At 42.9% G+C, this 56,545-nt stretch overlaps 1 protein-coding gene across 1 annotated transcript; it reads right to left on the bottom strand.

Annotated features, from left to right (window-relative positions):
• Positions 1-18,472: 18,472 nt before the first annotated feature.
• Positions 18,473-55,106, bottom strand: C7 (complement C7). The gene is made up of 18 exons (XM_073343845.2): positions 54,974-55,106; positions 54,601-54,656; positions 53,833-53,908; positions 52,699-52,840; positions 49,904-50,045; positions 47,637-47,775; positions 45,936-46,070; positions 39,207-39,450; positions 38,338-38,451; positions 35,042-35,208; positions 33,968-34,196; positions 32,269-32,440; positions 31,751-31,838; positions 30,536-30,668; positions 28,361-28,552; positions 27,212-27,308; positions 21,681-21,865; positions 18,473-19,984 (listed from the first exon to the last, which is right to left on the bottom strand). Exons 1-18 carry the CDS (start codon positions 54,977-54,979, stop codon positions 19,797-19,799), a joined length of 2,505 nt encoding a protein of 834 aa, XP_073199946.1. The 5' UTR covers positions 54,980-55,106; the 3' UTR covers positions 18,473-19,796.
• Positions 55,107-56,545: the final 1,439 nt, after the last annotated feature.

Here is a 56,545-nt window from a genome sequence, read left to right as displayed (position 1 = left end):
TTGAAATAGACTAAAGATCCCCCAAATCGTCTACATCCATGAACTAAAAACACTGTATAGATATGTAGAGGGATGGTTACCCTGCTCCTGAAATAAGAGGAGTGTGAACAGCTGAGGGAACAGCTGGGAGAACACAGGTGTGGCCAGCACAGTCAGGGCCCAGCTGGCCCTGATAAGAGGGCTGAAAGGCAAGAGGAGATGGGGAGCTCCAGTCTGGCAAACTCCCAGGCTGCAGGTCTTGTTAAAGGCTAAAGCAGGTACTGGGGTTGCAGAGGTACAGCCTGGGGTTAGGCTGAGGCAGCTGGTTCAACCCCTTTGCTGATGTTGAGTGGCCATTACAGACTGCAGTCTGCCCCAGTGAAAGGGGGCTAGATGATGACTGGCAGTAGCCACTGAGGCAAGGTGGACTTAGAAGCTTGGGGGTTCCCCTGGGAGGGGAGACCTAGAGCATGGAGACTGCTGTAGGGCAGAACCTCTAGGGTAAAGGGGCACTGGGGTCCAGGAGGGACATGGGGTCTGGGGCAAGCGAGACTTTGGCCAGCAGAGGGCACTCCAGAGCTGGAGCTGAGCTAATTCACAGGATGACCAGCAGGAGGCACCGTGCCGGTGAGTGTCGGCTTTGCGACAAGGTACAATCTGCCTCTCCAGAACTGTGAATGTCTTCTACTTATGTGTATGTACAGCTACTAGCAAAATGGGGCTTTGGTCACAGCTGGGACCTGTATGTGTTACAGCAATAAAAATGAGTACATTCCTGGTATTTGAGCTTTGTGAGTTGGAAATTCTTATCAGTAGTTCTTTCACAGTGCTGTAAAATTTTTTTACTCTTCTGTATCTAATTCCAGTAAATTACTTTCCCTCTAGATTTAAACTTCTGGTGGGAGAAAGTTGTGGTGAAATCCTTTATAATGTGTTCAATGGAGGAAAATGCACAACAATAAAAAACAATGACACAAGGAAAACATGTCATGTTCCTGCAAATCTTGAGACCGTCAGCTTTCAGGTATTGTATGAGGATTTTAAAATATCCAACAACACTTACCTGAAGGACTCTTATAATAATCTTATGGCTCACAATGTACATGACTATATTAATCAGTGATTTACGTTACCTTTTAGATACACTTTTGATTATGACTCATATAGAAAACTCTTCTTAAATACTTGTGCACTCTGGTCATGTTGCACATCAATTTAGTGCAATATGTTTTGGTTTTTAAGCATTCAGGTATGATTTTACCTACTGTAGACCACATCTAAAGGTCCTGTTTGAATAGATTCACTGGATGTGCACTGTACATATCATATACTGTAGGTCCAGCGATTGCACCAATGGCTAATGCAGGAATATATATATATATAATTTCTTAATGGAGGAAATAAATTTAAGTTTGCTCAGTTGCCCTGATAATAGAAACATTTTTCCATGATGACTTGGTCACCCATAAAAAGTATCAGTAATGGGTGCACTTCAGAAAGTTTGGCAGAGTTTAAGCAAATAAACATCAACACTTTTTGGAATTTTTAATCAAGCCTCTTTGATCTAGAAACCTTGCTGGAAATTTCACAAGAACAGGCTTTCTTTAGAGAGTTTGGGTTCCAGATGGATTGACAATGCTGTGAGAATTGCCTTTCACTAAGAGAGAGTCTGCTGAAAATGAAGTATATAAAATATTCAGAGAAGTCATGATAGCCTCTGCATATCATAGAAATGTCGGGCTGGAAGGGACCTCAAGAGGTCATCCAGCCCAGCTCCCCCTATGCTGATGCAGGACCAAGTATACCTAGACCATTTATGCCAGGTATTAAAAACCTCTGATGATGGGGATTCCAGAACCTCTCTTGAAAGCCTACTGCAGTGATTAACTATCCTTATACAGTAGAACCAGAGTTACAAACACCTCAGAAATGGAGGTTGTTTGTAACTCTGAAATGTTCGTAACTCTGAATAAAAGTTATGGGTGTTCTTTCAAAAGTTTACAACTGAACATGGACTTAATATAGGTTTGAATCTTTACCATGAGGAAGAAAAATGCTGCTTTCCCTGTATTTTTTTAGTAGTCTACGTTTAACACAGTACTGTACTGTATTTTTTTTGTTGTTCATAGAATCATAGAACATCAGGGTTGGAAGGGACCTCAGGAGGTCATCTAGTCCAACCCCCTGCTCAAAGCAGGACCGATCCCCAATTAAATCATCCCAGCCAGTGCTTTGTCAAGCCTGACCTTGAAAACTTCTAAGGAAGGAGATTCCACCACCTCCCTAGGTAACGCATTCAAGTGTTTCACCACCCTCCTAGTGAAAAAGTTTTTCCTAATATCCAACCTAAATCTCCCGCACTGCAACTTGAGACCATTACTCCTTGTTCTGTTGTTGTTTTTGTCTCTGCTGCTGCCTGATTGTGTACTTCAGGTTCCAAATGAGGTGTATAGTTGACTGGTCCGTTCGTGATTCTGGTGTTTGTAACTCTGAGGTTCTCCTGTAGATAAAATGTTTTTCCTAATATCTAACCTAAATCTCCCTTGCTGCAAATTAGGCATATTGCTTCTTCCCCTACCTTCAGTGGACATGGGAAAACAATGACAACAACCTTTAAAATATTTGAAGATTGTTATCAGGTCCTCTATCAGTCTTCTTTTCTCAAAATTAAACATGTCCAATTTTTTAAACCTTTCCTCATAGGTCAGGTTTTCTAAACTTTTTATCATTTCTATTGCTCTCCTCTGACTCTCTCCAATTTATGCACATCTTTCTTAAAGTGTGGCACCCAGAACTGGACACAGTACTCCAGCTGAGGCCTAACCTGTGCCAAGTAAAGTAGAAGATTTACTTCTGGTATCCTGTATCTGACATGTACATGATGGTCCTATGCAATGGTTTTCTTTCTTCTAAGAGGAAATAAGGATATCATGAAGATTACTGATATAGAGTAGTTTTATTAATGGCTGTGGTTTTGCTCCTTTCCAGTGAACATGAAACTGTATTGACTGTATAATTTGAAAAATAGATATAGATTAAAAGAATAGCTTTTCTTGTGGTATATCTTCACTTTTGTTTCCAGTCCTCCTGACTGAAACCAGGAAGCACAGAAGTGTGCAAACTTCAAGGTAAGACTGTTTTCTCAAATGCTAAGGTTTCAGTTCAAGTTTTGGATGATGGAGGAGGCTATTTTTATATCCGTGTACCTTAATCTGTGTATTCATTGTTACTCTGTATGGAAGCGGCACGACTGCGGACGGTGGGAAACACAAACAACTTGGCCCTGATCCTGCAAACTGATCTACATGAGCGGACTCCCACACATCCCCATTGAGATTATTGGGGCGTGACATCTAAGGTATTTATAATGCCCCTTATTACCAGGGTAACCGATTGCCTCACAGCCTTTGTATTTATTATCTGTATTTTACAGGGAAGGAAATGAGGCACAGAGAGGCTAAGTGATTTGCCCAGGGAACCACAGCAAATCTCTTGCGGAGTACAGCATGAAGCCAGCTTTCCCAAGTCCCAGACTAGTGATCTAATCATTGGACAGACACACATGCCCCTTCCTCTCATACACGAGAACAAAGGTTTGCTTGCCTAGATCAACTTTTAGAGTTGTGGCCTTAAGAGACTAGTTTTGTGGTTCTGTTTCTTTGGGTGGAAAATCAAGAGGGTGATTTTCAAACATTTTTATAGAAATACAATTTCAAATTCAAAATCATAATAATTCCTGGGAAAGTCCGCCCTCTCTAGTGATGGTTCTTCTGGGATCTCATATCTGTGGTCTACAGGTACAAGCATAAGAGTCTAATCATCCTCCACCATAAGGGAAGCCACTGATTCCTCTCCTATAAAGGTAAAATAATACAGCCCTCACTTTGTTACTTTTCTAATATCAATCTGCTTTCATCACAGTATGACAGATTGACTGAAGGAAATTTTTCTTCCTGAATATGGCCATCAAGTTGTCTCTCTGCTAAATGAAAATGGGCAGGTTGAGTTGGGTTGACTTTTATTTTTCTCTGGGGGTGCTCCACCCCCACTCCACGCCAAGACCTTGCCCTCGCTCCACCTCTTCCTGCTCTGCCTCCTCCCCCAAAGCCCCGCCCCCACTCCACCTCTTCCCATGCCCACTCTGCCTCCTTCTCCGAGGTCCCCACCCACCGCTCCCTGCTCTGCGCCCTCTCCAAGTGTCTCCCCCAGCTGCCGAACAGCGAACAGCTGTGGCTGGTGGGTGCTGAGAACTCACTATTTTTTTCCATGGGTGCTTGAGCCCCAGAGCACCCACGGAGTGGGTGCCTATGTGTTAAATCCATGTTTGTTTGCTAGGTACAGTGCACACAGAATTAGGTTGTTTTGTCTTCAAAATTCCTAAAAGAGTTAGTATGTCAACATTCATCGTGCAACTCTGCTATTTACCGTGTAACAGGATGATAACAGCAGTGAATTTTCCTGTAAACTTGCAAAATTTTCTTGGCTGACACCGTGCAAAAAGTAGTTCTGCCAGGAAAAAGGGTAGCTGGCAAACACTTCCTTCACATGTGGCGGGCGGGGAAGGGGGGGAATGTTTGCACTCACAGATGAGAGAGACACTTCATCAAAAGGTGCCCCTCAGAATGTGCAAAAATTCAGAGACATTGCTTAACTGACATTGCATCCTCATAACATATGCCCCATATTTCCAGAAAATAAGGGGATATGTGAAAATCAAGAATCCTGTATGTAATCCAACAATGCAAGTGTGCAGAGCAAGTTCCTACATCTCCTTGCAAGATTCAGTTCCAAATCCCCCTCCCTCTCTTTTCTACTTTGTTTCATCAGTGCTGACACCTGCTTCCTTTCTTCTAAGTACATCTCTAAGCATACCCAAATCATTATACCTTTTTGAGTAACATAGAATCATAGAATATCAGGGTTGGAAGGGACCCCAGAAGGTCATCTAGTCCAACCCCCTGCTCGAAGCAGGACCAATTCCCAGTTAAATCATCCCAGCCAGGGCTTTGTCAAGCCTGACCTTAAAAACCTCTAAGGAAGGAGATTCTACCACCTCCCTAGGTAACGCATTCCAGTGTTTCACCACCCTCTTAGTGAAAAAGTTTTTCCTAATATCCAATCTAAACCTCCCCCACTGCAACTTGAGACCATTACTCCTCGTTCTGTCATCTGCTACCATTGAGAACAGTCTAGAGCCATCCTCTTTGGAACCCCCTTTCAGGTAGTTGAAAGCAGCTATCTAATCCCCCCTCATTCTTCTCTTCTGCAGGCTAAACAATCCCAGCTCCCTCATAAGTCATGTGTTCTAGACCCCTAATCATTTTTGTTGCCCTTCGCTGGACTCTCTCCAATTTATCCACATCCTTCTTGTAGTGTGGGGCCCAAAACTGGACACAGTACTCCAGATGAGGCCTCACCATGTCGAATAGAGGGGAACGATCACGTCCCTCGATCTGCTCGCTATGCCCCTACTTATACATCCCAAAATGCCATTGGCCTTCTTGGCAACAAGGGCACACTGCTGACTCATATCCAGCTTCTTGTCCACTGTCACCCCTAGGTCCTTTTCTGCAGAACTGCTGCCTAGCCATTCGGTCCCTAGTCTGTAGCGGTGCATTGGATTCTTCCATCCTAAGTGCAGGACCCTGCACTTATCCTTATTGAACCTCATCAGATTTCTTTTGGCCCAATCCTCCAATTTGTCTAGGTCCTTCTGTATCCTATCCCTCCCCTCCAGCGTATCTACCACTCCTCCCAGTTTAGTATCATCCGCAAATTTGCTGAGAGTGCAATCCACACCATCCTCCAGATCATTTATGAAGATATTGAACAAAACCGGCCCCAAGACCGACCCTTGGGGCACTCCACTTGATACCGGCTGCCAACTAGACATGGAGCCATTGATCACTACCCGTTGAGCCCGACAATCTAGCCAGCTTTCTACCCACCTTGTAGTGCATTCATCCAGCCCATACTTCCTTCACTTGCTGACAAGAATACTGTGGGAGACCGTGTCAAAAGCTTTGCTAAAGTCAAGAAACAATACATCCACTGCTTTGCCTTCATCCACAGAACCAGTAATCTCATCATAAAAGGCGATTAGATTAGTCAGGCATGACCTTCCCTTGGTGAATCCATGCTGGCTGTTCCTGATCACTTTCCTCTCATGCAAGTGCTTCAGGATTGATTCTTTGAGGACCTGCTCCATGATTTTTCCAGGGACTGAGGTGAGGCTGACTGGCCTGTAGTTCCCAGGATCCTCCTTCTTCCCTTTTTTAAAGATTGGCACTACATTAGCCTTTTTCCAGTCATCCGGGACTTCCCCGGTTCGCCACGAGTTTTCAAAGATAATGGCCAATGGCTCTGCAATCACAGCCGCCAATTCCTTCAGCACTCTCGGATACAACTCGTCCAGCCCCATGGACTTGTGCACGTCCAGCTTTTCTAAATAGTCCCTAACCACCTCTATCTCCACAGAGGGCTGGCCATCTCTTCCCCATTTTGTGATGCCCAGCGCAGCAGTCTGGGAGCTGACCTTGTTAGTGAAAACAGAGGCAAAAAAAGCATTGAGTACATTAGCTTTTTCCACATCCTCTGTCACTAGGTTGCCTCCCTCATTCAGTAAGGGGCCCACACTTTCCTTGGCTTTCTTCTTGTTGCCAACATACCTGAAGAAACCCTTCTTGTTACTCTTGACATCTCTTGCTAGCTGCAGCTCCAGGTGCGATTTGGCCCTCCTGATATCATTCCTACATGCCCGAGCAATATTTTTATACTCTTCCCTGGTCATATGTCCAACCTTCCACTTCTTGTAAGCTTCTTTTTTATGTTTAAGATCCGCTAGGATTTCACCATTAAGCCAAGCTGGTCGCCTGCCATATTTACTATTCTTTCGACTCATTGGGATGGTTTGTCTCTGTAACCTCAACAGGGATTCCTTGAAATACAGCCAGCTCTCCTGGACTCCTTTCCCCTTCAAGTTAGTCCCCCAGGGGATCCTGGCCATCCATTCCAGGTGCATCTGAGTAGGTGCATCTGAAAAACATTGAAAGGGTTGCTGTGCACATCATGGGCATTTACAGGGTTGAACTTAAATACCTAGGCCCTTTTACAACCACTTCTCCATATGTTAGTGCTCACGCATGTATTTTCTCAATTTACACAGAGAATGCCACTAACACTAGTGACAGCTTTTGTATCTTATCTTTTTGCTCTTGCCTTAATGCCAGCCCCAGGGATTAATTGCTGTATAACCCAGCAAAGAAAGCTGAGACAAACCCTTTTGCAAAACTGGTTTGCATATAACCCCCAAACTCTTCCATTCACAGAGTCAAAGTGCCTCTGCCTCATGCATTACCGGCGTCCAACGGATGAGAACCAGCCTATCAGAATGGGATTTGCGTGCAGAAAGAAGAAATCCAACCTGTGTGCAGTGGGAGCAAGGAAACGTGCTAAAATGAAATCTGAAACATTGCATCCTGGGAAATGTTTGACTTAACACGTCATGCAAGATAATAAAGAATAAGTCATCCTCATTGAAGAAATTCTGGCCTTCACTTATAAGGATGTTACTTTACTTAGAAATATTGTCTTCAGAAATATCAATGAATGCTTGTAGAGGGCCTAATCCTGGAACCTTCACTGAAGTGACTAAGTAGGTGTTACCCATGTGCCAGTGGGACTTCTTGCATGAGTAAAGACTACTCTATCTGTTTCTCCATTTAGGTACTTATATGGCCCTCATCAACTTAATACTTGAGCATATAAGTAAGGTTGCAATATAAAGCCCTAAAAATGTAGGAATATTGCATGTTAGCCTGCATGGAGTTTATGTATACACAAATAAAGGCCAATGGTAGAAGCATATTGAGACATAGGAGTATTTATAACTTGTGTGTAGTTATTCAAGATCATAATATTAGAAAGAGCTCTAGTATAACCTCTACCTACAGCATACTGCAGAAATGTTATTTTGTCACAGAAGCTGGCCACGTAGTCATGGAAATTATCTCCATGCTCCCAGGCTGCTTGCCTCTTGCTAAAATTAATTCTGTACATTTAATTGTAACTAATTTTTTTCAAACCAGTGAATAGAACAAAAATAATTTTAAGCAAACATTACCAGTGCTAAAATGAGTGAGTCAACAGTTCTGTCTGCTCCTGTCAGGGCAGAATTCGGCCCCATGACTTTACAAAACCTAAACAATAAATGGGGAAAAAAATCCCTAAGGAATACACAGAGAACGAGTTCCTGAAATAGAAATCTGAACCCTAAATGAGCTAATACTTCTCAAGAATTCTGTCAGAAAAGAACCCCATATGCCTCATCCCTCCATAGGGCCAGAATCCATCCTTTCTGGTGTTAAGCCAAATCAATCCCATCTCTAATAGTACAGAGAGAAAAAAAATCAATAACATTTTATTTTACTTGGCCAATAGCCATGGGCAGTAATTACTCCATAATTAATTGCGAGAGTGGAGCATCAAATTGCATGGAGAAGTAAATGCACAGTCTGAGAGAAGTGGAGCTGATATATAATGTTATGAATAGTGAGATGTAACAATTTTAGGAGCACGGTATGTGCCCGGGTCAGTGAGGGGGAGTAGTGTATTCGATTATAAGGACTTCCTTCCTAACTGCATTAATTTAATTTAGATTGGGGGCTGTGAGGAGAATGAACAGGGAGGCAACACAATGGCTACCCAGTTAAGAATACCCAGTCTCACACTTGAAAGACAATGTGTAAAAGTATCCTCTTCAAGGACCTTGCACCTGTCTTGAAGGAAAATGCAAGTTTCTTTTGCCAGGCTGGGAACTTGGAGCTCAAAAGAATGCTAACTAGTTAAAAGCCCTCTGAGAAGAGATGGGCAGTCACTTGTCAGAAGCTGACTAGAGAGACAAGCTAACAGAGTGTGAGAGAGAGAGAGAGAGAGACTCTGCGGAGGGCATCTAAGCAGAAGGGCCTTTCCAGATCCAGAGAGTGATACACCTTAGGGATAAACTAGGTATGTGTACGGTCCATTATATTGGTTTTGATATGTTGTCTCTGAAATGTGTTTGTTCTAAATGTAACCCCTCAGGAATTATTTGTCCCTGACATATTATGCTAAGATTCAAGGGTTTGTCCCTGACATATTATGCTAAGATTCCATTGCCCCTGGACAATGGAGGCTCAGAACTCCAGTTCCCGGATTGCCTGAAGTCCTGGATGCAGATAGAACAAGCTTGTTGGGGACACTGGGCACTACACTAGGTAACTCAGGAGGGTGGAAGACCACGAGTGTTGAGGAAGCCCTCTTGCTCTAGGCCCAGATAAACCAAGGCCCCTTTGTTCCTTGAATCCTCTGTGATCCTGCATAACTCTGGGGAAGCTAGCACACAAACAGAGAGGTTTGCACACGACTCGCCAGCCAAGGCCAGCTTCGGCTTGGGAAACCGATAGATAAGGCAGAAATGTTTAGCAAAAACCAGTAACAAATAGGACCAAATAAGGCAAGGCTCGGGCAAGGCTACTGAGGAAAAACACAACTGGCTGCTTTAGCTGATTGGCTACGGTATTGTACGGGGCAACAGGTAATTGGTTGCATAAGCTTGTGTAGTGAAGTAGGAAAAGGTATAAAATGTATACTGGACTCTGCTGCACTGCTGCAGGATTTGAGACAGCTCAGTCCCCCTGCGCCCTATTTGGAGCTCCAAATAAATCTCTCTGCTTCTCCACCCCGTTGTGGTAATTGGCGCGATGCATACCGGGCAACGAACCCAGCTGTTGCTTGCCTCGGGCACTCTGTGCCAGCAACAAGCTGGAAGCTACTACCAGATCCAATCACAATCCAGAATTCAGGGACAAAGGGGTTGGTTTTACTTTTATTTTTGGCTGTTGCTGGAGAGTGGGGAGAGAAACATCACAACCTGGGGGCTGGGAAGGTGTCCCCATTAAACTGCCCAAAGAATAACTTTGAACGCTGTCAGTGGTTGGTGGGTCATTGAAGGGTTATTATACTCAGATGCACCCCAAAACTGTAATCCCAAACTACCAAAAAAATGAAGCAAGACACACAGGTAGGTCGTCAGTCCAAACATGTAATAACCATGAACCAGGTACATCATCAACAGTCTGAACAAAACAAAACAGTCCAAAAGGCTGGTGTGTAGCAGCAGACCCTGAGTAGCTGCACACGTTTTTTGTTGAGCTGTCTGTGATGATGACTCCTGGGTCTCTGTCCTCAGAGTATCCTGTGAACTCAGAGCCCATCAACATATTCAAGAAGTTTATTTTGTCTTTGTCAGCATTAAATTTGATCTACCACAGTATTGCCGAATTCCCCAATGAGATTAAGTTTTGCTGCAATATCTCATAGTCGTCTTGTTTTTTTTACAGTTTGAACAGCTTAATGTCCTCTGCAAACTTCCCCACCATTCTGTGAACCTCCCCTTCACAATGACTGCTTAATATATGAAAATGTACATCCCCAAACCAATCCCTGAAGATCCTCGCCAGCAAAACGAAAACTTTTTCTTCTGTGGATGTCACAAGTCATTATCTAGATTATTCAGCCATCTAGCTGCTGCATCTTCAGGGGTAGCAAACAGTTGCAGATGACCCTCCAATTATGTTTCACCATCTGTATTGCTGCCCTGCAGTCACATTGTGAAGATTGAACTAAGCCAAAATTCTGCATTTTGGAAGCTATTCTGACCATTCCAGTCAGCAGTCTGTTGAGCCAATTCAGGATCAGCATCCCAGATTGAAAACAGGTGGCTGTAAATTGGGGCTTCTATCCCACAGTTGCTGCTACTCTGTGAGGACATAGCTATTGGCCCTGGTATGCCATTGTTCACCCCACATTAGCACTGGACTGGCAGCACTGGATGGGCAGTTCTGGGCATGAATGCATGACAAGCTGATGAAAAAGGATGTTGCAAAGTCAGTCATGACAAGTCAGCAGGAACTGCAGTGGTAGATGTTTTCTTCTGGAGATGGGCAGATCTTCTTGTGAGATATGTGTGTTGCTTATTGGAACCATTGTCAGCCTTGTGTGCAGCAGCTTTTTTTCATAGTCCTCCGTGCAGTTTTAAGGGTGATGGCCTCTTGTTGATGCTCTGGAGGAGCTATCTGAGCCAGCACATATAAATTAGGTCTGACTGTGTGACTAAGGCAACCACTAATGAGATGGGTGGCTGTATTCAGTTCTGAATCAACGAGATGAGTACACCAGCATCTGCCCCAAACTGCTGTACAATATTCCCCTGGAGCAAATAACAGCACCAAGACTGAGAACAGGCTTGACTCCCCAGAAGGTTCCTGATAGCTTCTGCCCTGATGTGTGGCCAGCAGAGACACATTGTGAAGGGATGAATGAACTGACCCGATCAGTCCAATCCCCAGTAAAAAAATCTCAAATGAACCCAACATTTTTGTTGTTGCTGTTAACAGGTTGAACTGATTTTGGATAAACTTCCCACCTCCTTGCTCACTTCTTAACTTTGCTGATTCTTTATTGTGGTCTCAGCTGGTCTAACAATTTTTAAATGGAAGTTGATTCCTTCAAATCTCATGGGTTCCATGGGTTCCCCAGAGTTTCGATCAGGAGGAACAGCATTCAGTACATTCTGAGCACTTCTGAGCTGGAGACACGCAGAGTATGTGAGATTTGTAAAGAACATGTGACCAGAGTCCCGTGGAAAAATTTCTGAACTGACATTGCACTAAACGGAATATCATCAAAGACAGGGAACTCCTGGAGTCAGGTAGAGGGAACAGAAATATGAAACCAGAGGAAGCATCTGGTTGGGGTGAGAGGAAAGGAGGGGAGACAGAGAGGATGGGGTATGGGGTGGAGAGACGGGAAGAGAAAGGAAGGACAAGAGCACTCTCAGAAGGTTCAGATGAGGCAGATAAGTATCCAGACTTAAAGGGATTAGCCAGAGTGAACTGTTTGAAGTTCACCCAGCCACAATATTTTGTCTGTCTTATCTCAGTCAGGCAGTAGTTTATTTTGTAAATGTGGAGATCTCTGTGTGCTGGAATATAATTATAAAGCACCATAATTTGGTTTCTTTGAACTGTTTCTTAAGCAAGTATTTCCAAGCTTTCTTAAGGTACCATGCTATTTTCTATGGACATTTTCCTATTTTTAAGGCATAGATCACTGGGTTTCTATCATCTGTGTGCTATTTATCAGAAATTTTCCACTAAATATGGTTTTCTTTTTGCCTCCAGCAGTGTAAGGAGGCTGCTTCTACCCAGAGCAATAAAATCTTTGTCAATTCACATTTCATGCTCATAGGAAAAGGGTAGTGACTGCAGCTCTGTAACCTAGGAATAACACTCTGTGCACTGAGGGGCTAATATTCTGCAGCCCTCCAAAAACGTTAGAGCAGATCAAATATTTCAGCAAATAATCTATTGGATTCACTGTACCTGGGTGTGGGGCTGTTTCTCCTCTCTGGGAGAAGATTATTCAGGTTATGCTGATTGGTTTTCAAAGAACATATGTGTTGCATGTTCCTTACTCGAAGTATTTGAATCAAGTTTCCAGTGCAAATACTCATGTTTATAAGTTCAAAATTAATCTCTCTTAATATTTTATTGCTTAAAATTCACTATGTCCATGAACAATCCTGTCAATTAGGGGAAGGTGATGGGAGGTGGGGGTGGGTCTCTTGTGTTTTAAGGCATTGATGGGGAGTCAGGAATGTAATGGAATGCTAAGCTGTGTGTAAAATACTTTATTAAAGCTAACCTCAGCGCATTACCTGGTGGAGCATTAAAAGATCTTGAACACATTTGGTGTGCATAAGCAAGCTCTATAGCCAGTCCAAATCTGGTACAGAAACATGAGATGGAAGCCTGGGTTTAATTCCCAATTTTGCTCCAGACTGCTGTGGGACACTGGGCATTAATCATGCAATGATTTGGAAGTATAAAAGGCAGGCCCTGTAGCCCAGCTGGGGGGAAGCCACTGAGGGAGGCAGATGCTTGGACCCTGCTGCTGGAGCCCGAGGCTGCTGAGGACTTCTTCTGCCTAGGGTTGCCAACTTTCTACTGGCACAAAACTGAACACCCTTGCCCTGCCTCCTGCCCCACCCCTCCTCTGGGGCCCTGTCCCTTCTCTGAGGCCCCACCCCTGCTCACTCCAGCCCCCTCTCCCTCTGTCGCTCACTCTCCCCAACCTCACTCGCACATTTTCACTGGGCTGACTCAGAGGGTTGGGATGTGGGAGGGGGTGAGGGCTCTGGCTGGGGGTGTGGGCACTGGGGTGGGGCCAGAGATGAGGGATTTGGGGTGCAGGAGGTGGTGAAGGCTGAGGGGTTTGGAGGGTAGGAGGGGGATCAGGGCTGGGGCAGGGGGTTGGGGCACAGATGCAGGTGAGGGCTCCAGCTGGGGGTGTGGGCTCTGGGGTAGGGCTGGGGATGAGGGGTTTAGGGTGCAGGAGGGTGCTCTGAGCTGGGACCAAGGGGTTCAGAAGGCAGGAGGGGGATCAGGGAAGGGGTAGGAGGTTGGGGCACAGGAGGAGGGCAGGGGGGCAGGCTCCAGGAGGCACTTAGCTTAAGCAGCTCCCGGCAGCAGTGGCATGTTCCCCCTTCAGTTCCTATGTGGAGGCACGGCCAGACATCTCTGCGCCCTGCCCTCTCCACAGATGCCACCCCTACAGGTCCCATTGGCCATGATTCCCAGCCAATGGGAGCTGCAGAACCAGCGCCTGAGGTAGGGGCAATGTGCAGAGCCTCTTGGCTGCCCCTATGTGTGGCAGCCATTCCACCTTCAGCCAGGAGGCTTGTGGGAGTCTACTGTCTTCTTGGGCCCCCAGACTGCATTGGGTGCATGCCCCTTGCCTGCCCCCAGACTGTGTTGGGTGCTTGCCTCTGCCTGGGGGCTGGAGCCCTAGGCTGCTGGTACCCCACCCTGCTTGAGGTTCGGGGTCCAGATTATTCAATGCTCTGTCCTGCCTGAGGGCTGGAGCCCTAGACAGCTGGTATCCCACCCTGCGTGCTGGTTGAAGTCCCTGGATTATTCACTGGTCTGCCCTGCCAGAGAGTTGCGGCCCTAGACAGCTGGTACCGTGCCCTGCATGCAGGCCGGGGGTCCTTGGATTATTCACTGGTCTGCCCTGCCAGAGGGTTGGGGCCCTAGACTGTGCTTGGTTCCCCACCCTGCCTGAGGGTTGGGCTTAAGACTGTTGGTGCCCTGTCCTGTCTGAGGGCTTGTGCCCCTGAACCACTTGCTGCTTGACCCCACCGAAATGATTGAGCCCCAAGACTGATAACTTCCCCCTTGTCTAAAACTGGTATTCCAGGGGAGTGACAACCAAGAGGCGTGGCCTCCCTCGGAGATAGACAGCGAGGGAGGGCCACACACACCTACACGTTTACAATCTGCATACACAACAGTTTGTGTTGTGACTCCCTAGATATAATAATCTAAACTGCAATAGACCACATCATGGAGGATTGGTCCATCAATGGCTTTAGCCTAGATGGTCAGGGCTGTAAACTCATACTCTGAATGTTGCTAGCCTCTGTTTGCCAGAATCTGGGAGAAGACTACAGGGGATGGATTGCTCAATGATTGTCTGTTCTGTTCATTCCCTCTAAAGCATCTGGCATTGACCACTGTAGGAAGACAGGACATGGGGCTTGCTGGACCATTGGTCTGACTCACGATGGATGTTCTTACGTACATCAGTACTTGGATTGGAGACCACAAGGAAATTATTACTCTTTAATAAGTGGATTGCATCGAGATGTCCCACCCAGATTGCAGTCCCCTTGAGCTAAGTGCAAACACATGGTAACAGACAAGGAAGGATGGGTTAACAGTATGACAAGCTGTGGTTTGGTAATTCAGTAAATGAACTCTTCTTTCTGATTTGGTACTGAATCATTGCCACGGTATGATGTTAGGGGCACAATGCCGGTGGAGGGGGCCTGATTCTAAAGCAGGTAACAACATTCTGCAAACCCAAAATCCCCCCTGCAATTTCTGTTGAATATGAAATTCACTCCCTGCCCTACAATGCTGTGCAATGTAGCTGTGAGCTGTTAAACAGCTTTCTTGTTCCATCACAGTTTCTGCTCCATTTCAGTGGTGCCAGCAGGTAAAGTGATCCTTTCACATAGGGACATTGTGAATGGAGAGTGGCTCAAGATGTAAATTTTGAACATTACTAAGTTTGTGGTTTTTCTAATCTGGAGGTTTAGGTTGGCTCCTGGTAGAAATAGGGGCCAGCTGCAAAACTTGGATCCAGTTCTAAATTTTATTTCCAAATACACACATCCAGTTTGGGAGTGTTCAGATCCAGGGTTTGCATTCAGGCAGTGAGGTTTAATTGACCGGTGTTTGTACATTGTTTTAAGATCTTGGATAAAAAGGCAATACAGAGGTGCAACATATTGCTATTATTATTATCTGCTGGCCTCATTGGCAATCAAAAATAAAATTATTTGGAAATGGAAATGGAAAATTTTTTGTACATAAATGATCATTACAGGGCAGTGGAATCTTTCTAGTATCCATATTTCCCTTAATACCAGAACTCCTGTACCAGCCTTGAGCAGTTTGCTTGCCCTTGTATGACAGACTGAAATCTAGTTATGCAGTAAAGCTTGGAGCTGTTATACCCCAAAGAATGTTCTGTCTGGAGAAATCCAGTGACACTTTCCATCGCATTAGTTCTGCTCTGATGGCGCTTTCTTCCCTCATCAAGGGAAAGGCAAAATTTAGGGATTTATCATTTTTACCAGTCCTCCTGTGGAAAGCTCCCCGATAGCAAAACTTGGTAAACAGGATTTCTAACTAGGAAAATTGGCAAAGCAATCAATGAGACTGATTAAAGTCTTTTATTATGGATAACAGGAAAGCCAAAACCCAACAACTGAGATTCATATCCTACCTTATCCTGACAGAGCATCCCAAAGCCTTTTACTAAACAGAACAGCTGAGACATTCTGCAACCAAATTAAACTTCCAGACAAAATAATAAAATCTGCTTTGAAGCTTGGACCTAATATATTCGGGAGGAGCAGTACTCGAGCTGATTTGGTTTTAGTTAGAGAGAAGCCTTAGTTGCAAAGTCCAGAGAGCTGCTCCTGCACCACTCCAGTCCATGAGAGATTATTCATTGATTTCAATGGCATCAGGAAGAAGCCATAGATCTGGATGCAAATTTTCCAAAGTCCGCAGCTGCGGATTGATTTGGACCTAACCCAGGTTTGGTTTGCAAAACCTAAACAAGGACTGGTTCAAATGTGGGTCCCATTTTACCTAAGCAGGTGCAGCTAGTCAGTAGTTGCTTATGGGGTTTCAGAGCTGAAGACGTTGTTCAGGGTACGTCCTACCAGCGTATCTGACCTCACCTCAGTTCAGGAGTGCAGATCAGCAAAATGGTACTGGTGTCAGGCCAGAAATTCAAACAGAAAAACTAACTCAGGACTAAAAATGAGCAAATAATTTAACAAATCATTTAGTTTTGCCTCTTTTTCTCTTGGTGATAAGACTGTGAGCAAATCATGATTTTCTCATGGTTTGTCATTGTTCAGTACATTTCAGTGAATTTAATGGAATAAGTTTGTTTAGCATCTGACTTGCTGCGTTGAATTTCCAAATCTGAAACTGAAGTTGTGCTGCTTCCTTGTGCTTGGATACTGACTGACTGAGCATAACTCTTCCAATCAGATTTCTGGTGCAACTGATTGCAGCAAATGAATACAGAGTTTGTTTCCTGACCCCATCTGAGCGTCTGAGCTCAGAAGTCTCATTCAGAGAGCATTTGTTTTGGTAAAACTCTTTTATTTTATAGTTTGAAGAGAGTAAACACAAAAGTCACTCACACATGGTCTGGAAAATTTGTTTAAAAATTGAGACAATGATTTGCTGAATTGGTTTATATTAGTTTCCCTGTTCTACTCAGCACCCACACAAGAGAAACCAAATGTTCTGGTTTATTCTGAATATCTGTGAGCTGGAAAGACATGGTGAGTGTAGCTATGCAAATGAGCATGCACAGAATCCTGCTTTGTCTCTAGAATTCAGGAGAGCCACAATCCATAGATCTTTAGGTCTCCTCTAGCCTGGTCTTTAAACTCATGTTTAAAAATTGAGTTTAAGCATGGTTCCATCTAAATCAGTTCCTAATACAGTTTGGCTAAGCAATGCTGGTGGGGAAAATCTGTGTAATAACCATGCTTTAAAAACATGTTCTAGCTTCTTTCCTATGGTCTGACCACACGGTTTTGGTGATATACAGCCAATCCATGTGATAATCTATTCAAACAACAAACAAACAGGCATCATAGTTCAGTAACATGGCTATAGCATGGATAGTTCCTGTCTAAAACTGGTCAGGGGACCTTAATACACCTTAATAGACCTTGACAAGGACTTAAATTCTCATAGACTATTTCCCAGAGCCCACCAGGCTCCCCCGACCCCGGGGGAATGCGGGGGCTCAGGGCTTCAGCTCTGCGGAGAGGGGGGGCTCTCAGGGCTTCAGCACCTGGGGGGGGCATTGACGCTGTGAAACCGACTCACAGCCCCCTAGTGGGCTGCAGACTCCCCGGTTCAGAACCATAACAGCATCAGGCTGGAGACAATGTTTGAAAATATTTACCAGAGCTCTGCTCCAGAGAGCTCTAGCTGAATTTAAGCCCTGCCCTTGGCTTAGTAAAATGTTCTGTGTAGACATGCCTTTTAATTGTTCCAGGGATTCTCTTTGGGCCTGTTTACGCTACAAAAGGTACCATGCTATGATACCTTATTATGACACAGTTGTGCTTTAGAGCCTGTGTGGAAGGAAAAAAACTTGTCATAACACTGTGCTCTGACACAGGACATTTGCAAGTTGGTCAGGTCCTTATTGTTGCACACTGGCCAGCACAGGTTGGAGCATCAGATTCATAGATTTTACGGCCAGAAGGGACTATGAGACTGATCTCCTGCAATACACAGGCCATAGAATTTGATCCAGTTAAAGGCTAGAACATGGTTGTTAAATGTGGTTCAAACTCAAACAGATCAAATAACTAATTTAAAGAGAGGGCTCATGTGAGTAAGCAATACTCAGCTTGAGTGAGGACTGCCGAATCTGGCTCTTTATGCTTGGGATGCGGAAACGTGACAACACTTTGCTAGCCAACAAAATAAGTTATTGTGTAAGAGCAGCTTTAGTGGTGAGCCAGGATGTCCAAGGGTCAAATGATAAATGTAGGAGAATCGTTCCAGGGGAAAGAAACCTCACTGCACAAATAAGCATGTCCAGAGCTTTAAGTTTGCTTCTGAAGCTAGGGCACTTCTGTGAAAATATGTGAGCTGGCCAAGTATTGAGAGGCCTAATATGCAAATAAGTGCCAGAGGAAGATTTCAGAATTCTCATTTCCAGTACTACCACAGAATGGACCTTTTCAGGCTGAGTTAGGGTTTATGCAGGTCAATCATACAAATAAGTCAATAGTCATTATATGGAGAAATGACGGGACCTGTTATCTTTGATAGGCATTTAATGATACATATAAATCCATTGCTTTAAAAATGTACAAGTTTCACAGTTTTATCCCACTCATTTTATCATCCATTCTGCTACTCGGCCCCCTGCCCATGTCCTTGTTTTGATCTAAGAGTAACCACGAGGGAAGAAAAGAGGGGGATTTTCAAACACAGGTACCTAAATTGCACTTGCAGCATATGTGTGTATACCTGCAAACATGCCATTGCATGCATAAAACAGGTAGGTGCGTGTTGCCTGTTTGCAGAGTTTAGGTTCACAAGCTGTGGTGTGCAAGACACCACCTTTATTGGACAGCCTCCTTCCTTAAGAAGTTGCCCCAAAGTACCTCCAAGGAGACTGAGTGCAGTTTTTCTCCATTTCTATTAGAAGACACCTCCCCAAAGCAAACTACCTTGAGAAAATTTTCCTTTGAAAACAGATTTTGCTAGATACTTTTCCATACGTAAATTCATATTTTGCAAATATACAAATGCATTTTGGCAAGTTCCATTTAGCTGCCTATGTTTGAAAGTTTAGCTCTCAATGAAAGTTAGGATAATGTGCAATATATGGTTATATTTCTATTAAGCAGAATTGAGTACAAGAAGCTACAGTATATTAATTCTTTTCATTATTTTAAGCTGTCTTCATTATTAGTGCACATTGCTTTGACTTATAAATGCTTCAGGCTCAGTGATAGGTACAGTACTGTGCATGCAGTGTGCTTAATTGAATAAGGCAAAATGGTAATAAAGTTACTTCATTAAAAGGGAATAATCATATCTCTTATTGCATTAATAGGACATTCTTTCCCCTGGTTTCTACACAGGGAAGCTATCCAGTCCAATCAGTGTATGTGTGCACTTGTGGGTTGTTGGGTTTTTTTTCAAATTAATTTACATGCTTTAGATACTTAAATCAATCACTCTTTATAAATAGCATCTTGGTATTTGCAGATTTAGACTGAGTCTACAATTGTTCCATGCGCCTGCAGGATGTAGGATCAAGGCCGATTCTGGAACATTTTTAACCCAGAGGGAAATGTAAAGCAGACTTGCCAATTCCATGTAGACCTATAGCCCTTATTTTAGCTTCAATGGAACTGTTCAAGCTGAGTAAGGACTGTGGGCCCTGATTCAAAGCCCAATGAGGCTAATGAAAAGACCCTCATGGATTTCAGTGGGCTTCATGTCAGGCCCTACATTGGGTAGAATAAGGTTTTATGTACATAGAAAAGAAAAAACAAACTCAAAGGCTCTTTTAAGCATGACCTGCCCAACTATTGACATTTTGACATATCCCATGGCAATAAGCAAAATGAACCATAAAATATCTTATTTACTCTGTACATCACAGGGTCTTATGCTGACAGGAGTGACAATCTCCCCCCGGCACTTCAGGAGACCAGCCTCACATTCAGTCATTGTCCTACTGGTGACTTTCCCGTTCACTTCAATGCAAATGCTTATTCCTCCCTCGTCGCATTGCCCAGCTTCTCGGCACACACATCTGTTGGTTTGAGCTTAAAAAAACACACATACCCCAATATTAGTATCTCATCCACTGAAAGAAAAACAGACTCATACCTGCCTCGCTGTCAGAAATTGTCCCATTAACTGAGCAATTTGTAGGAGCTCCTGCTCCTGGTCAGATGTTAATCAATATTCAGGGTCGGTGGAGAAACTACAAACACATTCAAACAGCAATTCTATTGCAACAGAAATCATAAGTGTGTATTGGGGCTGCTGCTAGTCTGAGCAGTACTTGCTGAGGATGACTGAGAGTACAGCACTCTCCTACTCATTTGAAATTACTGCTTGAAAAAAATCTTAGCATGATTTATTATTTATCTGATGGACAAGAGGCTTAAAAAACATATAAGATGACAGGTCCCTGCACCAGAGAGTAACAAGCTAAGGCACTGATCCTGCAAACTCTATATATGTGTATAATTTTACTAATAAGTAATCTCACTGATGTCAATGGATCGGCTCACATAAGTAAATGTATGCATATTTATATGCAAATGTATGCATAAGCGTTCACAGAATCAGGGCCTAAATAGCAACATACAAACAATAAGGGATATGAGATTTCTTTTCCATTTGTGTGTTGTTTTTTTAGGTTTAACCTTAGTCCACAGTTGTCCTTATTTAAGGCTTAGTTATTTTGACTATTTGTTTAATCTTTGCCTGATTTCTTCCCTTTCTATTTTAATGCTTTTTACCTATTTTCTGTTCTTCAAAACAGTGTTTGCTAAGGATCACTGCTTGAACCCACTAGACAAGAGATAAAAATATGTTTTTGATAGTTTTATTATAAGAAATATAATAACAACTAGTATGTATGTCGGGATCTCAAAGCACTTAACAAACACTAATTCTGGTCACCCTAGGTCAAAAGAGACGTAACAGAAACAGGGGACATTCAGAGACCAGTGATAAGAATAATAGGGGCCTGGAAGAACTTCTAACTGATGACAGATTGAAAAGATTGGGACTGTTTACTTTAGAAAAGAGAGTATAATGTATGAGAGCATAGACCAGGCACTTCTCTTCACCTTTTCTCAGAATGAAGGAACAAGGGGATGTTCAATGAAACTGAAAGGCAACAATTTTTGAACCAAGGAAAGGAAGTATTTTTTCCACATAATATGTAATTAGCCACTGAATTTATTGCCACAAGATAACATTGAGGGCAAGCGCTCAGCGGGATGCAGAAAAGGATTGGACATTGCCATGGATAGTGACAACATCCAGAGTTAAGATGAGCAAGGATTTAATAACAAACACCAGGGTGAAATCGTGGCCCCATTGAAGTCAATGGGAGTTTTGCCCTTTACTTCAGTGCAGTCAAGATTTCACCCCAAAGGTTCTAGAAGGGATATCAAATTTCATGCTCCAACCTCTAATTAATGGGAGTTAGCAAGAAACTTTCCCTATTATTCCACAATTACTCCCTACAGGCTTTTTTCCAGCATAGAAGCATATGGTCGCTGTCAGAGCACGGCACAGGACTAGATGGGCCTCAGCTCTGATTCAGGAGGGCAATTCCTATGTTCCTAACACCTTTGGAAGGTAGGTAGGAATTATTATATCTATTTTACAAATGGGTAAATGGAGGCACATCAAGCCAGGAGCAAAGTCATGGCTAGTGTGCCTTTTATTCACAGGCAGCTTCTCCTAATTTACCCACATTAACTGTGGGGACTCTCTTACCATCACATGTTTCCCACAAATGACATAAGCCACAAGGTTTTGCAGCTGCAGCAGGCATTTTGCAGTTTTCTTCACTGGTCAAAGAGTATTTTCTGCCCATACACTCAAGAACGTACATCTTACACACAGTTAAGGCCATGTTTCTCTTGCTTCTCTCATCTGTGGCACAGACATCCAGAGACGGTCTGAAAAGAAAAGCAGAAATCACATCATTTACTTCTGCTTTATTTTGGTACCTCTTAAAAAGGGGGGAGAAAGTGTCATATTCTGATCTCACATACATTGGTGCATCCCCAATGACTTCAGTGAAGGTTTCAGAGTAACAGCCGTGTTAGTCTGTATTCGCAAAAAGAAAAGGAGTACTTGTGGCACCTTAGAGACTAACCAATTTATTTGAGCATAAGCTTTCGTGAGCTACAGCTCACTTCATCGGATGCATACCGTGGAAACTGCAGCAGACTTTATATATACACAGAGAATATGAAACAATACCTCCTCCCACCCCACTGTCCTGCTGGTAATAGCTTATCTAAAGTGATCATCAGGTGGGCCATTTCCAGCACAAATCCAGGTTTTCTCACCCTCCACCCCCCCACACAAATTCACTCTCCTGCTGGTGATAGCTTACTCATGGCTTACACCCAGGTAAGTGAGATCAGAATTAGGCTCTCTCTCTCTCTTCATCACAGGTATGCTGTGCCTAACTTAAGACCTTTATCTGCCCTTTGAAGTCTCTGTGAATTTTTCCACTGATTTCAATTGGAGCATGCTTTAGTCTTTAGGCCCAGATCCACCAATGTATTTAGGCATCTAAACCCCAGATTTAAATGCCTAAATATCAGTTGTAGGCATCACTGCTATCCACACCCTCTTGACAGCTAAACTCAGTTGCTTCTACCATTTGCTATTTTAAAAACACATAGTAGACTTAGTGTATTGCCTTATTTGTCTGAAAATAACAAATTTCAACACCTGATTTTTACAATATTTACAAAAATGTGTATACAAGGCTGTTTAATTTAGCTGAAAAGAAAAGACTAAGGGGAAGATCCTAACTCACTGATCTGCCTGCTTTGTAATGCTTCAGCAATCCAAAGCAAGTGAAAAGCTGATTGAACCAGCTGGTAAGGGATTTCCCCAGGGCAAGGATATACCAGGGGAAGGGATGTGGCTGAAACATGCTGCACACCGGCAATCCCCTTGTTGCAAAATAGCCCTTTGGGAATGGCTGCAGCCAGGCATAATTTAGGGCCTCCTTGGAGACAGAATATTAGGATGCATATGGAATGGGATGAATGATAATATGGAGAATAATATATTGCCATTATATAAATCAATGGTACACCTTCAACTAGAACACAATGCACAGTGCTGGTCACCCCTTTTCAAAAAGGAGTTTGCAGAGTTTGGAGGGGGTTCAGAAAAGGGTGACAAGTATGAGTAGGGATAAGGAAAAAACTGTCATAGGAAGAGTGATTGAAAAGACTGGGATTGTTCACTGTAGAAAGGAGATGAATAAGAGGTGACATGATAAATGTCTATAAAATAAAGAATGGTCTAGGGAAGGTAGATTGGGAACTTCTGTGCTTCCTGTTCTCTAACAGAAGAACAAGGGGACATTAAATGAAACTGAAAGGTGAGAAAATCAAAACTTATAAAAGGAAATAGAATCATAGAAATATACCACTGGAAAGGACCTCGATAGGTCATCTAATCCAGTCCCCTGCACTGAGGCAGGAATAAGTATCATCTCAACTATCCCTGACAGTTGTTTGTTTAACTTGTTCTTAAAAACCTCCAATGATGGCGATTCCACAACCTACCTAGGTAATTTGATCCAGGGCTTAACTACCCTGACAGTTAGGAAGTTTTTCCTAATGTCTAACCTGAATATCCCACCCATGTAGCATCCAGACCCACCCAAATCTGAGCAGGGGTGTCGTGCTGCCACAGCAGCCCGGAGCATGACTCGGGCACTTGAAATCCAGGATGGAGCGCAGGCGGGGCCAGACCCCCGAATTCACAAGCTGGGAGTGGGTGAGACGTCCCAGACAGGGAGTGGGCCTCCTGGAGGCAGATCTGTGTGGGGCTAACACTGGGGCCGGAGCGGAGTGAAGCCAGGCCAGACGCCAAGATGCATGACTGGGCTGGGCGCTGGAGACCGGAGCAGCAGCATGCAGTGCAGGAAGCACGGGCACACAGATGCACCGGCAGGACAGAGGGACATGGCCGGCTGGGCGGCCAGACAGACACCAAGCTGGGGTCAGCGGGGTGGGTGGAGCTTGAGCCCTGGTGAGACCCGCCCCTCCACCCCATGGGCGTGCCCCGCACCCTGTGTGCCCCGGGCAGCCTTGTCTTCTGATGCCTGCTGAGCGGTAAGGGCTGGCTGGAGGGGGTAGGGGAAGGTGGGCCCCCAGATTCCTCCTGCCCCCACCCCGCAACTCCGATCCCTCCTGCACCCCAGTCTCATCATCCCTGTGCCCCCAGCTCCAGGCTCTGCTATGCCCCCAAGTTCTGCCACCTCACCCCTGTCCTGTACCCCCCGGGTCCTGCCCTGTCCCTTTCCCCCAACTACGGCCCTTGGCCTCTGCCCTCCCCTGTCCAGCCCCTCCCTTGCCCCACTTTTCCCTCCCCGCTCTGGATAAACTTTCTCTCTTCCCAAGATGGTCAGGCTCAGGGAATCTGTTTCCCTGCCTGGGTACCCTGCGGGGCTGGGCTGGGGGTAGCCTTCGGACTCTGCTCAACTGAAGTGGGGGGGTCAGTTCCTATTATCCTCCCTCTGCCCTAAGGAATGTGAAGAATTTCAGCCTGAAGGGGGGAACCTCTTTTACCCCAGCAGCTACCCACACTGGAGCATGGGGGTGGGGTTGTGGGCCCATGCACATGCCCAGCTCGGCAGGTGAAGCCCTGTGTTTGGGGGCACCAGGGCTAGGAAGAGGATATGGCATCGGGGGAGAAGCTGAGCTAGCACAGTCTGTCATTGCCCGCCCACTGGAAGGTCAGGGCTCACCCAAATTTCCACTCCTAGCTACACCACTGTGGTCTACTCTAGAGTAATTAATTAGATTCACAGTGACTAGAGTGGTGGCTGAGCGGCCGTTGCCCAGTATTCTGCTGTATTTCTCTTTTCTAGTCTTCTGGGATCTCTCCCACCCTCCACAATTTCTCCATTAATGGCTCAGAGATCTTTTCTTATATTTTTAATTAGACTGTGGAATTCAGTGTCACGTGATGTCAAAGAGGGATTAGACATTTGTATGGATAACAAGATTATAGTTTTGGAAGGATATTAAACCTTCTGCTTCAGGGTTGAAACCAATGTCTAGCTATTGGGGATTAGGATAAAACTCTCATGTGGAGCAGATTATCTCACATCTGCCTCCTGTGGGGTTTTTCACTTTCCTACCTCTGATGCTGACCACTGTCAGAGACAGGGCAGTGGACTAGATAGACCATGGGGTCTGACCCACTGGAGCAATTCCTATGTAATCTGTCATTGCTCCCACATTTCCTCAGCTGGGCTGAGTGGAGGCTGAGTTGTCTCCGGAGCAAACTAAGGTACTACCAGGCTCAGAGTAAGAGAACAAACTCAAGTTATATCCTTTAATCCCTACATGGCAGTACACTAAATCTCAACTGACTAGATGCCTATTCCATCTAATCTTCTTTAATAATTGATTTATTCTCTCTGCTAAAATGTTGGGGTGGGCTGGGTTTTCTTTCTTTCTTTCTTTCTTTCTTTCTTTCTTTCTTTCTTTCTTTCTTTCTTTCTTTCTTTCTTTCTTTCTTTCTTTCTTTCTTTCTTTTTAGAAATAGTGAACTGTTTACTTACTTTTCTGCCACTTTGAACAAAATGTGTTAAAGGCTAAAAAGAACTATAAACCATGAGCCAAATCCAGACCTTTGCATAAGTGGCTGCAACACTACTGACTTCCAAGACTACATTGCTTACACGGGGCACAGTTTAACAGAGCGTTACACGTTGTTTATCTTAGGCACTGAGAAGGCCCCCATCACCATAGTATCTGAGCACCTCCTAATCTGTAATGTATTTATCCTCAATATTCCCCTGTGAGGTAGAGCAGCACTATTATCCCCCTTTTACAGATGGGGAATTGGGCACAGAGACTAAGGGTCAGACTAAAGGTATTTAAGCATCTCAAGATAGAGTTAGGTGCCTAATGGGATTCTCAAAAGCAAGGTGCCTATCTATATCTTTAGGTGCCTAAACGTCTTTAAAAATCAATCCCTAAGTGACTTACTGAGGGTCACACTGGAAGTTTGGATTTAAAGCCATGTCCTAGGCTGCTGCCCTAACCACATGGCCATCCTGCCTCATAGCACAGTGATGAATCAGACCTACTAAAACTGAATGAGGCCCATTAACTTTAATTAATTTTCAGACATTCAAAATGTGCTAGTTAGAGCTTGTGTTGGCTAGGTGGCATTTGCAAAAATGCCTGAGTGACTTCGGAGCACAACTTCCATTGACAAGTCCCAGTGATGTTAAGTCACTTAGAACACTGAAAATCCTCTCCTTGATCCCATTGAATAGAATCTTTTTCCCTGAGCCACTCCACCACAGTCATGAGGACTATTCATGTCATTAGTAATTGCTCACCAATAAGGAGCATACAGTCTAGCCCTGGGGCCAGATTCTCAAGAGTTCAGCTCCCATTTAGGCATCTAAACAAGGGCCCGATTCTCAAAAGTGCTCAGCCCCCAGTGGCTCCCACTGTGATGAACATGGCCAGATTTCAAGAGCTCACAACCAAAGTGCTCAGCTATTATGAAAATCTCACCCCGACTGTGGGTGCAGATCAATTTTGAAAATCCAACTTTTACTGCCTGGTGGGGTCCCGGACACTCTTCTGTTTTCTCAAATTAAAAAAATAAATAAATCCGTGGTTGAGCCATTTGATTTCAAGCACAATAAAGGCCAATCCAAACCACAGCACCATTTGTCCCATTGGTAAAGTGACCCAGAGACTCAAAGCACCAAATAAATGAACAATAAACTCAAGCCAGACTTCACATTATGAGGTGCAAAAAGGTGAGTTTAAGCACTCTGCTGGTGTCACAGACTGCCTCTTCAAATTGCTGTGTAAATGGGAGCTCAGATTATTGCACCTCTCCTAGTTCTCCGGTCTCTCAGAAGAACCACCTGCTTTATTGCACATGTTTATTACTTGGAGAATTTATGTCCCAGGAGGACTTGGCTCTTACTCTTCCTTGATCTTATAAATATCCAGAATAGCATTTTATCTTTCCTTCCCTCCCCCATTTCACAGATCAAGTGGAGCTGAAATTATCCCTTTACCTTCAGCCGTTTACCTAAGTTCCATCACTGCTAATGCCCACTGACAGGTAAGTGAAGAACAGGGATTGATTGAACGGTAATGTAAACAAAGCACAATGACTTTCCCTGGTATAAGTAAAGCTGTCTAATTTGTCATGGACTGAAATCCTGAGAAATTTAATTTGTCTTGAATGAAGTGAGAAAGTTATTGTCAATGTCAGGCTGGACTTACCCACACTCATAGGGCATTTTACATACACATTTTGACTGTTGCACTTTCTCCCATGGCTGACATTTAGGTTCTGTCAGTTCTGGTTTCACGCTGGGTACTAAAGTGAAAGAACACAGACAAAACCATTACAGATCAGAAAAATGAAGGCTATTAAATGGCAACCGTGGAATTATCCCCCTGGTTGCATTAAAAAGGTACTGGATTATTATACAATGCCATAAAATTACAGCCTGCTTGTAATTAAAATTATGTACTGTGTAGATGGAATTAACAGAATTTAAAAATGTAATACACTCTGTAGCTAGTGCAATTGCTGAATGATGCTTTAGCTTTGGGCCCAGAGTCAGCCAGGGTAGGGGGGGAGGACAGATGTGAGTACTGTATGTGATTGTGGGATACTGAGACCACAGCCTATCATGCTGATCAATATTGTCTCGTTGTTTCCTTTTCCTCCCCCATCAGTCTGTCTGTATTGATCTTTTGTCTCTTGCCTTCTACTTAATGCATGCTCTTCTGGGCAGGGACTGTCTTTTTGTCCTTTGTTTGTGCAGTGCCTAGCACAATGATTATCCTGGTGATAATACAAATAAATAATAATAATTAATATGCAAGTGCTGTCTACAATCTAAAATTCCACTTCCCACTTTACAGTAACTATTTCTACTGTACTGATCAGCACTGAATAATAGTTAGCAATGTTGACATCTACTTTACTGGGTTTCATCTACACTAGGTTTCAGAGTAAAAGCTCATCTGATGTGAATGGTGGAAGTTCAATATAGTCTTCGGACACCTGAGGTGAACATCACAGCAGCAGCAACTCCATCAGCATGGGCAAGGGTGCAGCACATTTTATGGCATGAGTAACTGTGGCACACTTAGGGAACAATACATATATAATACCTAGCTCTTCGATATCACTTCCCATCAGTAGATCTCAAAGTGCCTCACAAAGGAGCTAACCCATTTTACAGATGAGGAAACTGAGGCACAGAAAGGGAAGGGACTTGACCAAAGTCACCCAGGAGGCCAGGGGCAGAGCCATGAATTGAGCTCAGATCTCCTGCAGCTAGTTCCATCCATTAGGAAGCACTGCCTCTGTAATCACTGCTAGGATTTCATTCAGACCCAATTACTGCAGTGGCTTACCTCTTCTCTTGCACTGGATATCCTTCATATCAGGAGACCACTTGAGGCTGGGCTCACACAGAATGAGAGATGACCCTTCCAAGTGCATGCCATCTGGACAGGACAGAGTCACCTTCTCTCCAATCTCATATGAAGGTTTCCATGGCTCTCCTCTCATATCCTCCACCAGGACAGGTAAGACACAAGCTATTTCTAAGGAATGAAGATAGCAAAAGGGAGAATGGTCACTTTGGATGAGCTATTACCAGCAGGATACTGAGTTTGTGTGTGTGGTTTTTGGGAGGGGGGTGAGGGGGTGAGAGAACCTGGATTTGTGCAGGAGGTGGCCCAACTTTATTATCATGCACATTGTGTAAAGAGTTGTCACTTTGGATCGGCTATCACCAGCAGGAGGGTGAATTTGTGTGGGAGGGTGGAGGGTGAGAAAACCTGGATTTGTGCTGGAAATGGCCCACCTGATGATCACTTTAGATAAGCTATTACCAGCTGGACAATGGGGTGGGAGGAGGTATTTTTTCATATTCTCTGTGTATATATAAAGTCTGCTGCAGTTTCCACGGCATACATGTGATGAAGTGAGCTGTAGCTCACGAAAGCTCATGCTCAAATAAATTGGTTAGTCTCTAAGGTGCCACAAGTACTCCTTTTCTTTTAGCAAAAGGAATGGTGACTGTAATTTGTTCAGAAAGTTGTCACACATTTCTTGTCCTGTCTTAAATTCTTTGAGTCTACTGTCCATGTTTAGAGCAAAACTCAGCTCTTATTCCTCTAGGAAGACACCAATTGTGTTAGTACAGAATATTAACCTATTTGTTAAACATTTGCTATGTGCTTGGGGCTGTTCCAGAGACCAAGACAATCCCAGCCCCCAGGGCTTACAATCTAGTCTGCACTGGGATCTCCCAGGAGAAACTGCCCTGGTATAAACCTCTACTAAGGGCTTGCACTGATGCAATTACACCAGTGTCCTACGCCCCAGTATAGACAAGGCCCAATTAAGACACCCTGAGAGACCCAGAAGAAGATGTTAAAGCTTTTTTTTGTAGAGAGAGCAACTGACTGCCTGGGCTAATGTTTGTGGACAATACAAAAGAAGTGAGTCTTTAGAGTGATTGAAATGAGGAAAGGGTAGAAGCCTGACCCTGCAACTGGGAGGATAACTCCATGCATGTCATAGAAGAAGGCAAAAAGACAGGAATGGGAGGCCATGAAGTGGACATTAAGGCTGGCATGGGTGGTAGAAGGAAGATGGGATCTGGATCTAGACCAAGCTGCTTTCCATCTAGAAAGATACCAATCTATCTGATACACCATTTTAATAGGTGACTCACAAATGAAAAATAAAAAAGATCTAATCACTCTGGGCAGCGGGGCAGGAAGTGAGAAGAGAATGTTGAAGACATAAACTAACAAACATTTCTTTATAGGTCCCACAGAGTTCACTGGCTGAGTTTTGGATTCACTATGTTGTCAGAACAGCTACTGGAGAACTTTGCTGTAGCCAGGAGCTTCCCATAGGACCCCAAGTAAGTTGTGGCATTATTATTATACACAGAGATATTTTTTTATCAGCAAATAATGGTAATGCTTGGTCATAGGCTCAGGGCTAAGTTGATCACCAAATGTGAGGCTCTCAGAAATGAATTCGCCATCCACTCCAAGTTCTATTAGCTAGGACCCTGGAGAGTTTTCATTTCCTAAAGAGAATTAAGCAGGGATTATTCAATATATTACGAGGGTATATTTCAGTCAACTTTCTGCTGCAGCAGGACAAGAGTATGGAGCGCCTCAATCCTATATACATTGAATAGCATTGCAATTATTTTACCTAAGATTAAAATCATCAGGGCTAGCAATCCTCTGACTTCAGGGGGGTCAGGAAGAAATTTACCCCTGCAGTATACCTTTGGCCTGGTTTTCTGGTTCAATTTTTGCCTTCCTTACAACTAGACCAAATGGACCAGTTGTCCATTCTATTATAGCAATTTCTATATTCAAAGAAAGAAAAAGCAATTTAAGTCTGATTCTAGTTTGAGAATTGGAAGACTACAGCTGTCTACATCCCCCCTCTGCCCTTTCCTCTATTTTTGAAAAATAGATGTGGGGAAAAGTTTCACTGGGATTCAAAAGTCAACTTTCAATTGTACTTTGCAGTGAAAATCAATTTAAACATACTCTTGCATTGGGGATATGCAATGAGCCACTTTAAACCTTCCCCACATTTAGCCACAGGATCACCAACAAGAGAATAACCGTCTCTGCAGGCGTAAACAACACTTTTCCCGACAGGATATGAGGAATCGGCATTCTGAAAGGAAATAAATAGGGGAAGCTTTGAATTTGAAACAATGAATGTGTAATTACCACTAAAAATATCAAACTCTTTTTTGGTTTCTAAGAAATCTGACTGAATTAACCGAGCAAATACAATTCCATGGTTTGCAGGATTTTACCTTTATCTTCTGAGATAAACTAATACATGCAGGGTGATAACCAGTGACTGGAAAAATAAATGGCAAAATACATGTTAGGGTACAATCCCTCAAGCCTTATTCATTTAGGTAGACCCAGTGGAGTAAGGGTTTTCAGGGTCAGGCCATTAGATTTTAGATTTTTTTAACTGATTCCTAGTTAATTTGAGGGAAGGATGTTTCTTGCACATTTCTCCAAAACATACAGTATTGCTATAGTGTTAGTTATTTCTCAAAGCAACCAAAAGGGTGCTAGGCACCTCACAGTGTGGTTAAGACATAATCTCTGGTCCAAGGAATTTACAAGATCTCTTGTTACTCCTTATTAAATCATGTCTGATATTAGGCCCAATCCTACCGCTGCAGGCAGTTGGATCCCTGAGCATGTGCGGAGTCCTAGTGGGGACAAAAAGAGTGTGTTCCAGTAGTTAGGGCACTTGACTTGGAGTCAGGAGACCTGGATTCTATTCCTAGTTCTACCACCAATTTGCTGTGTAACATTGGGCAGCTCACTTCACCTCTCTGTGCCTCTTTCCCATCCTGCCCTTTGTCTATCTTGTCTATTTTAAATGTTCAGCTCTTTGAGGCATGGACTCTCTTACTATGTGTTTGTACATTGCCTAGCACAACAGGGGCCCTGATCTCTGTTGGAGACTCTGGGCATTGCGGGTAATAAAAAGGGGAGTAAAGGTGGTGTGGGGGGAGAGTTACAAATAAGTAAAATAAGTCTTGGCTAACTTCTTGTAAACTTAATCCAGGAGGAACATGCTAAAGAGATTTTCATACATCATCATATTAATTGATCAAGACTAATACATGGTTGTAGGGAATTACTATGAGTATATTAACTGCAGCTCTAGTACTGCAGCTCGAAACTGAGCATAGATTACGTAATAAAGAGAACTTTTTTATAACCTACTTGAACAAATCCATTTTCCAAGAGTGGGGGAGGTGAGCAGAATTCTGTGGGGATTATGGACACATCAAAGCAGTGTGGTTCAATCAAACTGTAAAGCAAAAATTTTAAGATTGTGATTATTTTTACTAAGTTAAAGAGGGTTTTTTAGTCATTCTTTCTTCTAAAATACTGCCCTTCTCACAGAAGCCCCTTTTCAGGGCCAGTCTGTGTTCCTTTAAGCCATGATCAAACTAAACTCATATATCATGTGTTTTTGAGAAAGCATGTGAAGACTAGAGTAAAGTTAAGCTCATAGGCTTCACCCTTTTTTCCAGATCCACTTCACATCTAGATCACAGCTCCTGAATTTCATTTTGTTTCATGCTTGAACAAACACAAAAACTTGATCCTTTGGTTTAGCCAAAGCCACTGATTTTCTGTGACAGTCCAACAAATTACAAGTCGCTTTGAGTCAAAATCATAAATCGCCCCAGATCTCCCACTTGCATTCGTGCTCAAGGTGTTTCCAATCCACTTACCGAAAATGTTGCAACTCCTCATCCTCACACTGTCTGCTTTCAAACTGTTCTCCAATGCAGGATATCCCACCGCCACTAGGTGGTGGATTATTGCAGGTTCGACTCCTTGACTTCCTTTCTCCTGAGCAAGGGCTCCAGGAGGACCAGCAACTCCACCTTCCATCAATGACTCCTGTGTAATGTTAGAGTGAGACTTTACATTATAGGAATATGTAGGAAATTCTATTGTCCTCTTAGTAGCTGCTAGTATCTTAAAAGCAGGAAACAACAGTCAGAGCTAATGATGATAATGAGCTGAATCCAAGATCTCACTATTATGGACCTGAGACTTTTCTTGCTTATATTGCTTTTATACTGGTGTAATTCTGTGGAGTCATTGCTGATTTATACCAGAATGAGTAAATAGAAATATAGGGCCATACTACAACTGGACAAAAAAACTGAATGTGTTCCTGTTTCACAGAATGTGAAATGGACCCATTGTTCATTTTTGTTCATTTATTCCAAAAATGTTATTGAAATGGTTATTGAACTCTTTCATTTACCTGCATAGCAAAAAGAATAATTATGAAACTCAGTTTGTCAGGAGAAGACCAGCATAATATTAGTCACTGGTGCTCTTTGAATCCAAATTTTTATTCAGGTTTAGATTAGTTAAAATAAGCCCATGCAATCCAATACTGATCTCTATGCTCTTATTCCCTCCCTGCACACATACTCCTCTCACAGATCTGATCCCTCCTTGCATCACCACTAGAACAGTTGTTCCCTTTTCTCTACTCATCAGTGGCATTTCATGCATCACGGACACAAGTAATGTAGAAGCCTAGGTTATTGGCAAATTTGAAAAAAAGCAGTTTGATCTAGTGGATTGAGTACTATACTTTGAGCCATGAATTCATAAATGCTAATCCTGGCTTTGTACGTAACCTTGGACAAGTCAACTTTCAAGCTAGATGCCTAAAGTAAGGTACTTAAATAATCAGAGAGGCACATGACACAAACTCTATTTTTTTCAATAGTACTTATGGGTGCTCGATATCTCTGAAAACTGGGCAATAGTTTAGATGCTTAAATGTGCACTTAAGTGTCTAAGTTTGGTTACCTTCCCCAGACCTGAAGAAGAACTCTGTGAAGCTCAAAAGCTTGTCTCTCACCAACAGAAGTTAGTCCAATAAAAGATATCACCTCACCTACCTTGTCTCTCTCATATTCTCGGACCAACACTGTTACGACAACATGGTAAACAATGTGTTTAGGCACCCAAGTTTGAAAATTCTGGCCTTGATCTTTTTGCATCTCAGTTTTTCTATTTGTAAAATGGGGATAATAGAATCAGAGAAGCCAGAGATGGAAAAGATCTATTAATTCATCTAGTCCATTTGCTTGCCAATGCAGGACTGCTCTCACTGTTACTAGTATTATCCACAATACTTAAAGAAAATACTTGGAAAATGTAAAGTGCTGTATACAAATGTTAAGCAGAGACCCAGAGTCTAACAGAGAGGAATAGTCCCCATACTCATTTAACCTCTGTCCCCTGGCAGCCTGATGCCCTCAAAAATCCACTTGACTTCTACAAGTTGCTGGTGCCCAATATCAGCTGCACATTCAACCTGCACAATAGCACTGATGATATCATTGCAAGCAGAAAAGTATGCTTTAAACTTTTGAAATCTCAAAACAAATGCAAACTTACCTGGTTGATCTTGTACAAGAGTTCCGAGTTCACAAGCTGCTCCAAACGTATAAGGTTTGCAGAAACACAGGCACTGAGTTCCTACTATGGCAGGTTCGCCACCATTTTGACATGGCCGACATTTGCAGGGATCGTTCTCACTCAGATACTCTTCAATGGCTAGTTTCAGGTAATGCCTTTTAACTGAGGCACAGGTCACTTCTTTTACCAGCTCGTACAACGGTGTTAGCTAAATGCAATAAACAGATACTTAAATTTAAAAACTACATATTTTAAGGGCTCACAGTTTAATAACACATTGGTCCTGTACGATACTTGGAGATGTATATGGTGTGGACAATTTTGCAAAGAAGGAAAACTCTTCATCTGTCATTAGTAGGAAAGATCAAGTAAGGACTTATCTACGCTCAAAACCAACTTTGTGAGACATTTGTTAAAGTCACTTGCAGCTCAGATGTATTCAACACAGTTCAGCCATGGCTGTGTGGATTGGGGCTAAATAATGCCATGCCGTGCCATGCTCAAAAACTAGGCACTAGCAAAGTCTCTATGTGAGCTTCCCAGTCCAAGAAGTTGTATATTTTAAACAACTGTAAGGTCAGTTTCATTCTATAATGATTAAGAAGATAAAAAATAATTCTTTGTGCTTCAATTCCACAAAATCTACACTTCCAGAGCTCACATTAAATCCCAAACTCATTGACAGAATTCATCCTTTTCATTTGACACTGTGCTCCAATATTTGGGCCCTGAGATCTAAGCAGATGGACCCCTGTGCTTATGCAAAGCCGTAGTGAAATTACTGGGGCTCTGCACAGGGGCAGTGTCTACTTGTACAAAATTCAATGCAGGATCAGAACCTTGATTTTGTAAAACTGCCAGTCATTACCGTACATTTCTCAGTCTGCTTTGCCTGTGCACATTTTTCTGATTTTAATTTTTTAAAAACAATCTGGATACAAAACTATTGCCATTTACAACTGGTGCTGATTAACCCCTATAGCTTAGTCATGTCCCCACTTCAGATAAACCCACCTCTCAGGGCTGTTTTAGGAAAATAGTACCAAGTCTTACCTTTTGTTTAATTACTCTGGGATAGTATTTCACTGATCGAGCCCAGAAGGAATATCTTTCACTATTTCCAGCAGGATTATTCAAATCTAGATAAGCAAGGCCAGCAACAGCCGCTGGATTTCCTCCCTCTACATAGGGATCACCTCTAATCTGATTCTGACTGGTTCCTACACATTCAGGAATGAGAAATACAGAACAGCAGATTGGTATGTTTTCATGTAGCAATAGAAATTCCACAATATAACGCAAATACTTGTGCGAGCAATTAAAGGGACATCAGTAGAGAATTTAAGTAATATAGCACATGTATTCTAGAATGGAAATGGCAGGCCAAATCTTGAAATGGTGTTTCCCAACCGTGGGAGGACCTGACTAGGGCAGAAGTACAGATAGGGAAAGCAGCATGGCTCTGGAATCATTCCAACTCCTTACAACAGAAATGCTGTTGTGAGTAAAGAAGGTGTGCATCTTTTAGAAACCCACCTTTATTCCCTGCTCCTGCAGTGGATCTTAATGCAGATGACCACTGGAGCAGCTCAGGAAGCAGCTTACCAGCCCAAGCTTTGTGTGTCTGCTCTTGTAACACACAGTTCAGCTCTGCAAGCGTGTGTCTATTGCCCCATAGAACCAACAATGGAGGTTCCTCACCCTGAGCTTCAGGTGGTCTCCTGGTGAGGAGAGGAGTTTTCACATAACAAGTGAAAAACAAAAATGAATACAAATAGAAAGCAGACAAGAGTGAACAGGAGGAGTATGATGAGGAACTGGAGAGGGGAGAAGGGACAGAAAAAAATAATTATTTTAGGCCTGGATCCACCAAGGGACTTAGCCATTGCAGTGCTGAAGACCGCAACACCTAACTTTTAGGCACCTAGAAAATCACAGGAACAACATTGCAATTCACAAAGCCTGAGTTAGGTGCCCTGAACAATGCATGAGGAGAGACAGGCACCTAAGAATGCAATCCACAATGCCAGCATGCTAAGCAGGGAGCCTCCTAAGCCAGCCAATGGGAGATGCTGACAAAAGGGATGTGTGCTAAGCCCTGCCCCTGTCACGGAGGTAGGCATCTAAGTCCAGGCTGCAGGGAGGCTCCTAGCTAGCAGTTCATGAATAGGAGTTCCTCTCCTGGAGTCAGGTGATTTAGATACCTAAGTCATTGCTTGTAAGAAACACTCCACACAAAATGGGAGGAGGTGGAAGTGGTGCTGATGGTGCCCAATGGGCTAGAAGTTATAAGGTTGGCACCCCCTCACCATTCCTCTTATTCCCCACCAGATTTTGAGTGGAACCCACTCTGGTGGGCAGCCAGGATCATGCCTACCAGATTGGATCCCATGGTGAGATAGGCACTTCTCTGCCTACCTTCCCCCACTTTGTAAATCACTCTGGGGCAACAGGTAGATTTCCAGATGCCTAGAGTAAGGCAGTAGTGCACCCAGAGGCACCTATGGAACTGGTAGAGTAGAAGTTTAGTGCCAAGTGAGATAAGCACCTGCAGGACTAGGTGGCAGCCAAACAGAAGGTTTGTTGATCACATTGGTGCATACAACTGGGACTTAGTCTTCTAAGTACCTTTGTGGATCTGGGTCATGCAACTGTGAATGAGTACGGCTTAAGGGATGTGGAAGAGAGGCTATCCACCAATCTACCACAAGATGGGCTCTAATCAAGTCAGGCTGGGAACAGCTGTCATAAAATCATAGATACGTAGGGCTGGAAGGGACCTTGAGAAAACATCTAGTCCAGCCCCCTGCGCTGAAACAAGACCATGTAAACCTAGGCCATCCCAAAGAGGTGTTTGTCCAACCTGCTCTTAAACACTTCCCGTGACAAGACTTCCACACCCTCCTTTGGAAACCTATTCCAGAGCTTAACTGCTCTTATAGTTAGAATTTTTGTCCTAATATCTAACCTAAATCCTCCTTGCTGGAGATAAAGCCAATTACTTCTTGTCCTAGCTTCAGTCCTCTTTATAACAGACCTTAACATATTTGAAGACTGTTATCAGGTGCCCCCCTCTCTCTGTCTTCTTTTCTCAAGACTAAATAAGCCCAGGGGTTTTTAACCTGTCCTCACAGGTCTGGTTTTCTAAACCTTTATCATTTTTGTTGCTCTCCTCTGGACTTTCTCCAATTTGTCCACATCTTTCCTGAAGTGTGGCACCCAAAACTGGACACAGTTCTCCAGATGAGGACTCATCATTGCCAAGTAGAGAGGGTAAATTACCCCCCATGTCTTACATAAAAAACTCCTGTTAATACACCCCAGAATATTAGCCTTTTTCACAACTGCATCACACTGTTGGCTCATTTTCAATTTGTGATCCACTAGAACCCCCAGATCCTTTTCACCGAACCAATTATTCCCCATTTTGCATTTTTGCATTTGATTTTTCCTTCCAAATGCAGTAGTTGGCACTGGGCTTTATTGAATTTCATCTTGTTGATTTTAGACCAATTCTCCAATTTGTCAAGATCATGTTGAATTCTCATCCTGTCCTTCAAAGTGCTTGTGAACCCTCTTAGCTTGGTTTTTATAAGCATACTTTCACAAGACATTAATGAAAATATTAACTGGACAGGACCCAGGACTACCCCTGCATGATCCCAGTAGATGGGTCTCCCACCTTTTATATGAACCATTGATATCTCCACTTTGAGTATGGGCTTTCAACCAGTTTTGCACCCACCTTGTAGTAAGGTAATCTAGACCATATGTGAACATCTTGTGGGACTGTGTCAAAAGCCTTATTAAAATCAAGGTATATCATATCTACTGCTTCTCCCCTATCCAATAGGCCAGTAAACCTGTCAAAGAAGGAAATTAGGTTGGGGGGGTATGATTTGTTCTTGACAAATCCATGTTGGCTATTACCCTATTATCCTGTCCTGAGAGATGCTGAGCACTTGCCATTCCTACTGGAACTCAGCAACTGCCAGCTTTGGCCTAGTGACCAAAGGGATGAGAGGGACTGGTCTGCATTTGTTTTTTCTGATCATTCCACCAACTTGCACAATATTTTGACAATTTTGATACCTTTTCCAAGTTCCTCAAATGTTAACCCTTTAATATCTGAAATCTCGATTATGTCACCAGACATGCATCATTTACAATGAAAACTCAGTACTCCTTATCTGAAACCTGTTTGTGCAAATATGTTCCCTGTAATTCCATTCAGATAGTCAGGGTTCTACTATATCCAAAAAGCCCTTCTGTTTTATTGATCTCCCACACGTAACCAGTTCTGACATATCCCACAATGCAAGAAATCTCTGTGCCATGGAATCATTTACCTGAAGAGGATTTTAACAGCTCATCCAGTTTTGAGCAAGTAGTCTTTTTCTTTTTTACGATAAGTAAGTTCCAACCTGATGATGTACATTTGTACATGTCTGTAATACTCAAACCTGGAAAGAAATAGATCCAGTTACCTTCACAGTAGGCTGAAAATTAATTTCTGCTTTTGGATTCATGTGTGAGGCTCCCATTGACTGAGGGCCCACGTTAGGTATAGAACAACTGCAACATTTTCTTGAAGGAGGGGACAACTACAAAGCAGATCCCATGCTAAGGGTTACCAGTAACCAGTAGCTATCCAAAGGCAACGCCTAAGGATACTGGCAGAAAGCTGAATGATGTATTTGCCTGATATTTTATTTCCTTTTTTCTTATTTATCCTTTTTCTCACCCCCACCTCTGCCCTTCCAGCAGTGGTTGTGTCTTTGAGAATCACCATATGTGCAGTTTTGCCCTTTGCTTTATTTTTATTTTGTTTTGCCTTCGCTAGAGACGGACTTTAATCACACCTTGTATCCAAACACCTCTGAACTTTGAGGCTGTTCAAAAGCCAAACCAGGACTGGGATCCAAATTTTTCAAATAGCCCTTTCGATTTATAATGTGTGGAACCAAATGTATAACAGGCTGAACCCCAAATCCAAATCTCTCTGAATGTTGAGTATTCAACACCCAGATCAGGATCTAAAGATAGTGGCTTCAGCCCACCTCTAGTTTATTATAGATAAGGAGAGTCTATGGCGACTGACTGGTGAGAAAGCAGTCTCTTTATTTTTGTTTTATTTGTTAGCTGAGAGGATCTACGGAGGAGTTTCTTCACTTGTTCATTCTTTTGGTTCATTATAACAAATGCTCCAGTACTCTACCTTCTGCTTTGATTTTTTCAGTATCCATATAAAAGAGAACTTTGTAATGTCCTCCCAGAGATCCAGAGTGCAGGAAGTGAGTACCAAAATGTTCAATTAATCTTCGGTATGCACTATATTCATAGACAGCAGGAAGGTTGGCAAGCTCTTTCCAGAATGGCTCCGTAAGAGTGAGAAATTCTGGGTTGTTATTAATGAATTGAGCAACTTCCACATCATTCTCAACAACCATGAAGTGATTACTCTAAGAGGATGAAAATAAATTAGTCATACAGCTATTTAAAAATGGAATGGATTCTGCCAATCAGCTCATCAGGATCCTGTACTTGCTAGTGGACAATAGTTTCTACAACTGTTCAGTATGTTACCTCTGCATTCTGATTCACTCCTGTCCTCAGTACTTATCATTTATGTATGGCTCTTGTGATAAGGTGGTCTGTTTCTTTAAGAGACTGGATTTTTGTTTTGTTTTGTTTTTCCCTTTAAAGTTCTCTTCTTCCTCCTGTAGTGGGGTTGCCTGTTTTGTGTGATAGGACCGTTTGAGTGAACGTGATATGAATAGTGTGGGAGGTAGACAAAATCACTATTTTTTTTTCTTTTTAATGACTGCAGCATTCTTTCTGCACTCTCTACCTCCCAAAAAAGCTTCAAAAGGACAAATAGGCAAATACATAGTCCTGTGTAAAAGTTAATGGTGGTTGCCAGGCATTAGGTGCCTGGAAGAGCCTGATTAACGAGCCCTGCTGGAGACAGAGGTACTGCAGTTTAGTAAAAGGGAAACTGAGACACCAGAAAATTCTCTTTTCTTAGAATCTTGACTGGTCTGGAGCACCCTTTTCTTTATAAGTACCCCACTCACTCTTGTCTTTGTGACAGCTTCTCAGACACATGCCCACAATAAATATGGTCTTCTCGGGTTTTCTTCCAGTTAAAAAATAAGCATTATTTTGAACTTATTTACTGTTAGTCTTAACATATAGATTCATAGATATTTAGGTCAGAAGGGACCATTATGATCATCTAGTCTGACCTCCTGCACAACGCAGGCCACAGAATTTCACCCACCACTCCTGCAAAAAACCTCACACCTATATCTGACCCGTGCCCCATGCTACAGAGGAAGGTGAAAAACCTCCAGGGCCTCTTCCAATCTGCCCTAGAGGAAAATTTCTTCCCGACCCCAAATATGGCGATCAGCTAAACCGTGAGCATATGGGCAAGATTCATCAGCCAGATACTACAGAAAATTCTTTCCTGGGTAACTCGGATCCCACCCCATCTAATATCCCATCACAGGCCATTGGGCCTATATACCATGAATATTTAATTACCAAAACCATGTTATCCCATCATACCATCTCCTCCATAAACTTATCGAGTTTAATCTTAAAGCCAGATAGATCTTTTGCCCCCACTGCTTCCCTTGGAAGGCTATTCCAAAACTTCACTCCTCTGATGGTTAGAAACCTTCGTCTAATTTCAAGTCTAAACTTCCTGGTGGCCAGTTTATATTCATTTGTTCTTGTGTCCGCATTGGTACTGAGCTTAAATAATTCCTCTCCCTCTCCAGTATTTATCCTTCTGATATATTTATAGAGAGCAATCATATCTCCCCTCAACCTTCTTTTAGTTAGGCTAAACAAGCCAAGCTCCTTGAGTCAAAATGAGACAAAATGGGGAAGAGATGGCCAGCCCTCTGTGGAGATAGAGGTGGTTAGGGACTATTTAGAAAAGCTGGATGTGCACAAGTCCATGGGGCCGGACGAGTTGCATCCGAGAGTGCTGAAGGAATTGGCGGCTGTGATTGCAGAGCCATTGGCCATTATCTTTGAAAACTCGAGGCGAACCGGGGAAGTCCCGGATGACTGGAAAAAGGCTAATGTAATCTTTAAAAAAGGGAAGAAGGAGGATCCTGGGAACTACAGGCCAGTCAGCCTCACCTCAGTCCCTGGAAAAATCATGGAGCAGGTCCTCAAAGAATCAATTCTGAAGCACTTGCATGAGAGGAAAGTGATCAGGAACAGCCAGCATGGATTCACCAAGGGAAGGTCATGCCTGACTAATCTAATCGCCTTTTATGATGAGATTACTGGTTCTGTGGATGAAGGCAAAGCAGTGGATGTATTGTTTCTTGACTTTAGCAAAGCTTTTGACACAGTCTCCCACAGTATTCTTGTCAGCAAGTTAAGGAAGTATGGCATGAATGAATGCACTATAAGGTGGGTAGAAAGCTGGCTAGATTGTCGGGCTCAACGGGTAGTGATCAATGGCTCCATGTCTAGTTGGCAGCCAGTATCAAGTGGAGTGCCCCAAGGGTCGGTCCTGGGACCAGTTTTGTTCAATATCTTCATAAATGATCTGGAGGATGGTGTGGATTGCACTCTCAGCAAATTTGCGGATGATACTAAACTGGGAGGAGTAGTAGATACGCTGGAGGGCAGGGATAGGATACAGAGGGACCTAGACAAATTGGAGGATTGGGCCAAAAGAAATCTGACGAGGTTCAATAAGGATAAGTGCAGGGTCCTGCACTTAGGACGGAAGAACCCAATGCACAGCTACAGACTAGGGACCGAATGGCTAGGCAGCAGTTCTGCGGAAAAGGACCTAGGGGTGACAGTGGACGAGAAGCTCGATATGAGTCAGCAGTGTGCCCTTGTTGCCAAGAAGGCCAATGGCATTTTGGGATGTATAAGTAGGGGCATAGCGAGCAGATCGAGGGACGTGATCGTTCCCCTCTATTTGACATTGGTGAGGCCTCATCTGGAGTACTGTGTCCAGTTTTGGGCCCCACACTACAAGAAGGATGTGGAGAAATTGGAGAGAGTCCAGCGAAGGGCAACAAAAATGATTAGGGGTCTGGAACACATGACTTATGAGGAGAGGCTGAGGGAGCTGGGATTGTTTAGCCTGCAGAAGAGAAGAATGAGGGGGGATTTGATAGCTGCTTTCAACTACCTGAAAGGGGGTTCCAAAGAGGATGGCTCTAGACTGTTCTCAATGGTAGCAGATGACAGAACAAGGAGTAATGGTCTCAAGTTGCAGTGGGGGAGGTTTAGATTGGATATGAGGAAAAACTTTTTCACTAAGAGGGTGGTGAAACTCTGGAATGCGTTACCTAGGGAGGTGGTAGAATCTCCTTCCTTAGAGGTTTTTAAGGTCAGGCTTGACAAAGCCCTGGCTGGGATGATTTAACTGGGAATTGGTCCTGCTTCGAGCAGGGGGTTGGACTAGATGACCTTCTGGGGTCCCTTCCAACCCTGATATTCTATGATTCTATGATTCTATGAGTCTCCTTTCATAGGACAAGTTTTCCATTCCTTGGCTCATCCTAGTAGCCCTTCTCTGTACCTGTTCCAGTTTGAATTCATCCTTCTTAAACATGGGCGACCAGAACTGCACACAGTATTCCAGGTGAGGTCTCACCAGTGCCTTGTATAACGGTACTAAAACCTCCTTATCCCTACTGGAAATACCTCTCCTGATGCATCCCAAGACCGCATTAGCTTTTTTCACGGCCACATCACATTGGCAGCTCATAGTCATCCTATGATCAACCAATACTCCAAGGTCCTTTTCCTCCTCCGTTACTTCTAATTGATGTGTCCCTAGCTTATAACTAAAATTCTTGTTATTAATCCCTAAATGCATGACCTTACACTTCTCACTATTAAATTTCATCCTATTACTATTACTCCAGTTTACAAGGTCATCCAGATCCTCCTGCAGGATATCCCTGTCCTTCTCTAAATTGACAATACCTCCCAGCTTTGTATCATCCACAAACTTTATTAGCACACTTCCACTTTTTGTGCCAAGGTCAGTAATAAAAAGATTAAATAAGATTGGTGCCAAAACCGATCCTTGAGGAACTCCACTGGTAACCTCCCTCCAGCCTGACAGTTCTCCTCTCAGTATGACCCGTTGTAGTCTCCCCTTTAACCAATTCCTTATCCACCTTTCAATTTTCCTATTGACCCCCATCTTATCCAATTTAACTGATAATTCCCCATGTGGCACGGTATCAAACGCCTTACTAAAATCTAGGTAAATTAGATCCACTACATTTCCTTTGTCTAAAAAATCTGTTACTTTCTCAAAGAAGGTTTCAGAGTAACAGACGTGTTAGTCTGTATTCGCAAAAAGAAAAGGAGTACTTGTGGCACCTTAGAGACTAACCAATTTATATGAGCATAAGCTTTCGTGAGCTACAGCTCACTTCATCGGATGCATACTGTGGAAAGCACAGAAGATCTTTTTATACACACAAACCATGAAAAAATGGGTGTTTACCACCACAAAAGGTTTTCTTTCCCCCCATACCTCCCCCTCCCCCACACCCCACACCAGTAGGAGAGTGGGGTGTGGAGGGAAAGAAAACCTTTTGTAGTGGTAAACACCCATTTTTTCATGGTTTTTGTGTATAAAAAGATCTTCTGTACTTTCCACAGTATGCATCCGATGAAGTGAGCTGTAGCTCACGAAAGCTTATGCTCAAATAAATTGGTTAGTCTCTAAGTGCCACAAGTACTCCTTTTCTTTTCTCAAAGAAGGAGATCAGGTTGGTTTGGCACGATCTACCTTTTGTAAAACCATGTTGTATTTTGTCCCATTTACAATTGACTTCAATGTCCTTAACTAGCTTCTCCTTCAAAATTTTTTCCAAGACCTTGCATACTACAGATGTCAAACTAACAGGCCTATAATTACCCGGATCACTTTTTTTCCCTTTCTTAAAAATAGGAACTATGTTAGCAATTCTCCAACCATACGGTACAACCCCTGAGTTTACAGATTCATTAAAAATTCTTGCTAATGGGCTTGCAATTTCATGTGCCAATTCCTTTAATATTCTTGGGTGAAGATTATCTGGGCCCCCTGATTTAGTCCCATTAAGCTGTTTGAGTTTCGCTTCTACCTCAAATATGGTAATGTCTACCTCCATATCCTCATTCCCATTTGTCATGCTACCATTATCCCTAAGATCCTCTTTAGTCTTATTAAAGACTGAGGCAAAGTATTTGTTTAGATATTGGGCCATGCCTAGATTATCCTTGACCTCCACTCCATACTCAGTGTTTAGCGGTCCCACTTCTTCTTTCTTTGTTTTCTTCTTACTTATATGACTATAGAACCTTTTACTGTTGGTTTTAATTCCCTTTGCAAGGTCCAACTCTACTTGACTTTTAGCCTGTCTCACTTTATCCCTACATGTTCTGACCTCAATAAGGTAGCTTTCCTTGCTGATCCCTCCCTTCTTCCATTCCCTGTATGCTTTCTGCTTTTTCTTAATCACCTCTCTGAGATGCTTGCTCATCCAGCTTGGTCTACAACTCCTGCCTATGAATTTTTTCCCCTTTCTTGGGATGCAGGTTTCCGATAGCTTCTGCAGCTTTGATTTAAAATAATCCCAGGCCTCCTCTACCTTTAGATCTATAAATTCTCCAATCCACTTCCCTAACTAATTTCCTTAATTTTTGAAAGTCAGCCCTTTTGAAATCAAAAACCCTAGTTGCAGATTTATTTTTGTTAATCCTTCCATTCAGTTTGAACTGAATTAGCTCATGATCACTTGATCCAAGACTATCCCCTACAACCATTTCTTCTATGAGGTCCTCACTACTTACCAAACCCAAATCTAAAATGGCATCCCCTCTAGTCGGTTCAGCAACTACTTGCTGAAGGAATCCATCAGCAATCGCATCTAGGAAAATCTGAGCCCTATTATTATTACGAGCACTAGTCCTCTAGTCTATATCTGGGAAGTTAAAGTCTCCCATGATCACACAGTTTCCATTAGTATTTACTTTATTAAAAACATTAAAAAGGGCTCTATCCATATCCAAATTAGATCCCGGCGGTCTATAGCACACCCCAAGCACTATCCCAGGGGAGGCTCTAGTAGTTTTCTTCCCCAGTGTAATTTTTGCCCAGACGGACTCAGTCATATCCATTTCATTGCTTCTTATTTCTTTACATTCTACCTCATCATTGATATACAATGCTATGTAATCAGTGTGTACATTTCAGTGTACTAACAACAAAAGGGTAGTTTCTGTCAACTTGGTGGTAATCATATTATGAGCTAAAAACATATTAGCCTTCAGCCTCTGAGTTTATTTAACCCAAGATACTAATATTACCTCATAAACGGAAAGCACTCAAATTATTGGATTACTACTTGTTTTTAGTTAACTCAAAATTATAGGCACAGTGGAGACAAAGGTACTTTATAAAGGAGTAGGTAAAGTTCTCAGTAGAGTTCAATTCTGAAATACAATTTTTCTTGTGGGTAGGCAAAACAAATTTTAAGCCCTCATTGTAGAATTTTTTTTAAAGTTGCCTCGAAACACTGAGGAATGTAATAAAAAAGGCAAAGAGAAAACAACATTTAAATGAACTGTTCAGAAGAAAATTATCAGCATGGAGAATATTATTCAGTTATTAGCCAGTGTCTTTCTTTCCTTATAGCAAAAGCAGTCAATAAATCAAATGAATAGATAATAAGCAATTACAATGGCAAAAAATAAACTAACATAACCCAGACCAGTGACCTCTTTGTACAGATCTTTGAGGGATTATGTTTGTTTTGTCTAAGTTGCACCAAAAGTACCAGGATAAAACAAAAAAATTGTCATGGAGATGTTCAAATTATAAAACAGCATTGAAGGAAGTAAGACTTTAATCATTCATGGGAAATTCTAAGTCAAAAAGTCAGTTTGTACATACCTTTTTGCTACCTTTCTCCTGTGTATTTTGTGAATAGTAATGGTCTCTGTTTGATTGTACATTGTGAACTGTGTGTTTCATATAAGACCAGCTACTGTTGTAAAACTCATAGCTAAAATCATTCTGAATTTTCACCTAGAAAAAAGGAAAATGCAGTCCTTTATGAATGGCTGTTAGAAGCACATGCACTTCCTGGCACAGAGAGACGAGGAAAATTTCTTTGGGTTGAATACATTCTAGATGGTGTATGAATACAGGATAAAGCAAACATCTTTATACAAACATAGCAGTAGTATGCAAAAAGAAAAGGAGTACTTGTGGCACCTTAGAGACTAACCAATTTATTTGAGCATAAGCTTTCATGAGCTACAGCCCACTTCATCGGATGCATATGTGTGTGCATCCGATGAAGTGAGCTGTAGCTCACGAAAGCTTATGCTCAAATAAATTGGTTAGTCTCTAAGGTGCCACTAGTACTCCTTTTCTTTTTGCGAATACAGACTAATACGGCTGTTACTCTGAAACATAGCAGTAGTATGGCAGTGGATTTCAGGACTGACCCTGTTCCTACTGATGTCAATGGGAGCAGGATCAAGCCCATTAAGGATATGACAGTGAACAAAGTATCCCTCCGAAAGGGATGTAATATGTCTCTGCAAATGTCCTAAGAAGCATATGTATGCTATACTTCTAAAGAATGAGCAGGTGCATTAGCTGCTCATGCTCAGAGAAAACCAAGTGAGGAGAGACCCCTGCACTCAGTAAAGATCTGACCCTGAGAGATGAAGACTACGTCTACCACACTTTGGCCCTCATCTTGCAAACATTTATGCACATGCTTGACTTTAAGGCATTATTTGGTTATAGTCTTCTCTCTGAAGCCCTCAATGAGTTGAACACATTCCATGGGCACGCAATGCTTCTATTGAAATAAAGGGTGCACAGGATCAAAACCTTGATCTAAGCAATAACATTCAGGGTTCTGTTCCTTTCTTCTAGTGATAAATCCTCCACTTAACATCATTAAAACTTCTAAACATATATACAATTTTCTGGGAAGAGATAAACTTAACTCTAAGTAGATGCATGAGCTAGATTCTCACCGGGTGTAACTTGGCATAACTCCATTGACTGACAGAGCCATGCTGACTTTCACTAGCTGAGGATCTGGCATGTGGTCTCCAACACTGCTTTTTTGCTGTTGGCAATCCTGTTCCTTAAATTCATGGGCTGCTCAGGAGACAGTTACCCAGCTCAGTTCAGTTCAGTGGTGTTGACTGCTCCTCTCTCTGGATTTAATCTTGTGAGAGGTGCTGATTATTGACTTCCCCAGGGCCAGATTTCCAATTAGGCACAGTAGGCATGTGCCTAGGGGTGCCAGCATTCTAGGGGCACCCTACCTCTCTAAAACTGTGTGCAACATGAAGGTCAGCTGTAGGCAGGGGAGCACGGAAGAAGTTGTGCCTAGGGGCGCATAAAGTGAAAATCCAGCCCTGGATTTCCCCCGGAGGCTGGCCAGGTGGAGGAGCCACCATCTAACTGAACCAGCGAACCAGACAGCTGGTGCTGGCTGAGTGCATGTTTGCCACAAGGAACTCTTTCCTGGAAGCTTGCCACCCTCATGAAACCTTTCATGTTTCGCATTATTCTCCCTGGTCTAAATATGACTCTAAAAACAAGGCTATGGTAAAGCAAACATACTTGGAATGTGTAGGCAAGAAGGCTTTCACTCAGTCTGTAGTATTCTCTCTGATCGCCACTAAACACCTTTCTGCACTGTCCACCAAAACTCTTAGTATGAATCACTCTTCCCTTAGTCTCACCAGAAATGGCATCAAAGCTGCAAGAGAGAAAATACAAAAGATAGCTTAAAGCAGCAGAGTCGCTGAGAAGAATGCATGGTTGACAGGATCTTAAAACTACAAAAAGCTGTTGTAATTGAATAGCATTAAATCTGCATATAACAATCAGAAATGGACTTAGGACCTGTGTAGTCAGCAAGTTAGTGCACAGCAAGCCAGGGAAGGAATCTACAGTGCACTAGCCGCCTGTGCAAACACTGCTCCCGTGCACTAAAAGTTCCATAGTGAGCACTGACTGGTTTCAGAGTAACAGCCGTGTTAGTCTGTATTCGCAAAAATACAGTACTCCTAAAAAAAAGTACTCCTTTTCTTGTAGTGAGCACTGATGCACTAATGTTTGAAATGGGAGTATGCCAAAGTATACAATGGAATTTTTAGTGTGCTGCAACAGGGTCCATATGGTGAGTTAGTGTGCAGCAAGATAATGCCCTGTTGATTTACACCCTGATTTGCCAGGTGCTAACTCACCATGTAGACAAGCCATTACATAAGAAAATAGGACACTATATTATGGACTCCTAGGTGGGCATATGAGTGCCGCACATACATACTAGAGTATGGAAAGTAAAATGCCATGCTTAATTGTGTCAGCAATGAGTACATATTTCACACCTGCTAACTCCAATACATTTGTATCTATGGCAACTGCTTATGTTTAGCTATATCCGCAAAATGCCCAATCCATTACCAAAACTCCTCTTTATTACATCTGACCTAAGATCATTCTCAAGGTAATAGGGCTACATTAAACAAGTTTAAGATAATCATTTTGTTATGCTAATACTTCTGTATGTGTATCTGAGGTCATTAAAGGCCAGATTCATAGTTATACTCTGGCTGCTTTAAGATGCCTCTGTGATGCAGGACAGCTATAAACCCAGTTAAAACAGGTTCCTAGCTATTTTGTAATAGTGGAGATAGATCGGGGTAGGCAACCTATGGCACGCGTGCCAAAGGCAGCACGCGAATTGATTGTCAGTGGCACTCACACTACCCGGGTCCTGGCCACTGGTCCGGTCAGCTCTGCATTTTAATTTAATTTTAAATGAAGCTTCTTAAACATTTTAAAAACCTTGTTTACTTTACATACAACAAAAGTTTAGTTATGTATTATAGACTTATAGAAAGAGACCTTCTAAAAACATTAAAATGTATTACTGACACGCAAAACCTTCAATTAGAGTGAATAAATGGAGACTCGGCACACCACTTCTGAAAGTTTGCCGACCCCTGAGCTAGATCATAACAGCCAGAACACAGCAGCCAGATCATAGCAGTGAATCTTGTCCAAAAATTATACCTATATTGCAATCTCAGGCCTGATTCTCTACCACCATGCACCTTGTTTAATCATCACACTTGTACAAAGTCATTGTAAAATGCTACCATTTTGATTTGGGTGCATTTTATATACGCAGTACACAGGTGTCAATGACTACTCAAAGTGTAAGTCAGGGAAGAACTAGGCTCTTTTAGTATAAAGTTTCAGCTCATAGGGACAAATTCTGAAATCATATCTCTGTTTGCAACTCTCTTTGAAGTCAATGGAAGTTATATGTGTGTATTTGAGGAGAAAATTTCACACCCATAATGAAAACATATGGCAGAGCTAGGAAGTCCTTCAATCATCTGTTTAATCTATCTACATTGGCAGACTAGAGTGAGAAAGAGGTTGTCATGTGCTATACACTGTACATGTGCATTGCTGCCTTCTGTTAGGTGGAATGCCTGATCATAAACAATTGTTAAAGATTGTGTTGCACTTTAATGAATGCTCTCTAGAGAGACTAGAAGCCCTAATTCTACTCTTGCTAAAGGAGACTTTTCTTTAATGCAGCTGTTTGTACAACACCTAGCACAATGGGGTCCTGGTCCATGACTGTGTCTCCTAGGCACTACGGTTAACACAAATAATAAAATAGTAAAAATAATAGTCTTGAGATCTGGAGCTGAAGGTCCCTCTGCTGCATGTGAGCAGGTTAACTGGAGGCCAAGATGTTTATCTCTATTTAGTCACAGATTTGTTGTGAAATGCTACAAAAATACAACGTAAACTAGCACAGATATTGATGTAACTCGTAAGATGAAATCTGCAGAGAAGCTTACCCAGCTCCTGTAAGTTCTGCATTAGGAGGCATTTTATCAATGTCACAAGCTGGTCTGCTCTCCTCACACTGATCCTCATCAGCACCGTCTTCCTCACAGTCGTGGTCTCCATTGCACACCAGAGATTTGCTAATGCATTGACCTAAAACCAAACCAAACAAACAAAAAATCTCAGGGAAAGGAGGAAACACGTTTGTTCACCTGGATACACAAAATATAAAATTCAAGCATGTTAATTAGCCGATTCTCATCACACATTCTCATTTTGCGTAGTTCTAATTAAAAACAAGCTTTAATAAAAATTACGTAAACTCAAGAAAAAACTTGGACTCGGGGGCCTGCCTCTGTGACCTATATATCCCTGGAAGATCAGGGTTCAAATTCTGGTTTTGACCACCCTACAATAGCGAACATTGTGTCTCTAAAAAGTGACACTTGAATTGAACTGAGGGCATTGCAGTGCATGTTTTAAACATATAGCGAGGGTTGCTGGAGCTTATACACTAGAATTCAGCCTTTAATTACATTGTCATATATTGGGCCTGATTCTTCTCTGGTTTAGACCAGTTTTATTCCATTGTAACTCCCCTGATGGCAGTTGAGTTACTCCTGATTTACACTGGTCTAAGGGAGGGGAGAATTTGGCACCTCATTTCCACACAACCCCTAACTCATTCAGTGTGCTGATCAGCCAGTGGGCAGTGGTTGTGACCTATGCAAATATAACACAGAAAATCCATCATTCAATTTATTCTGGTGTAACTAAGAGCAAAAGTGGGCCCTCGTGCGTAGGCTGAACAGTGTACAGCGGGCATATAGGAGTGCTGGTGTCATAATAATATGTGATCATGTAAAATAATATAGCGGGGCAGGGGAGACGTGTGGTGGGGGGGCCCGAAGGGTCACATGCCCCTCCCCAATCGCCTGGGGTGGGGCAAGGACCCAGGAGTCAGAGCTGGAGTGTGGAATGTGATGAGTACTGTGCTACTAACGCCTTCTGCCCTTGGTGCCTTGTTTATAAACAGAGGCAGGGTGATTAAGATAACAAAAGGCTCGTCATTAAATTAAATTAAGGAGCATTAGATGATCCTGAAACCATTCCCAGGCACTCCAGTTAAAAGACAGGAAACAAAGGGTAGGAATAAATGGCCCATTTTCAGAGAGAAGTAAATAGAGCTGTCCCCAGGGGTCTGTACTGGTCTGGGATCAGTGTTGTTCAACATATTCATAAATGATCAGCAAAAGGGAGTAAACAGTGAGGTAGCCAAAGTTTGCAGATGATACAAAATTACTCAAGATAGTTAAGTCAAAAACAGACTGCAAAGAGTTACAAAGGGATCTCACAAAATTGGTTGACTTGGCAATAGGGTTGCCAACTTTTTAATCACACAAAACCTGAACACTCTAGCCCCGCCCCTTCCCCGAGGCCCTGCCCCTCCCTTGGTGGTTCTCTCTCCCCCATCCTCACTCACTTTGACTGGGCTGGGGCAGGGGACTGGGGTGTGTGAGGGCTCTAACTGGGGATATGGGCTCTGAGGTGGGGCCAGAAATGAGGGGTTTGGGGTGAGGGAAGGGGCTCTGGGCTGGGGCAGGGGGTTGGAGTGTTTGGGGGTGAGGGCTCTGTCTGGGGGTGCAGGCTCTGGCATGGGACCGGGGATGAGGGGTTTGGCGTGCATAAGGGGGCTCCAGATTTGGGGGGGCTGAGGGCTGGGGCAGGGGGTTAGGGCTCAGGGTTGGGGTGCGGGCTTACCTCCGACGGCTCCCGGTCAGTGGCATAGTAGGGGGGCTAAGGCAGGCTTCCTGCATGTCCTGACTCCATGCTACACCACAGGAGCAGCCAGCAGGTCCAGGTCCTAGGCAGAGGCGTAGGGCAGGTGTCTCTGCATGCTGCTCTTGCTCACAGGCACTGCCTCTGCCACTCCCATTGGCCACAGTTCCTGGCCAGTGGGAGTGCGGAGCCGGTGCTCGGGGCAAGGATAGCACGCGGAGCCCTGTGGCTCCCCCGCGTAGGAATCGGACCTGCTGGCCACTTCCGGGGTGCAGAGAGGAGCCAGGACAGGTAGGGACTAGCCTGCCTTAGCTCCGCAGCACTTTTAATGGCCCGGTTGGTGGTGCTGAACAGAGCCACCAGGGTCCCTTTTCGACCGAGTGTTCTGGTCAAAAACCGGACACTTGGTCACCCTACTTGGCAAGAAAATGGCAGATGAAATTCAGTGTTAAATACAAAGTAATGCACATGGCAAAATATAATCCCAACTATACATACAAAATGATGGTGCCTAAATTAGCTGTTACTCATCAAGAAAGAGATCCTGGACTCATTTTCAGTACTCTGGAAGCACTATGTTTCTGGAGTACTGCAAATGTATAAGAATCCTTCCCACTGTGCCTGTATTATCCTGAACTCATTCTCCAGCTTCAGAAGACTTAAAAATTATCTCCAGCCATCAATGGGACAGACGCAACTGAATAATGCAGCTGTCCTTAACGTGCAGGTCACGTGTGGGGGGGCATGTGCCTTTAGCTGGTGCTCCCCTTTGTGTCCCTCCAACGTGTCAGTGGGGTAAGGCATATATGCACAGAGGGACCACAGCAAGGCTATATAGTGGGTTAATAAGACTGTGTCTGATCTTTGGCCTTTGAATTTCTTTCCAGTAAACACTGGACCTTTCATCCTTTGATTTTATTTAACTCATGATACTGTGATTGTCTGATAAACAGGAAGTACCTTTACATAATCATCTTCATAACTTTAAGTATTAGAAAGTTATGAAAAATAAAGTAAAATAAAGTACCTGAAAAGCACCTGAACCTGTCACCACAGCCCTCCTCTGTTGGGCATCCTCTCGTAGGAACACATTGTCGTGTTTCAAAGGCACTCCCAACACATGGGTTTCCCCCATACTGGCCGTAAACTGCTATTGTCCGTCTGCGAATCTGAATGCAAATCAATAGAAACCTTTAGAAAGTGTAAACCTAAAGCAGAAATATTAGACTGTTTTCATGACAGCACAACAAATCCTTTGCTGTAATTAATTGAAATGTTTATTTTCATTTCCTGAAAACAAACACACTGCTCCTCATGTTACTACAAAATAACAACATATAATACAAAATGGTTTAACAGAAAGGACTCTACTCTTTTTAGCCCTAGTAGACTAAAAAACCCAATTGCTCTGTTCTAAAATCTAGGTGCCAACTGCAACTAGTACAAGCCAGTTGAAAATACTGTACTCTTTTTTCATTTTATGAACATTTTGAATGATGTCACTCACTCTTGGACCTGACCCGCCAGAAGTAAAATAAAACAGCCATCAAGTAGTGCACAGGAACGTGACAAAAACTAAAGTTAGATAAACTGGGGATTTTTTGCATCTCAAAAGAAATTCAAGTTCATGTCAAGTCTTGAGAGAAAGTGCACACTGGCCCTTTTTTAATCTGAACCCATCCATCCACCTATCCCTAATTAATGACTTATCAAAGGAAGCAATAAGGAATCTAAAAATCAAAAATATCTCTCACCTGAGTGAAAGTGCCAACATAGAAAACTTTCAGTTTGTTTCTACTGATTCCTGTTAGGAATGGAATGGAGCAATTGGATCATCCAATAAAAACTGACAGACAATAGGAATCAATAGATATCAAAGCTGAAGAATTATAAGATTTTACTGGAATTTCCACGAGGACATTTTTTGTAACTATCACCAAAATAAAAACGACTGGGACAGTTATGCTTATGATGATTATCCTCCTTCCTAACATCAATGTCCTTTCCTTCTGCATGGTCAGCTCTTAGAATATTGCATCCTTGCAGACACAAACCATATGCTTTAGGCTTTTGATCCTCTTACAGATATAATGTTACCATAATTATTATAAAAATGCATGTTAAGGAAAGCAAAAGGAAAAAGGCATTAATAGCATTATACCTGAGTTTTAGTGCAGCCATCACATTCAGACCAAGGGCCATAAGGATTCCAGTGGCAACTGACTGGAGAGGAAGGACTGTCTCAATATGATTTTTTGCATTATTAAAAAAACAGAAAAAAGTTATAAGGAATTGCAATGTCTCCATTCATAAGTATTAGAGCAAAGTTTTCAGACACAGCTAAATGAATGTTGATTAAAAAATGGGGCCTGATTGTGCTCCTACTGAAACCAATGGGATTCACTCATCCTGCCACAGAAGAATAAAACTGACTCCCAATCCTTCTGTCTAACCACTAGACAGACATGAGAAACTATCCCACACGCTCAGTCCTGAATGCTCGCATAGGCCATATCAAAACTATACACTGGGATCCAGATTGTGTCATAACAGCACAGCCCTGTGTGTCCTGTGGGAAGTGCAGAGGCCAGATTGAAGTGGGAGCTCCCTGTGGAATTCTCCGGCTCAGCCAGAATTCCCAGGAAGTGCTCCCAGTGGAGCTTCCCAGCTCTTCCAGTGTGTTCAGAAGGGAGGGAGGCAGTGGCCTGCTTCCCATCACACTTTCCCCCCTGCCACTGGAGAGGTTGGTGGCACTGACAGTGCTGATGGGAAAGTGGCTCCACTCTCACAGGGGCACAAGCTGAGAGATTCCTTTAACCCTCTCCCCATGTTGTGGACCAGCCATGTCTATGTAAGCACATTTATATATACATATATTAAACAATTCATAGTCAGTCTTTAGCATACCCAATTCCAAATAAATACTCACCTGGAAAAAACTGGAAAGAAACCTGTAACTTCTACCAGAAGGAAAAACTCAAACACCTGAACAAGGAGGGAAAACATTCGTTAATTTTCTGTTTAGTCTGCTTTTTCTTTTGCATGCGTTTTGCCAACTTTGGGACCTGGTCAGCAGCCCTTACTCCACCCAAACTCCAATGCAAATAAATAATAATGGCACTACTAACAATGATGTGAAATCTGAACACTCAGCAGATTAGCCACCCAAACCACATTTTCTTGTTTGTCTACTTTATTGCAGTTTTATCCCATTACGTTTCTCGGCCATGCATCTTCCTTTTGAAATTAATATTTCATCTTATTCATTTCACTGGTAGAAGTTAGCTAAGTGATTGTCTTACCTTCATGTTAGGAGAAACGCTGAGATATCCAGCAACTACCAGGGAAGAAATGTACCTCCTCAGGGACTAGAGGGCAAGTCAGCAGCAGGAGGAGTCAGTCTGTCTGTCTGTCTGTCTCTTCTGGAGTCTGACTCTGCCTTGCTGTTTTGCTTTTCTTTTACAGAAAGACTGAGTAATACAGAGGAATGTTAATCTTAACCCATTTAATCATCTCCTGGGACACAAACAGCCTGTTCTTGTAGCTGCTCAATGTCTTAAAGACAGAATAATATACATATAAATCAAGGCTTGGCTATGCTAACTAACTAGGGCTGGCACAAAACTATGGGAAGGACGCCCTGAAAGAAAACTTAATTTCTCTCCCTTTTTTCTGTGATGCAATGTCTTTCACTTTTCAGAGACCACGAGCCAGCTCTGACCTCAGTTACACAAACTCAGAGTCACTTCATCCTCTTCAGTGGATGGAGTTACTCTGGTTTACACTTGTACGACTGAGATTAGATTCTGGCCACAAATCCTTAGTACACACATCTGCAGTTGTGATGTACAGTAGCAAGTCTAATCTCCACACATCAGTTTCTATCATGAAAAATCAGGACAGGGGCCAAGTATTCAAAGCCCGGATGCAAGTTTTGGTCTTAATCTTTCAATTGCCCCTGTAGCCACACAGAGCCTCATTGATTTCAATGGAGCTCCATGCAGGGGTTTGTCTGTGTGGAGGCTGTTGCAGGATTGGGGCCTTTGTCTATGGGATACTCTCACTTTCTCAGAATTTTACTCCTTCCCCTACATTCCTTCTCGCTTTCTCCCTAAATTCTTCTCTTCCACGATGCTCTATCCCTTCTTCAAGAATTGCCCCCCAATCCAGAAACACCATTAAGATGTTGCAGCCAGGGAAATTTCCATTAATTTGCGCCAAAAATAGGGAAAGTCCTTATGATAGGGTGAAGATATTCTTCCTCCCAGGAAATTCTTTGGATGATACACACCATTCTGTACAATCTGGTGTAATCCAAAGGTAAAAAAAAAAAACTCTTCAGAAGTATTATTCTGAAGCAGGAAGGTAATAAACACTCTATGCCGGAGTGAGAATCCTTGCTGTGATGTAGTAACTTCTGCATTGCACTAGGTGGAGGCTGTGTGCAGATTCATAGGTTCAGAGAGTTTGTCAGAAGGAACCTTAGATATCTACCCTGACATTCTGTATAACACAGACCATTAATTTTCACCCACTTACCCCTGCATGGAGCTCAACAACTTGTGTTCGACTAAAACATAACTTGTGTTTAGCTGAAGCATATCTTCTAAGAAGGCATCTAGTCTTGATGTAAAGATATCAAGAAGAGCTGGAGAATCCACTACTTCCCATGGTAGAATCCACTACTTCCCATGTTCCAATGGTTAATCACTGTCAGTGTTAAAAATGTGTGCCTTATTTCTAATTTGAATTTGTCTGGTTTCAGTGACCAGCCATTGGTTCTTGTTATGCCTTTCTCCTCAGATTCACAAGCCCTTTACTACCCAGTATCTTCTCCCTATGAAGGTTCTTATACACTATAATCAAATCACCTC

This window comes from Lepidochelys kempii, chromosome 5, assembly GCF_965140285.1.
Source record: "Lepidochelys kempii isolate rLepKem1 chromosome 5, rLepKem1.hap1, whole genome shotgun sequence".
In the NCBI taxonomy this organism is placed as follows: Eukaryota; Metazoa; Chordata; order Testudines; family Cheloniidae; genus Lepidochelys; species Lepidochelys kempii.
The sequence above is the reverse complement of the archived record's forward strand: the minus strand, read 5'-3'. Positions and strand labels throughout refer to the sequence as shown.

Coding starts and splice junctions, on each gene's coding strand:
- C7 (XM_073343845.2), bottom strand. Junction 53,909..54,600: donor TTCTTTCCAGTTTTTTCCAG/GTGAGTATTTAT, acceptor ATATTGAGACAG/TCCTTCCTCTCCAGTCAGTT. Junction 52,841..53,832: donor ATGGCTGCACTAAAACTCAG/GTATAATGCTAT, acceptor ATTTGCATTCAG/ATTCGCAGACGGACAATAGC.